The sequence below is a fragment of the Hyla sarda genome, chromosome 5, assembly GCF_029499605.1.
Source record: "Hyla sarda isolate aHylSar1 chromosome 5, aHylSar1.hap1, whole genome shotgun sequence".
Taxonomy (NCBI): Eukaryota; Metazoa; Chordata; class Amphibia; order Anura; family Hylidae; genus Hyla; species Hyla sarda.
Window position 1 is genome coordinate 65,840,591 of NC_079193.1, and position 72,089 is coordinate 65,912,679.

A 72,089-nucleotide genomic window follows, 5' to 3' on the forward strand; every position below is an offset into this window, starting at 1 on the left:
ATGTGTTTACTTACTACACACACAGCTCTACTACATGTATATTACAGTATATATAATAATACAACAGAGTATACAGCAGTGCTGTGTATGTAACATATCTGCAGTATATATATATATGTGTTTACTTACTACACACACAGCTCTACTACATGTATATTACAGTATATATAATAATACAACAGAGTATACAGCAGTGCTGTGTATGTAACATATCTGCAGTATATATATATGTTTACTTACTACACACACAGCTCTACTACATGTATATTACAGTATATATAATAATACAACAGAGTATACAGCAGTGCTGTGTATGTAACATATCTGCAGTATATATATATATGTGTTTACTTACTACACACACAGCTCTACTACATGTATATTACAGTATATATAATAATATAACAGAGTATACAGCAGTGCTGTGTATGTAACATATCTGCAGTATATATATATGTGTTTACTTACTACACACACAGCTCTACTACATGTATATTACAGTATATATAATAATACAACAGAGTATACAGCAGTGCTGTGTATGTAACATATCTGCAGTATATATATATATATGTGTTTACTTACTACACACACAGCTCTACTACATGTATATTACAGTATATATAATAATACAACAGAGTATACAGCAGTGCTGTGTATGTAACATATCTGCAGTATATATATGTGTTTACTTACTACACACACAGCTCTACTACATGTATATTACAGTATATATAATAATACAACAGAGTATACAGCAGCGCTGTGTATGTAACATATCTGCAGTATATATATATGTGTTTACTTACTACACACACAGCTCTACTACATGTATATTACAGTATATATAATAATACAACAGAGTATACAGCAGTGCTGTGTATGTAACATATCTGCAGTATATATATGTGTTTACTTACTACACACACAGCTCTACTACATGTATATTACAGTATATATAATAATACAACAGAGTATACAGCAGTGCTGTGTATGTAACATATCTGCAGTATATATATGTGTTTACTTGCTACACACACAGCTCTACTACATGTATATTACAGTATATATAATAATACAACAGAGTATACAGCAGTGCTGTGTATGTAACATATCTGCAGTATATATGTGTTTACTTACTACACACACAGCTCTACTACATGTATATTACAGTATATATAATAATACAACAGAGTATACAGCAGTGCTGTGTATGTAACATATCTGCAGTATATATATATATATGTGTTTACTTACTACACACACAGCTCTACTACATGTATATTACAGTATATATAATAATACAACAGAGTATACAGCAGTGCTGTGTATGTAACATATCTGCAGTATATATATGTGTTTACTTACTACACACACAGCTCTACTACATGTATATTACAGTATATATAATAATACAACAGAGTATACAGCAGCGCTGTGTATGTAACATATCTGCAGTATATATATGTGTTTACTTACTACACACACAGCTCTACTACATGTATATTACAGTATATATAATAATACAACAGAGTATACAGCAGTGCTGTGTATGTAACATATCTGCAGTATATATATATGTGTTTACTTACTACACACACAGCTCTACTACATGTATATTACAGTATATATAATAATACAACAGAGTATACAGCAGCGCTGTGTATGTAACATATCTGCAGTATATATATGTGTTTACTTACTACACACACAGCTCTACTACATGTATATTACAGTATATATAATAATACAACAGAGTATACAGCAGTGCTGTGTATGTAACATATCTGCAGTATATATATATATATGTGTTTACTTACTACACACACAGCTCTACTACATGTATATTACAGTATATATAATAATACAACAGAGTATACAGCAGTGCTGTGTATGTAACATATCTGCAGTATATATATGTTTTTACTTACTACACACACAGCTCTACTACATGTATATTACAGTATATATAATAATACAACAGAGTATACAGCAGTGCTGTGTATATAACATATCTGCAGAAGATATATGTGTTTACTTACTACACACACAGCTCTACTACATGTATATTACAGTATATATAATAATACAACAGAGTATACAGCAGTGCTGTGTATGTAACATATCTGGAGTATATATATATGTGTTTACTTACTACACACACAGCTCTACTACATGTATATTACAGTATATATAATAATACAACAGAGTATACAGCAGTGCTGTGTATGTAACATATCTGCAGTATATATATATGTGTTTACTTACTACACACACAGCTCTACTACATGTATATTACAGTATATATAATAATACAACAGAGTATACAGCAGTGCTGTGTATGTAACATATCTGCAGTATATATGTGTTTACTTACTACACACACAGCTCTATTACATGTATATTACAGTATATATATATAATAATACAACAGAGTATACAGCAGTGCTGTGTATGTAACATATCTGCAGTATATATATATGTGTTTACTTACTACACACACAGCTCTACTACATGTATATTACAGTATATATAATAATACAACAGAGTATACAGCAGTGCTGTGTATGTAACATATCTGCAGTATATATATGTGTTTACTTACTACACACACAGCTCTACTACATGTATATTACAGTATATATACATAATACAACAGAGTATACAGCAGTGCTGTGTATGTAACATATCTGCAGTATATATATATGTGTTTACTTACTACACACACTGCTCTACTACATGTATATTACAGTATATATAATAATACAACAGAGTATACAGCAGTGCTGTGTATGTAACATATCTGCAGTATATATATATGTGTTTACTTACTACACACACAGCTCTACTACATGTATACTACAGTATATATAATAATACAACAGAGTATACAGCAGTGCTGTGTATGTAACATATCTGCAGTATATATGTGTTTACTTACTACACACACTGCTCTACTACATGTATATTACAGTATATATAATAATACAACAGAGTATACAGCAGTGCTGTGTATGTAACATATCTGCAGTATATATATATGTGTTTACTTACTACACACACAGCTCTACTACATGTATATTACAGTATATATAATAATACAACAGAGTATACAGCAGTGCTGTGTATGTAACATATCTGCAGTATATATGTGTTTACTTACTACACACACAGCTCTACTACATGTATATTACAGTATATATAATAATACAACAGAGTATACAGCAGTGCTGTGTATGTAACATATCTGCAGTAGATATATGTGTTTACTTACTACACACACAGCTCTACTACATGTATATTACAGTATATATAATAATACAACAGAGTATACAGCAGTGCTGTGTATGTAACATATCTGCAGTATATATATATGTGTGTTTACTTACTACACACACAGCTCTACTACATGTATATTACAGTATATATAATAATACAACAGAGTATACAGCAGTGCTGTGTATGTAACATATCTGCAGTATATATATATGTTTACTTACTACACACACAGCTCTACTACATGTATATTACAGTATATATAATAATACAACAGAGTATACAGCAGTGCTGTGTATGTAACATATCTGCAGTAGATATATATGTGTTTACTTACTACACACACAGCTCTACTACATGTATATTACAGTATATATAATAATACAACAGAGTATACAGCAGTGCTGTGTATGTAACATATCTGCAGTATATATGTGTTTACTTACTACACACACAGCTCTACTACATGTATATTACAGTATATATAATAATACAACAGAGTATACAGCAGTGCTGTGTATGTAACATATCTGCAGTATATATGTGTTTACTTACTACACACACAGCTCTACTACATGTATATTACAGTATATATAATAATACAACAGAGTATACAGCAGTGCTGTGTATGTAACATATCTGCAGTATATATATATATGTGTTTACTTACTACACACACAGCTCTACTACATGTATATTACAGTATATATATAATAATACAACAGAGTATACAGCAGTGCTGTGCATGTAACATATCTGCAGTATATATATGTTTACTTACTACACACACTGCTCTACTACATGTATATTACAGTATATATAATAATACAACAGAGTATACAGCAGTGCTGTGTATGTAACATATCTGCAGTATATATATGTGTTTACTTACTACACACACAGCTCTACTACATGTATATTACAGTATATATAATAATACAACAGAGTATACAGCAGTGCTGTGTATGTAACATATCTGCAGTATATATATATGTGTTTACTTACTACACACACAGCTCTACTACATGTATATTACAGTATATATAATAATACAACAGAGTATACAGCAGTGCTGTGTATGTAACATATCTGCAGTATATATATGTGTTTACTTACTACACACACAGCTCTACTACATGTATATTACAGTATATATAATAATACAACAGAGTATACAGCAGTGCTGTGTATGTAACATATCTGCAGTATATATATATGTGTTTACTTACTACACACACAGCTCTACTACATGTATATTACAGTATATATAATAATACAACAGAGTATACAGCAGTGCTGTGTATGTAACATATCTGCAGTAGATATATGTGTTTACTTACTACACACACAGCTTTACTACATGTATATTACAGTATATATATAATACAACAGAGTATACAGCAGTGCTGTGTATGTAACATATCTGCAGTATATATGTGTTTACTTACTACACACACAGCTCTACTACATGTATATTACAGTATATATAATAATACAACAGAGTATACAGCAGTGCTGTGTATGTAACATATCTGCAGTATATATATGTGTTTACTTACTACACACACAGCTCTACTACATGTATATTACAGTATATATAATAATACAACAGAGTATACAGCAGTGCTGTGTATGTAACATATCTGCAGTATATATATGTGTGTTTACTTACTACACACACAGCTCTACTACATGTATATTACAGTATATATAATAATACAACAGAGTATACAGCAGTGCTGTGTATGTAACATATCTGCAGTATATATATGTGTTTACTTACTACACACACAGCTCTACTACATGTATATTACAGTATATATAATAATACAACAGAGTATACAGCAGTGCTGTGTATGTAACATATCTGCAGTATATATATATGTGTTTACTTACTACACACACAGCTCTACTACATGTATATTACAGTATATATAATAATACAACAGAGTATACAGCAGTGCTGTGTATGTAACATATCTGCAGTATATATATATATGTGTTTACTTACTACACACACAGCTCTACTACATGTATATTACAGTATATATAATAATACAACAGAGTATACAGCAGTGCTGTGTATGTAACATATCTGCAGTATATATATGTGTTTACTTACTACACACACAGCTCTACTACATGTATATTACAGTATATATAATAATACAACAGAGTATACAGCAGCGCTGTGTATGTAACATATCTGCAGTATATATATATGTTTACTTACTACACACACTGCTCTACTACATGTATATTACAGTATATATAATAATACAACAGAGTATACAGCAGTGCTGTGTATGTAACATATCTGCAGTATATATATATGTGTTTACTTACTACACACACAGCTCTACTACATGTATATTACAGTATATATAATAATACAACAGAGTATACAGCAGTGCTGTGTATGTAACATATCTGCAGTATATATATATATATATATGTGTTTACTTACTACACACACAGCTCTACTACATGTATATTACAGTATATATAATAATACAACAGAGTATACAGCAGTGCTGTGTATGTAACATATCTGCAGTATATATATATGTGTTTACTTACTACACACACAGCTCTACTACATGTATATTACAGTATATATAATAATACAACAGAGTATACAGCAGCGCTGTGTATGTAACATATCTGCAGTATATATATGTGTTTACTTACTACACACACAGCTCTACTACATGTATATTACAGTATATATAATAATACAACAGAGTATACAGCAGTGCTGTGTATGTAACATATCTGCAGTATATATGTGTTTACTTACTACACACACAGCTCTACTACATGTATATTACAGTATATATAATAATACAACAGAGTATACAGCAGTGCTGTGTATGTAACATATCTGCAGTATATATGTGTTTACTTGCTACACACACAGCTCTACTACATGTATATTACAGTATATATAATAATACAACAGAGTATACAGCAGTGCTGTGTATGTAACATATCTGCAGTATATATGTGTTTACTTACTACACACACAGCTCTACTACATGTATATTACAGTATATATAATAATACAACAGAGTATACAGCAGTGCTGTGTATGTAACATATCTGCAGTATATATATATATATATATGTGTTTACTTACTACACACACAGCTCTACTACATGTATATTACAGTATATATAATAATACAACAGAGTATACAGCAGTGCTGTGTATGTAACATATCTGCAGTATATATATGTGTTTACTTACTACACACACAGCTCTACTACATGTATATTACAGTATATATAATAATACAACAGAGTATACAGCAGTGCTGTGTATATAACATATCTGCAGTAGATATATGTGTTTACTTACTACACACACAGCTCTACTACATGTATATTACAGTATATATATATAATAATACAACAGAGTATACAGCAGTGCTGTGTATGTAACATATCTGCAGTATATATATATATGTTTACTTACTACACACACTGCTCTACTACATGTATATTACAGTATATATAATAATACAACAGAGTATACAGCAGTGCTGTGTATGTAACATATCTGCAGTATATATATGTGTTTACTTACTACACACACAGCTCTACTACATGTATATTACAGTATATATAATAATACAACAGAGTATACAGCAGTGCTGTGTATGTAACATATCTGCAGTATATATATATGTGTTTACTTACTACACACACAGCTCTACTACATGTATATTACAGTATATATAATAATACAACAGAGTATACAGCAGTGCTGTGTATGTAACATATCTGCAGTATATATATGTGTTTACTTACTACACACACAGCTCTACTACATGTATATTACAGTATATATAATAATACAACAGAGTATACAGCAGTGCTGTGTATGTAACATATCTGCAGTATATATATATGTGTTTACTTACTACACACACAGCTCTACTACATGTATATTACAGTATATATAATAATACAACAGAGTATACAGCAGTGCTGTGTATGTAACATATCTGCAGTAGATATATGTGTTTACTTACTACACACACAGCTCTACTACATGTATATTACAGTATATATAATAATACAACAGAGTATACAGCAGTGCTGTGTATGTAACATATCTGCAGTATATATGTGTTTACTTACTACACACACAGCTCTACTACATGTATATTACAGTATATATAATAATACAACAGAGTATACAGCAGTGCTGTGTATGTAACATATCTGCAGTATATATATGTGTTTACTTACTACACACACAGCTCTACTACATGTATATTACAGTATATATAATAATACAACAGAGTATACAGCAGTGCTGTGTATGTAACATATCTGCAGTATATATATGTGTGTTTACTTACTACACACACAGCTCTACTACATGTATATTACAGTATATATAATAATACAACAGAGTATACAGCAGTGCTGTGTATGTAACATATCTGCAGTATATATATGTGTTTACTTACTACACACACAGCTCTACTACATGTATATTACAGTATATATAATAATACAACAGAGTATACAGCAGTGCTGTGTATGTAACATATCTGCAGTATATATATATGTGTTTACTTACTACACACACAGCTCTACTACATGTATATTACAGTATATATAATAATACAACAGAGTATACAGCAGTGCTGTGTATGTAACATATCTGCAGTATATATATATATGTGTTTACTTACTACACACACAGCTCTACTACATGTATATTACAGTATATATAATAATACAACAGAGTATACAGCAGTGCTGTGTATGTAACATATCTGCAGTATATATATATGTTTACTTACTACACACACAGCTCTACTACATGTATATTACAGTATATATAATAATACAACAGAGTATACAGCAGTGCTGTGTATGTAACATATCTGCAGTATATATATATATGTGTTTACTTACTACACACACAGCTCTACTACATGTATATTACAGTATATATAATAATACAACAGAGTATACAGCAGCGCTGTGTATGTAACATATCTGCAGTATATATATATGTGTTTACTTACTACACACACAGCTCTACTACATGTATATTACAGTATATATAATAATACAACAGAGTATACAGCAGTGCTGTGTATGTAACATATCTGCAGTATATATATATATATGTGTTTACTTACTACACACACAGCTCTACTACATGTATATTACAGTATATATAATAATACAACAGAGTATACAGCAGTGCTGTGTATGTAACATATCTGCAGTATATATATGTGTTTACTTACTACACACACAGCTCTACTACATGTATATTACAGTATATATAATAATACAACAGAGTATACAGCAGTGCTGTGTATGTAACATATCTGCAGTATATATATATGTGTTTACTTACTACACACACAGCTCTACTACATGTATATTACAGTATATATAATAATACAACAGAGTATACAGCAGTGCTGTGTATGTAACATATCTGCAGTATATATATGTGTTTACTTACTACACACACAGCTCTACTACATGTATATTACAGTATATATAATAATACAACAGAGTATACAGCAGTGCTGTGTATGTAACATATCTGCAGTATATATATATGTGTTTACTTACTACACACACAGCTCTACTACATGTATATTACAGTATATATAATAATACAACAGAGTATACAGCAGTGCTGTGTATGTAACATATCTGCAGTATATATGTGTTTACTTACTACACACACAGCTCTACTACATGTATATTACAGTATATATAATAATACAACAGAGTATACAGCAGTGCTGTGTATGTAACATATCTGCAGTATATATATGTGTTTACTTACTACACACACAGCTCTACTACATGTATATTACAGTATATATAATAATACAACAGAGTATACAGCAGTGCTGTGTATGTAACATATCTGCAGTATATATATGTGTTTACTTACTACACACACAGCTCTACTACATGTATATTACAGTATATATAATAATACAACAGAGTATACAGCAGTGCTGTGTATGTAACATATCTGCAGTATATATATGTGTTTACTTACTACACACACAGCTCTACTACATGTATATTACAGTATATATAATAATACAACAGAGTATACAGCAGTGCTGTGTATGTAACATATCTGCAGTATATATATGTGTTTACTTACTACACACACAGCTCTACTACATGTATATTACAGTATATATAATAATACAACAGAGTATACAGCAGTGCTGTGTATGTAACATATCTGCAGTATATATATGTGTTTACTTACTACACACACAGCTCTACTACATGTATATTACAGTATATATAATAATACAACAGAGTATACAGCAGTGCTGTGTATGTAACATATCTGCAGTATATATATGTGTTTACTTACTACACACACAGCTCTACTACATGTATATTACAGTATATATAATAATACAACAGAGTATACAGCAGTGCTGTGTATGTAACATATCTGCAGTATATATATGTGTTTACTTACTACACACACAGCTCTACTACATGTATATTACAGTATATATAATAATACAACAGAGTATACAGCAGTGCTGTGTATGTAACATATCTGCAGTATATATATGTGTTTACTTACTACACACACAGCTCTACTACATGTATATTACAGTATATATAATAATACAACAGAGTATACAGCAGTGCTGTGTATGTAACATATCTGCAGTATATATATGTGTTTACTTACTACACACACAGCTCTACTACATGTATATTACAGTATATATAATAATACAACAGAGTATACAGCAGTGCTGTGTATGTAACATATCTGCAGTATATATATGTGTTTACTTACTACACACACAGCTCTACTACATGTATATTACAGTATATATAATAATACAACAGAGTATACAGCAGTGCTGTGTATGTAACATATCTGCAGTAGATATATGTGTTTACTTACTACACACACAGCTCTACTACATGTATATTACAGTATATATAATAATACAACAGAGTATACAGCAGTGCTGTGTATGTAACATATCTGCAGTATATATATATGTGTTTACTTACTACACACACAGCTCTACTACATGTATATTACAGTATATATAATAATACAACAGAGTATACAGCAGTGCTGTGTATGTAACATATCTGCAGTATATATATATTTACTTACTACACACACAGCTCTACTACATGTATATTACAGTATATATAATAATACAACAGAGTATACAGCAGTGCTGTGTATGTAACATATCTGCAGTATATATGTGTTTACTTACTACACACACAGCTCTACTACATGTATATTACAGTATATATATAATAATACAACAGAGTATACAGCAGTGCTGTGTATGTAACATATCTGCAGTATATATATGTGTTTACTTACTACACACACAGCTCTACTACATGTATATTACAGTATATATATATAATACAACAGAGTATACAGCAGTGCTGTGTATGTAACATATCTGCAGTATATATATGTGTTTACTTACTACACACACAGCTCTACTACATGTATATTACAGTATATATAATAATACAACAGAGTATACAGCAGTGCTGTGTATGTAACATATCTGCAGTATATATATATGTGTTTACTTACTACACACACAGCTCTACTACATGTATATTACAGTATATATAATAATACAACAGAGTATACAGCAGTGCTGTGTATGTAACATATCTGCAGTAGATATATGTGTTTACTTACTACACACACAGCTCTACTACATGTATATTACAGTATATATATAATAATACAACAGAGTATACAGCAGTGCTGTGTATGTAACATATCTGCAGTATATATATGTGTTTACTTACTACACACACAGCTCTACTACATGTATATTACAGTATATATATATAATACAACAGAGTATACAGCAGTGCTGTGTATGTAACATATCTGCAGTATATATATGTGTTTACTTACTACACACACAGCTCTACTACATGTATATTACAGTATATATAATAATACAACAGAGTATACAGCAGTGCTGTGTATGTAACATATCTGCAGTATATATATATGTGTTTACTTACTACACACACAGCTCTACTACATGTATATTACAGTATATATAATAATACAACAGAGTATACAGCAGTGCTGTGTATGTAACATATCTGCAGTATATATATATGTGTTTACTTACTACACACATAGCTCTACTACATGTATATTACAGTATATATAGTAATACAACAGAATATACAGCAGTGCTGTGTATGTAACATATCTGCAGTATATATATGTGTTTACTTACTACACACACAGCTCTACTACATGTATATTACAGTATATATAATAATACAACAGAGTATACAGCAGTGCTGTGTATGTAACATATCTGCAGTATATATATATGTGTTTACTTACTACACACACAGCTCTACTACATGTATATTACAGTATATATAATAATACAACAGAGTATACAGCAGTGCTGTGTATGTAACATATCTGCAGTATATATATGTGTTTACTTACTACACACACAGCTCTACTACATGTATATTACAGTATATATAATAATACAACAGAGTATACAGCAGTGCTGTGTATGTAACATATCTGCAGTATATATATATGTGTTTACTTACTACACACACAGCTCTACTACATGTATATTACAGTATATATAATAATACAACAGAGTATACAGCAGTGCTGTGTATGTAACATATCTGCAGTAGATATACAGGTCTGCTTGCTATACTCAGCTCTACATGTAAATTGCAGTGTTTATAATAATGTAACTGTGGTACAAGCACATGACATACACAGCTCTGCTGCATACACACTATGGGGGGATTTATCAAAACCTGTGTAGCGGAAAAGTTGCCCATAGCAACCAATCAGATCGCTTCTTTCATTTTTAACATGGCCTCTGCAAAATGAAAGAAGCGATCTGATTGGTTGCTATGGGCAACTTTTCCCCTGCACTGGTTTTGATAAATATCCCCCCATATATACACACTGTACAGCTACACATCCAGCCTGTACACTACACTATAACCCCTCCCCAGTACTGTGAACTAAAACCCCGCCTTCCCCCATGTGACTGATCACATGGTCATGACGACACCAAAGGTCCTTTACGCTCTATTGGATCTCCAGCTCGTTTCCCGTCTCCTGTGGGTAGAGTCTAAATCCCATCCAGCTAAAGGACCTGGTCCATCTGCTGCCTAGGAAATAGCCTTGGCTCCGCCTATTCGAGTCTAGTCACATGGCTGGTCACATGGTCATGACATCATCAGAGGTCCTTTAGCTGGCTAGGAAATAGCATCTACCGTCTCCTGTGTCCCATTAAGGTGACAATGAGCGATGACTACCGGAGAGCAGAGTCCGGCACCCAGGTAACCTGCCCGGGGCTGCTAAAGTTACACTCCATCACTATGTGTCCGGCTGTTCTACTCTGCCTGTGACCAGGGACAGTTATTAGGTTTCCCAGCAGTGAATGGGTTAAAACTGTATTTTACTTTTGTTTTTCTGCAAGGTGACTGCTAAAAGTGGTCGTCCAGGTGACGTCACATGTTAGTGGTCTCGTGATCTAATCATGTGACCACACCGTCCATTAGAAGCATTTGGGCTCATACTTCTCTACAGAGCCGAGGGTGCTTCCAGCTGTTGCAGAACTACAACTCCCAGCTAGGGTTGCCACCTTTCCCTCAGAAAAATACCGGTCATGGGTGTGGCTATGTGGGGGTGGAGCTACAAAAGGGGAGGGGCCAGATTGCACAGGGGCTGAGGGATCAGGGGTTTAAGAAACGGCACGGGGGATGGGAGGGGGGTTTAAGAAACGGCACGGGGGATGGGAGGGGGGTTTAAGAAACGGCACGGGGGATGGGAGGGGGGTTTAAGAAATGGCATAGGGGATTGGAGGGATACAATATATATGTGGGGGGAGTTTTTCTATATCGCACAAAAACATTTACATTTAGAGAATACCTACCAAAACCCTATTTATGCCAGCGGCGGCGGTAGTGGTGGTGTGTACAGCAACGCTGGCTCTCTGTGATGACGAGTGACGTCCCCCAGCGCAACGTCAGATTAACAGGCTAATCAGACAGTATCACACATGACAGATTTAGATGCACAGGCTCAGCAGATAGTATCACACATGACAGGATTAGATACACAGGCTCAGCTCACAGTATCACACATGACAGGATTAGATACACAGGCTCAGCTCACAGTATCACACATGACAGGATTAGATACACAGGCTCAGCTCACAGTATCACACATGACAGGATTAGATACACAGGCTCAGCAGACAGTATCCCACATGACAGATTTGGATATACAGGCTCGGCAGATAGTATCACACATGACAGGATTAGATACACAGGCTCAGCTCACAGTATCACACATGACAGGATTAGATACACAGGCTCAGCAGACAGTATCACACATGACAGATTTGGATATACAGGCTCGGCAGATAGTATCACACATGACAGGATTAGATACACAGGCTCAGCAGACAGTATCGCACATGACAGGATTAGATACAGAGCGCAGCAGATAGTTTCACACATTAAATCAGTGTTTCCCAACCAGGGTGCCTCCAGCTATTGCAAAACTACAACTCCCAGCATGCCCGGACAGCCAAAGGCTGTCTGGGCATGCTGGGAGTAATAGTTTTGCAACAGCTGGAGACACCCTGGTTGGGAAACACTGCATTAAATACACAATTTTGCAGAGAGGTCTCACCAGTCTCTTGTCTTCACTTTCTCCTTTCCTCGGGCGGCTCCAGGTTAAGGAATGTCCGGGGTGAAGGAGGAATGGGGGGGGGGCAATTATTTATCCCATGGGGCCACATGAGAAACTAAAAATATTGTGGAGGGCCGGGTAGTTTTTCCCCAGATTAGGCAGCATAGTTGTCCCCCAGATTAGGCAGCATAGTTGTCCCCCAGATTAGGCAGCATAGTTGTCCCCCAGATTAGGAGCATAGTTGTCCCCCAGATTAGGAGCATAGTTGTCCCCCAGATTAGGCAGCATAGTTGTCCCCCAGATCAGGGAGCATAGTTGTCCCACAGATTAGGAGCATAGTTGTCCCCCAGATTAGGAGCATAGTTGTCCCACAGATTAGGAGCATAGTTGTCCCCCAGATTAGGATCATAGTTGTCCCCCAGATTAGGAGCATAGTTGTCCCCCAGATCAGGCAGCATAGTTGTCCCCCAGATTAGGCAGCATAGTTGTCCCCCAGATCAGGGAGCATAGATGTCACCCAGATTAGGAGCATAGTTGTCCCCCAGATTAGGCAGCATAGATGTCACCCAGATTAGGCAGCATAGTTGTCCCCCAGATCAGGGAGCATAGTTGTCCCCCAGATTAGGCAGCATAGTTGTCCCCCAGATTAGGCAGCATAGTTGTCCCACAGATTAGGAGCATAGTTGTCCCCCAGATTAGGAGCATAGTTGTCCCCCAGATTAGGAGCATAGTTGTCCCCCAGATCAGGCAGCATAGTTGTCCCCCAGATTAGGCAGCATAGTTGTCCCCCAGATTAGGCAGCATAGTTGTCCCCCAGATTAGGCAGCATAGTTGTCCCCCAGATTAGGCAGTTTACCCCCCCCCCCCCCCCCCTACACACACACACACACACACACATATATACACAGACACATAGAGACACAGACACATATAAACACACACATATATACACACAGACACATATATACACACAGACACATATATATACACAGACACATATATACACAGACACACACACACACACACACACACACACATACATACATATATACACAGACACTCACCCGCCCTGTGCAGCAGAGGGAGACAGGATACATGGCCTCTCCTCCTCTACCCTCCCTGCTCTGCCTATGGAGGGTTGTAAGACTGCACGGGGCAGAGAGAAGGAGGGGGAGAGAGGAGACAGGAGGTGCACGCCCCCTCCCCAGCACTGTACAGTCTCTTCCTGTCATCGCACGGAGCTCTCCCTGTCACCGGCTGTTGGTGTCAGACCTGGGCATTGTACGGCCGGTCATGAAAGCAGTGCTCTTCTGGGGATGCTGCTCCGTCCGCCCCTGTCAGTGAATGAAAAATACCGGACATTGCATGGCCGGTATTTTTCATCCAAACTTACCGGCACAGCCCGGAATGTAGATGAAAATACCGGCAGGGTGGCAACCCTACTCCCAGCATGTCTGGTCATGCTGGGAGTTGTAGTTTTTCAACAGCTGTAGGCACCCTGGTTGGGAAGCACTGCCCTGGACGATCAGATTACGTGATTACATGACTATATGAAAGGGAAGGTCAGCTCCCTTGTGGGGACATATCATTACAGTCCATATAGGAGGACACAGACAAAGAAAAGGGCTGCTCCGTATCCTGTAGTAATACAATCCCCCAAAAATGTAATTCATTCATAGTTTAAAAAAAAAATTACAAAAGGGAATAACCAAAATAGAAGGAAAAAACCACTCTGGGGGAGATTTATCAGAACCTGTCCAGAGGGAAAGTTGCCCATAGCAACCAATCCGCTTGCTTCTTTCATTCTTAACCCCTTAAGGACTCAGGGTTTTTCAGTTTTTGCACTTTCGTTTTTTCCTCCTTACCGTTTAAAAATCATAACTCTTTCAATTTTCCGCCTAAAAATCCATATTATGGCTTATTTTTGGTGTCACCAATTCTACTTTGCAGTGACATTAGTCATTTTACCCAAAAATTCATGACGAAACGGAAAAAAATCATTGTGCGACAAAATCGAAGAAAAAACGCCATTTTGTAACTTTTGGGGGCTTCCGTTTCTACGCAGTGCATATTTCGGTAAAAATTACACCTTATCATTATTCTGTAGGTCCATACGGTTAAAATGATCCCCTACTTATATAGGTTTGATTTTGTCGTACTTCTGGAAAAAATCATAACTACATGCAGGAAAATTTATACGTTTAAAAATGTCATTTTTGACCCCTATAACTTTTTTATTTTTCCACGTACAGGGCGGTATGAGGGCTCATTTTTTGCGCCGTGATCTGAAGTTTTTATCGGTACGATTTTTGTTTTGATCGGACTTTTTGATCACTTTTTATTCATTTTTTAATGGTATAAAAAGTGACCAAAATACGCTTTTTTTGACTTTGGAATTTTTTTGCGCGTACGCCATTGACCGTGCGGTTTAATTAATGATATATTTTTATAGTTTGGACATTTACGCATGCAGCGATACCATATATGTTTATTTTTATTTTTTTTTACACTGTTTTATTTTTTTTATGGGAAAAGGGGGGTGATTCAAACTTTTATTAGGGAAGGGGTTAAAAGACCTTTAGTAACACTTTTTTTTTACTTTTTTTTTTGCAGTGTTATAGGTCCCATAGGGACCTATAACACTGCACACACTGATCTCTCATCCTGATCACAGGCGTGTATTAACACGCCTGTGATCAGTGTTATCGGCGCTTGACTGCTCCTGCCTGGATCTCAGGCACGGAGCAGTCATTCGTCGATCGGACAGCGAGGAGGCAGGTAAGGGCCCTCCCGGTGTCCTGTAAGCTGTTCGGGACGCCGCGATTTCACTGCGGCGGTCCCGAACAGCCCGACTGACTAGCCGGGATACTTTCACTTTAGAAGCGATCGGCGATGTGTGGTATTAGCCGCGGGTCCCGGCCGTTGATGAGAACCGGGACCGACGCGATGTGATGCGGGGTCGCAGCGCGACCCTGCATCATATCACGGGAGCCGGCGCAGGACGTAAATATACGTCCTGTGTCGTTAAAGGGTTAACAAGGCCTCTGCAAAATGAAATAAGCAATTGGATTGGTTGCTATTGATCATAGTAAGTTTGAAAATGTTTTAGTTTGAAATGCATTTTGTTACGTGTTATTTTTCTTTTGGTTATTTCCATTTTTTGTACGTCCTGCAACATCTACGTCCTGTATCCTGTCACGGCTATGAAGCGAGTGCAGAAGCTGCACTCGGATCATAGACCATGGGTTCTGGTTGCTATCGGCTAAGATGGTGGCCGGAGGTCTCCTTACCTGCCTCCTGCCACCATCATGAGGTCTTCTCCTCTGGTTTGCTGTGGAGCAAACCAGAGAAGTAGATGACAGATTACACTGATCAGTGCTATACCTATTCATAGCACTGATTAGTATCTGCAATCTATGAGAGCTATAACACTGCAAAAAAAAAAGTTCATAAAGATCATTTAACCCCTTCCCTAATAAAAGTTTGACTCACCCCCCTTTTCTATTTAAAAAAAAAAAACAGTGTAACTAAAAATAGACTCGTGGTATCGCCGTGTGGAAATGTCCGAATTATAAAAATATTATTGATTAAGCCACACGGTCAATGGCGTACGCGCAAAACAAAAATAGTGTATTTTTGGTCACTTTTTATATCATGAAAAAATTTATAAAACGCGATCAAAAAGTCCTATCAATGCAAAAATGGTACCGCTAAAAACTTCAGATCACGGTGCAAAAAATGAGCCCTCACACCGCCCCATACGCAGAAAAATAAAAAAGTTATATACGTTTGACAATTTTAAACATATAAATTTTCCTGCATGTATTCATGATTTTTTCCAGAAGTGCGACAAAATCAAACCTATATAAGTAGGGGATCATTTTAATCGTATGGACCTACAGAATAAAGATAAGGTGTCATTTTTACAGAAACATTTTTTTCCGTTTTGTCGTAGATTTTTGGGTAAAATGACTGTCACTGCAAAGTAGAATTGGTGGCGCAAAAAATAAGCCATAATATGGATTTTAAGGTGCAAAATTGAAAGAGTTATGATTTTTTTGGTAAGGAGGAAAAAATGAAAGTGCAAAAACAGAAAAAAACCCTGGTCCTTAAGGGGTTAAAGGGGTACTCCACTGGAAACATTTTTTTTTTTTTTTTAATCAACTGGTGCCAGAAAGTTAAACAGTTTTGTAAATAACTTCTATTAAAAAATCTTAATCCTTCCAGTACTTATCAGCTGCTTTATGATCCACAGGAAGTTCTTTTCTTTTTGAATTTCTTTTCTGTCTGACCACAGTGCTCTCTGCTGACACCTCTGTCCATTTTAGGAACTGTCCAGGACAAGCAAATCTCCATAGAAAACCTATCCTGCTCTGGACAGTTCCTGACATGGACAAAGGTGTCAGCAGAGAGCACTGTGGTCAGACAGAAAGGAAATTCAAAAAGAAAAGAACTTCCTCTGTAGTATACAGCAGCTAATAAGTACTGGAAGGGTTAAACATTTTTAATAGAAGTGATTTACAAATCTGTTTAACTCTCTGGCACCAGTTGATAAAAAAAAAAAATTCCAGTGGAGCACCCATTTAAGCGCTAGTCCCAAGTTTTAAGCCAACACCATCTTCAGCTGAAGCGTAAGGGGGAATGCAGAGTTGTAGAGTTTCGGAAGCAACCATGCCACGCTCAGTCAAATTCTGTGCACAAGCCTTTTATTGAGGAACAGGACTAGTGCATAAAACTTTGCTAAGCGTGGCACTGTTACAAAAAAAAATGGATAATTGGTTTTCCCAAAATAATTTCGAATACCCAAAAAATAAGTCCTCATATACCGTAGGTATTTATCAAAACCTGTGTAGTGGAAAAGTTGACCAGTTGCCCATAGCAACCAATCAGATAACTTATTTTATAGAGGCCTTTTTTTTAAATGAAAGAAGCAATCTGGTTGGTTGCTAAGGGCAACTGGTCAAATTTTCATATAAGTTTTGATAAATCTCCCCATGTGATGCTGTGATGAAAATTCAAAAAGAAGCCCTGTATACTGAAAGACTAAAAGACTGCACCCTTTCAGGGGTATTCCCATCTGGATATTCCACATGATACATCAAGGGCTCCCTCTGGCCTGGTTGTAGCTGTCGGACGTGGTTGGGAAGCTAAAAAAGTACCTGGACCAATGTTTCCAGACAAGTGTGCCTTCAGGCATGCTGGGAGTTGTAGTTTTACACCAGCTGGAGGCACACTAGTAGAGAAACATTGGGATAGGTTGTCTGTGTTATATCGGCAGGGTTCTGACTCCTGGCACCTCTGCCGCTTAGCTCTTCAAATCCTCTTTACTGTTTACATTGGCTGCTGACCAGTTCATACTTGCACACACTGTACTATGCAATTGAATAGGACAACACTGCAGTACTTTGTGCCACCACCTCAAATAGTATGGCATGTGCAAGTATTAATTCACCTGCAACAAATTTAAACATTGAAGTGGCTTCAACCTCCTTAAACAGCTGATCGGGAGGGGAGGGGGGGGGGGGGGTGCCGGGAGCCGGACCCTCACTTATCTAATATTAAGATTGTGTGTATAGAAAATAAACCAAAAAAGGGAGGAAAAAAAGCTAATTGGACATAAAGTCACACCAAACTCCAAAAATGGGCTGGACAAAATTGTCACCCTTTCAAAATTGTGGAAAAATAAGATTGTTTCAAGCATTTGATGCTCCTTTAAACTCACCTGGGGCAAGTAACAGGTGTGGGTAATATAAAAATCACACCTGAAAGCAGATAAAAAGGAGAGAAGTTCACTTAGTCTTTGCATTGTGTGTCCGTGTGCAGCACTAAGCATGGACAACAAAAAGAGAAGAGAACTGTTTGAGCACTTGAGAACCAAAATTGTGGAAAAATATCAACAATCTCAAGGTTACAAGTCCATCTCCAGAGATCTAGATTTACCTTTGTCCACAGTGCGCAACATTATCAAGAAGTTTGCAACCCATGTCACTGTAGCTAATCTCCCTGGGCATGGATGGAAGAGAAAAATTTATAAAAGGTGTCAACGCAGGATAGTCCGAATGGTGGATAAGCAGCCTCAAACAAGTTCCAAAGATATTCAAGCTGTCCTGCAGGCTCAGGGAGCATCAGTGTCAGCGCTAACTATCCATCAACATTTAAATGAAATGAAACGCTATGGCAGGAGACCCAGGAGGACCCCACTATTGACACAGAGACATAAAAAAGCAAGACTACATTTTGCCAAAATGAACTTGAGTAAGCCAAAATCCTTCTGGGAAAACGTCTTGTGGACAGATGAGGCCAAGATAGAGCTTTTTGGTAAAGCACATCATTCTACTGTTTACTGAAAACAGAATGAGGCCTACAAAGAAATAAACACAGTACCTACAGTGATATATGGTGGAGGTTCAATGATGTTTTGGGGTTGTTTTGCTCCCTCTGGCACTGGGTGCCTTGAATGTGTACAAGACATCATGAAATCTGAGGATTACCAATGGATTTTGGGTCGCACTGTACAGCCCAGTGTCAGAAAGCTGGGTTTGCGTCCGAGATCTTGGGTCTTCCAGCAGGACAATGACCCCAAACATAAGTCAAAAAGCCCCCAGAAATGGATGGCAACAAAGTACTGGAGAGTTCTGAAGTGGCAGCAATGATTCCAGATCTAAATCCCATTGAACACCTGTGGAGAGATCTTAAAATTACTGTTGGGAAAAGGCGCCTTTCCAATAAAAGAGACCTCAAATGAAGAGAGGTCCAACATTCTGACTGATAGGTGTAAGCAGCTAATTGATGGTTATAGGAAGTGACTGATTTCAGTTATTTTTTCCAAAAGGTGTGCAACCAAATATTAAGTTAAGGGTGGCAATAATTTTGTCCAGACCATTTTTGGAGTTTCGTGACATTATGTTCAATTTGCTTTTTTTTTTTCCTCCCTTTTTTTGTTTTGTTCCAATACACACAAAGGCAATAAACATGTGTATAGCAAAACATGTGTTACTGCAATCCTTTTCTGTGAGAAACACTTCATGTTCTTGAAAAATTTGAGGGGTGCCAACATTTATGGCCATGACTGCAAGTTCAGACAGTTTAGGCTTAATTTTTGTGGGCCACTAAGACCCCTACAATTGGCACACACTTCGTGCATTGTCTACAGAAGCACTAGATACCTGAGAACACCATGGGGGCCCTGTTCTTGAGATTGCAGGGGGTCTCAGCGGTCGGACCTCCTCCCATTATAATTTTTTTTTTTTACTATACTTAATTAACCAAGGAATGAAAATAAGTATGTTATTTGTTGCATTCGCCATCGCAAATGATATGAGTGGATGAGTCAAAAAAACAAATTCACTTTGCACCAGATAGGAACACATTACCTGCCACAATAGATAAATTTTTTGAAGTGTAATTGCAAAGTGTTTTGTTTGTTTATTTATCTTTTGGGCAATACAGTAATACAATGAACAGTCTGCTATGTGTTTATTATAGTCATCAGTTATTTTATGTATCTTATTTGCAATGTTTTTAAGTTACTTGCAAGACTTGAGGGACGTGCTTCATTGAAAGACCTGGAGCCTTTGCTTTTTGCCAGTGGAGATTGTCCTTTACAAGGTAAATTATTCAGAATTTAAATTTACAAATTTTATATTGTGGTCTATGTGTCTAGAAAGAGATTTTTTTTTTCCTTTTTTGTAGCCCAGATGTTGTTGACAGATTGTATGCCTGCAATTTTGTGCATTTTATATGGTCCACTTCATGCCAACGTATTATCTAAAACCACTTAACAACTCTAAATATAATTTAGACTCTTCTCATTATCAAAGTACCTGATCAGTGACCTTAAAGTGTACCTATCATTTTAACAAACTTTTGGCATGCCATAGTGACAAGAAGTCAGAAATTTATATTCCCTCCAATCGATAAAACTAAGGGGCAAAAGCGCTTGGCTCAGCACTTTGCATCTTATTTTCTGTTCAGTTAGCAATAGTGCTTCCTCATGTTACAATATGAATTGGTTCCAGGACGACCACTGTATGTTATAACCACTGTATGTTGAGACCATAACTCTATGGAAACCTGGTAATTTTTTTCTAGAGCCCCCAAAATGGCATCCAAAAATAGGAAAATGTGAGGATTAAACAAAAATAAGTAGATAGCTAATAGAGATAAAGCAAATCCTTACATATAAAAGAAAGATCTGCTGGGAGCTGTAATCACTGTCTATGTGGAGGCCAAGAACTTCTTCACGGTCCTGCACAGTGTCCCAAAAAGTAAAATAGTGATCAAAGGAGCAGCTAACCCTGGTACTAGTAAAGAGTAGTACAGAACAAGTAGTACCTCCCGGTACTGTTGGGAGGCGCTACCAGACACCCAGTCAGTGCATGCACTTAAGTAATACAGTTGTTTTACCGCTGAAATTCCCCTTCCAGTCAGTGACACTTTTAACAGACCTGGACTGACAGTAGCATTGTATGTTGAGTCTGGTTTCAAGTTACAATGGTCCAGAAAAGACCATTGTATGTTGAAAATATTGTAACCTGAGGCCCTTGTAAGTGGAGAGGCCATTGTATGGATTTACTAAATGTCTGTGAAATTTTCTGCACTTGCTTTGCCTTCTGAGATGAGGCAAACAGAAATGAAGGGGCAAAGAGCTCAGCCTAGCACTTCAGATCCTTTGTTTTATCAATCGGTGGGGGTCTCGGCACCTGGAAACCCACCGATCAGATTTATGACTTTTTACAATGACATGTCAGAAGTCTGTCTAAATGATAGATACACCTTTAACTTTGGTTGTAACATTTCAGCTTAGATTCAGAAACACAAAAAGATGAGTTGCAGACTGATTCTGTTGAAGGAGTTTTGAACTTGTATTATGTTGTTGTAAGACATACAAACTACGAAGACAAAATGTCTTATTCTTTGGTATAACCAGGGGGCAAGTCCAGGAAAAAAAAAAGTGTGGGAATTCTTCCACATTAGGGTTGGTCCTGCAGGACTCCTGCTAATGGGAACGGTGCTCCTACTGTAGAAAAAGTGCAGGAACTCAGTTCCCACGTGTTCCTGCAGGATTTGAGCCCTGGGTATAACTAATTGTATATATGTTTTATGTAATAACATTACACACGAAAACCCTGCTATTATGTATATAGCATTTAAGACCATGAATAATAAGTTAGGATTCATGTTCTTGGCTGAATTTTAATCATGTTCAGTATTGGTCACCTAGAAAACCATACGGCTATGTCAGCCCACCAAGTCCTGTTCATGATACCTTTCATGCATGGAAGAACTTGCCAAAAATCGCAGGAATCAGCTATACTGTAAGCAATGAAAAATGTATTCAACACACTGGGTCTTAACCAAAGCGTGAACTTCCACTTTATTTTATCACTGTTAACTGTGCAAACACACTGCATCTGCCATAACAAGAAAATATCACAATTTATACAAAAACGTATGGTTATTAACGTGTTTACTGCAGTATATGATTGTCAAGAACCAAAAAACGTATTGGGGGAGATTTATCAAAACCTGTTCAGTGGAAAAGTTTCTGAGTTGCCCATAGCAACCAATCAGATCGCTGCTTTCATTTTTGAGAGGCCTTTTCAAAAATGAAAGAAGCGATCTGATTGGTTGCTATGGGCAACTCAGCAACTTTTTCTCTGGACAGGTTTTCGATAAATCTCCCCCATTAAGTGTAAATTGTTGCCATCTACAAACACTCCTTGCAAGGTATAGTACTAAGCTAAATGCCACTTATAATACTTAGGCTGCTTTCACACTATAAAATTCATCCGTTTTAAAGATCCGTTTGATGTTCCGTTATGAAAACCCTGAAAATCGGCCATTAAACGTCCGTTAGAAAATCCCATATGTCCGTTAGAAAATCCCATTATAGTCTATGGGATTTTTACATTATCCGTTTTAATCCATTATAATCCATTATTAATAACGGACGTTATTTTGTGACGGGAGAATGAACGGAAGAAATAGTGCATGTACTATTTCTCCCGTTACTATCTTCCGTCACAAAATAACGTCCATTATTAATAACTGATTATAATGGATTAAAACGGATAATGTAAAAATCCCATAGACTATAATAGGATTTTCTAACGGACGTTTAATGGACGATTTTCAGGGTTTTCATAACGGAACATCAAACGGATCTTTAAAACGGATGAATTTTATAGTGTGAAAGCAGCCTTAGCATTTAGTACTATGCTATTACTGTACTATGCCAGTTTAGACCATTTAATTCCAGACCATTTAAATAAAGTTACTATATTATCTCCAGGTCTGTGGATAGCAAAAAATGTACGGCTCTTTTGTCAATGTATGTGACTCATGTTTGTGCTGGCTATCTGAGGTTTAGTTAGGCAGGGTGATAATGATGGTTGTTTGAGAAGAATAGATGTGAATTAACTTTTCCTGTGATTTTTTTTTTTTTTTTTTGGGTGGGGGGGTCATCACATCCAGGCGATATTATTGAATTCCATGGTCCTGAAGGTTCTGGTAAAACAGAAATGTTTTGCCACCTAATTTCCCGGTGCATCTTGCCAGCGTCCGATGGTGGCTTACAAGTGGAGGTGGTCTATATAGACACAGACTATCACTTTGACATGCTCCGTCTGGTCACTATACTTGAACACAGACTATCAAAAAGTGACGAAGAGACTGTGAAGCAATGTCTGGGCAGGTTCTTCTTGGTCTACTGCAATAGTAGTGTCCAGCTGCTTCTCACACTTTACTCCCTAGAGAACATGTTCTGCAGTCGCCCTTCCCTGTGTCTATTAATCGTAGATAGTCTGTCGTCTTTTTACTGGATCGACCGGAATAACGGAGGAGAAACCATTTCTAGACAGGAGTTCAATATAAGGAAATGCATAGAGCTTCTGGATAAATTAACTAAGGAATACAAACTGGTTCTTTTTGCTTCCACACAAACTATAATGCAGAAGATGTACAATGGAAACAGTGAAGCGTTGAATTCGGAAAAACAGACATCTCCTGCTTTAGACTTCAAACCATATCTCTGCAAACTGTGGCAGCATGTCACTACAAACAGAGTATTTTTCTCAAAAGAACAAAAACGAGAGAGTAATAGCTCAACGTTTTCTGTCACATCCTGCCACCTGAAGAGCAAAAATGTCATCAGGCGCTCATTTGTGATTGGTGAAGCTGGAGCAAAGTTTATATCTTAATCCTCCGAATCTTCTCTGTTTAATGAAATATTTCGGTGCAGCTCCAAAGAGACAAATATTCACAGCATCTGTGAGTTTTTAGGTTTTTTATTTCATCTACAATGTAGCCAAACAAGTATTGATGATAATCAAACTTTTTTAACTGATGTAATAAAGTTATTTTTTTCTTTTTTTTTGTATTCTTTTTCTTATTCTTGCATTTTTGTCATAGAAAAGTTCTAAGTGGTGTTTAGAACATATTAGAGTTTGTAAAGTGAAATGCAGTACAGTGACCCTTCGACCTACGATGGCCCCGACATACGATAATTTCAACATGCGATGGCCTCACAGAGGCCATCGCATGTTGAAGGCAGCATCAACATATGATGCTTTTGTATGTCGGGGCCATCGCATATACGGCAGCGCTGACTGCTTCAGCTGCCGCCGGATAGCCGTTTACGGTGCCCCGTGAGCTCTGGTGATGTCTCTTACCTGTCCTCTGGGCTCCAGCGCGTCCTCTTCGGGATCCCCTGCATCGGTGGCGCTCTCCATCGACGTCATCACGTCGCTGCGCACGCCGTCCCGTCATCCAATAGGAGCAGCGTGCGTAGCGACGTGATGGCGGCGTCGGAGAGCGCGGATGTCGGGGAAGGAGAGGACTTACCGGAGCGTCGGGGACGCGGCAACAGCGATGGACGGCGACATCCCGGGCAGTGGTGACGGTCCGGAGCGGCAGGGACAGGTAAGTACAACTTCGTCTAACAGTGGTCTTCAACCTGCGGACCTCCAGATTTTGCAAAACTACAACACCCAGCATGCCCGGACAGCCAACGGCTGTCCGGGCATGCTGGGTGTTGTAGTTTTGCAACATCTGGAGGCCCGCAGGTTGTAGACCACTGTCCTATACTTTATATTGCACGGATCTTTAAACATACGATGGTTTCAACAAACGATGGTCCGTTTGGTACGGATTACCATCGTATGTTGAGGGGCCACTGTACTAAGCTTAGAGCTACTCTATGACACAGGGTTGCAATACTTCAAAATGGATGTGTGGATATTGGTCATAACTCCCTGTAAGTTACTTTGTAAAAGATTCTTCTGCCAGAAAGTCTTGGGTATACGTTTAGCACTTTTGCGTTGCTAGTGAACATGTGTGCACAGACTAATTAGGCAATTCTCTACTGTAGAGGGTGGACACAGGTTGGTTAACTGTGGTCTAGATACTTGAGAAGACTGTACTCACGGTTATGTTCGGCATAGTTCCCTATCGCATGGCATATGCTAAAGGCAATTGTGAAGTGATAACCATGCAGCATTAACACCGGCTGCAAGCCCACAAAGACTTGAGTGTTTGCAGTAGAGTCCTTTCTCAGCTATTCTGTCTTCTGACTAGACAATTCTCATTCTCAGAGTAGGAACAGGATTTTAGTCAAAAATGCCCTCTAAGTGGGGACTGGAGACAGTCTTGGGTACAAACCTGCTGAAAGCTATTTGGTGCCATGATCACTGTTACTGAGCCAGGTCTAACTCATGTTATAATCAATGGAGGGGAGAGAGTTGGACCTGGGAGACTCCTTCCTTAGACCTTCTAGCAGTTTCTGCATAGAAACTAACCTGAGGGTAGTCGTGACCAATGTTCCATGTGTCCTTACATATAATCCACCAGTGGCGGCAGTAAATAGTAAAAATGTTTACCCTTGCACTTTCATTGTATACAAATAGGTAGAAATTTTAACAAAGAAAATAGCAGATTGTACAAGTTTAATTCCCGATACTAAGATATAAGCTTAGATACTTAAAAAGAGAAGTCCTCGGCCACACGACAGATATACACCTCAGCAGCTCTGAGGTGGTACTGGAACACAGCACAAGGTTAACCAGGGTGACGTCAGGCTGGCTGAAGTATATGCAATGGTGGAAAATGAGGGCATTATGAAATTTTCTCTGGGCGAAGTTCAAATTAGATATCTTTTCCAGGAAAGACTACGTGTGCAGTATAGCAATCTGAAATATAAGTTATAAATCTATGCAAATAAGGCAGAAATATTTGTTATTTATTAAAATGTGTCACGTGATGGATTCCCTTTTCTAGTACCCTCGCCACTGTCCTTAACAAACAAGGTCCCTATTCTCATACAAGCACCAGGACCTTTTTGATAGCTTGAAAAACATTATACAGTGGCTGAAAACAGCATATCCATAGACCGTTTGACCTGCCTGATGGTATGTCTTCTTCAACCAGCATACGTACAGAGCAGATATAAATACATGAAGTAGCTATTCAGCATCTAAAAAAGGATCTACTCTGTGTCCTGCCATAAAGGCTAATCCAGAACAAATCGTGACCACCCAATGTATGGCAGAAGATGAGAGATTTACAGAAGACAAAATGTTCCTTGTTCTAATATTGCATTAATCATTGAAAAATAGACTCGCCAAAGCCAAGTCCTAGCATCAACCAAGGCAATGAAAAGAAGTCCGGCATCCATTCAGCCACTACATCATTTCATTAATTTCGATGGAATTATTATCCCCTAGTTGGAATACCACAGTTTTTAATGCCACTTAATTTTAGGAAAATATGTTAAACCTGTTTAATCCAGCTTCAAATCATTTCCCCGTCACCAAATGCCTTTTAGCTATGTCAAGTTTCACTAATAATTACTGTTGACTTTAATGACTCCCGGGTTTCGTCTTAAGGCACCAAAAAAGTATTTTCTTTTCTTTTTATATAGTGTTAATATTAATGTGTAGTTGTTATTGGTCTCTCTACATCCTTGTGCCCTCCGTTTAGGGCTTGGAATAGTTAATGACTTGAAGAAGGAAATGACAATAGTTTAATAACGCTTTATATAAGTTGGCACACCATTAGACAAACAAAGTGTCATTTTCCCCAGAGCCGTTATTGGCATAATTCTACTGGAGTCAGTGTTTTACAGCAACTGTTTTCAGTCCCATTTTCGGGCCAAGTCATTTTGAAGCGGAAAGTGTGACACAATTTCCCTAAGAACTTTTGCATGTGTACATTAGAACTATATTAATGATGTAGCTGCTTCCCTCATTAAAACTATTCTTATATAAAAAAGACTCATAGTATAAACAGGAGCAATATTCTGCAAATCTTTCCAGGCTTGTGCTAGTTAAGTTCTAAGAGACTTTAAGCTGTCTTTTTTTTTTTACTATTTGCAAATTACAAATCTCTGTCTCTTCATTTATTATTATTCTTTTATTATATGTTAAATAATATTTAAGCATATTGCTAGAACGAAGCTCAAAAATCACCCCGCTGGTTAAGACGACTCCCTATACAGGAACTTAGGGACCCTTGTTGGTAATGTTTGTGGTCCTAAAGGTGAGGTCTCTCTTTAGCCGTCAAGAGTTTTATGACTACTTTTTAAATTGCTCTCACAAACCTCATCTTGTATTTAGAAAGGGTCCATGGGGAAAGGTTGAATGAATAACACTCCAGCTCCTGGGATTCCAAAACTAACATTTATATTGAGGAAAATACTAATGTAATCTTGGCTTGGTCTGGGTATTCATATATACAGCTAGATCGGCAAACTGAATCTATACCCTGGCTACATTTCTCCCCATAAACTAATAATAGACTCTTCCCTTTTTTTAGGGGATTTTTTGTTTGCTTTTATTGAAAAGTTAAGAATTAGTACAAGTGGTATACCAACAGAATGGAGAACAGTACTAATGTAAAGAGTACAAGAAAAAAATATGTAGATTCAGCTCACCACTGTTGACTGTTCCATGACGGAAGACCATGACTTTATTTGGAGAGCAGGGTAGGCAAATAGCAGGCCGTATCCTGGGCAGAAACTGGAAGAAGGGGTCAAAAGAGCAAGGGCCTCCAGCTGCTCCAAAACCAAAATGAATAATTAAAACTTCACTTTTATTCCATCGAGATTAAAAACAATAGGATATCCAGAATGGTAATAAAACATGAAAGACTGATGCATTTCGAGCCAAATGTGGTTCTTAGTCATGGCAATATGTGCATGGGCATGTGCCCCTTAAGTAGTGACAACTTCAAATGAGCCCGTCAGGAGCCGGCACGGGCCGGAACCAAAATCATCATGACGTATGCAAGTTCAGTTTCGGTCATACAAAGCCACAAATTGCGGAACAGATCCACACGGTAAGTCAGACAAAGAACACAAGCTCACACGTCACCACACACACATATAAACTGCAGTCTAGATTGTAAGTGTAAGTAATGAGTATAACGGAACGTGTGAATGAGTGTCCATAACATATGTAATTCATTCTCTGTTTACTTACATAAGTGAATGATATAGATGAAATGTTCAGGCAATCATGTAGTTTAAATGTATGTAGGCAAAACACCATATCTAGTAATTAAAAATGTTCAATGAAAATAAAAGTGAATGAAATAACCTACACTAGAGAGGTGTCTGATACTATAGACAAAAAAAGCAATAATGATATAAATTCAATTCTGGAACAGACAAAATGAAAAATAGAAACAGAAATGGCATATGTACCCTGAAAAAAGTGGTACAAAAATAGCATATGAAATAAACTCACAAGATAATGGCCCTCATTTACTTAGAAAATCGGGTTGTAAGTCTATCTTGCTTTCTTACCCGACTGCTTTTTTCCCCTGGTATTTATTATTATGTCGCATCCTGTTTGTCGCACGTGGGCTTTGTTGGTTTTGGTTTCCAACTCCTCTGAGTTGTCGGGAAAAAATATGTGGGAAAGCTCAGAAATGTCGGGTTACGCTCCTTTTTCGGGTTTGGGAGAATCCACATCGGGTCCGTCGGGAAAAAATGTTGCATCGTGTCGCAAACTGGCGCACGATGTCTGCGACATGTCGCAGACAAAGATGCGCCAAAAAAACCTGACAAAACAAGTTTCGTTTAGAATAGTAAATGAGGGCCAATGTGTGTATTAAATACCCATGCAACAGAAAGATGCAATGGAAATTCCCATGTATGTATGCCCATTGCACAGAAATACAAGTGTATAAAAATGTACCTATCAGCAAGCTATGTTTTTATGTACACCGCTATGTATATTATAGTAAAGCTACTGAGATATAGAGAATAATAGCAATTAGAGTCAAAATCCAGAAAGTCTCTCTGGACTTCAACTTCCGAGTCCAGCCCCCTCCTCTGCGACATGGAAAAACCTTTTCAATTCCCATAACTTTAAAACCAGTGGTGTCGCCATAATGGTGATCCCTAAGGTGTTTGGTTAGAACAGATACAGATCGATTACTGACTAATGATTGCTGGTACAACGAAAATGTTCTGTAATACTGATTTTAAGTTTTTTCGTTGTACACCCCACGTACTGAATTTGACATTTAGTGCAGGTAACCATGTATACTACATGGGTAGTATTACAATCTATGAGTGACTTGATAGGGTATTTCCTTTTTGTTACTGTGGATGTGAATTCAGCTGTATTTGTCATTTACCTTTAGTTGTCAACCAGTTAGCATTAAAGTCCACCAATGTAAACTCACTGGGGGATAATAGGTTGCTCAAAGATTGTTTGTTTCTTTTTTGGCTACAAATCTTGGGCCTTTCTACAGTAGATCTGCCAAATTAAGGTCTTGGTGTAGAATGGGCAGATGCATACGTAAGAGTGAGCAGATAATGTTCTTAAAGACAATAATATATGGTGTAGAGAAAGTAGTAATGTACGTTGAGCTGGTACTGCAAGAAGTTGATGGGAATTCCTGTAAGTACATATCTCTGTCTTTAGAGTCAGATATACGTTTCGCTCTATTAAGAATGGAGGTGGTGTAACCTCGTTTCTTCAGATAATTAATAGCTTTACACGTACTATGGTATGTAGTCACAGTAAAAGATGCCCTTTTTGCACGTATTAATTCTCCTATAGGGAGATTGTGAATAGTATGATTAGGATGGCTACTATAAGCGTGTAATATGTTGTTTCCAGAAGTAGGTTTGCGAAAAAGTTGTGTATGAACTACATGATTCACGGTGTCTCCTGTTAGAGTGACATCTAGAAAATTGGTGTCATTAACATCTAGCTGATGAGTAAACCTAAGGTTGTGAGAATTAGGATTAAGATATGTTAGAAAAGAGGATGCCTCCTCCTCAGTCCCTCTCCACACCAGGAGGAGGTCATCTATACATTGTCTGTACCACCCCACTAGGGGGGTGAAAGATGTTGTTTGCTGTATATAGATAGACCTCCTCCGAGCGGGACATGTATAAATTAGCTAAAGAAGGGGAAAATGTGTCCCCCATAGGTCATCCAGTTACTTGAAAGTAAAATTCTCCATTAAAAGAAAAAAAGTTGTTTCAACACAAACAATAAAACATCCAAAATATACTATTTAACCTCTTAAGGACCAAGCATTTTTCAGTTTTCGCACTTTTGTTTTTCCTCCTTGCCTTTTAAAAATCATAACTCTTTCAATTTTGCACCTAAGAATCCATATGATGACTTATTTTTTGCGCCACCAATTCTACTTTGTAATGCCAGTCATTTTACCCAAAAATCTACGGCGAAACCAAAAAATAAAATCATTGTGCGACAAAATTGAAGAAAAAATGCCATTTTGTAACTTCCATTTCTACACAGTAAATTTTTATTCTGTAGGTAAATATGATTAAAATGATACTCTACTTATATAGGTTTGATTTTGTCGTACTTCTGGAAAAAATCATAACTACATGCATGAAAATTAATTCGTTTAGAATTGTCATTTTCTCACCCCTATAACTTTTTTATTTTTCAGCATACGGGACAGTGTGTGGGCTAATTTTTTTGCGCCCTGATCTGAAGTTTTTATCGGTATAATTTTTGTTTTGATCAGACTTTTTGATTGCTCTTTATTCTAGCTCTTTAATATGCTATTTTGGACTTTTTTTGGAATTTTTTTGTGCATACTCCATTGACCGTGCGGTTTAATTAATGATATATTTTTATAGTTTGGACATTTATGCACGCGGCAATACCACATATGTTTATTTTTATTTACACAGTTTTTTAAATGGGAAAAGGGGGGTGATTCAGACTTTTATTAGAGAAGGGGTCAAATCATATTAACATTTTTTTCACTTTTTTTTGCAATGTTATAGGGGACTATAACATGCAGTACATTGATTCAATACACTGATCAATGCCATTGCATTGCATTGATCAGTGGGATCTGCGGTCGATTGCGCAAACCTGGATTTCAGGCGTGGAGCAATAAATCGCTGATCGGACGTACAGGAGGCAGGTAAGGCACCCTCCTGATACCTCCTAGCTGATCAGGACATCGCGTTTACACCACGAACGGCGATGTCCGGTATTATCCACTGGTCCTGGCTGCTGATAGCAGCCGGGACCTTGCGGTTATGATGCGAGCTCAGCTCCTGAGCTCCCTTCATAACCCTGCCATGCCGCAGTGCCGTTTAGGCAAGGGGTTAAGAGCTTGATTTTAATTGGAGTAAAACCTATGGTTGCTTCATGTGGTATGCATGTATACAATGCGGTGAGATCGCACGACAGCCACTTATCTCGTGCATCCCACGAAAATGACTGTAAAGCATGGAGTAAAGTTTTTGTGTCCCGTATAAATCCCATGGCCCGGGATACAAGAGGCTACTAGAGATGATCCAGCCATTCGCTCAGATGTTCCTGAAGCGAGCCAATGCCCAATTCAATAGAGCGAAGCAGAGGAGGAAATATATGTTTGTGGGTTTTGGGGAACCCATGAAAAATGGGGCATTTCAGAAAATCCGGTAGCAGATAATTTTTCTGTTTCTCTCTGAGTATGCCTAGACACACTCCTTCATTTAATAATTATTCCATTTTTATTCTCACTACTGTTGTAGGATTAGATGTTATTTTTCTGTAGGTTGTAGTGTCCTTCAACTGTTCTAGGATGAGATTCTTGTACAACAGTTTGTCCATCACAACGACTGAGGCCCCCCCCCCCCCTTTATCTGCTTGTCGCACCACTATATTCTCATTGGCAGCTAGTTCTTTAACCCCTTAACGACGGAGGACGTAAATGTACATCCTGGTGAGGTGATACTTAATGCACCAGGACGTACATACGTCCTAAGCATAACCGCGAGCATCGGAGCGATGCCCGGATCATGCGCGGCAGGTCCCGGCTGCTGATCGCAGCCAGGAACCCGCCCGTGATGGCGGACATCCACGATCCCGTGGACGTCCACCATTAACCCCTCAGATGCCGTGATCAATACAGATCACGGCATCTGCAGCATCGCGGTCACTAAAATGGATGATCGGATCGGCCGCAGTGCTGCTGCGGCGATCCGATCATCCAGCATGGCAGACGGAGGTCCCCTCACCTGGATCTGCTGCTTTCCCAGCGTCTTCTGCTCTGATCTGCCTTCCTGCAGACCAGAACAGAAGATGACCGATAATGCTGATCAGTGCTGTGTCCTATACATAGCACTGAACAGTATTAGCAATCGACTGATTGCTATAAATAGTCCCCTATGGGGACCATTAAAGTGTAAAAATAAAAGTTAAAAATAAAGTAAAAAAAATGTGAAAAATCCCCTCCCCCAATAAAAACATCAATTGTCCCATTTTCCCTATTTCACCCCCAAAAAGTGTTAAAAAATATTTTATATACATATTTGGTATTGCCGCGTGCGTAAATATCTGAACTATTAAAATAAAATGTTAGTGATACCGTACGGTGAACGGTGTGAATAGAAACATTTAAAAAAGTCCAAAATAGCTGCTTTTTTATAACCTTTTATTCCCAAAAGAATTTATAAAAAATTGATTAACCTGTTGGGGACGAAGGGCGTATGCATACGCCCTTGCGTCCTGGTACTTAAGGACGAAGGGCGTATCCATACGCCCGTGGGAATTTCGGCCCCCGCCGCGCGCCGGGCGGGGACCGGGCTGGGGTGACTGCTGATATCTATCAGCAGGCACCCCGTGCAAATGCCCAGGGGGGTCATTAGACCCCCCCATGTCGGCGATCGGCGCAAATCGCAAGTGAATTCACACTTGCGATTTGCGCCGATTCCGGGTCATTACGGGTCTATGGTGACCCGTGACCCGGAATAGAAGGGGGATCGCGGGTGTCTAAGACACCCACGATCCCCCTAAAGCGATAGGAGTGATGTGGCAGAGTTGCCACCCCTCCTATCTCTGCTATTGGTGGTCTAGACGCGACCACCAATAGCAGATCTGGGGCGGAGGGGTTTACTTTCGTTTTCCCCGTCCTGCCCTCCCACAATAGGCGGGGCAGAACGGGGAAAACGAAGAGGAGCGGCGCCGGAGTCCACTTACCCCTCCGGGAGCGGAGCGACGGGGATCGGCGACGGAGATCTGCGGCGGCGTGCGGCAGAAGAGGACGGCTCCCGGTTGCGACGGAAGCCGGTGAGTAGTTGCATAGCAACATCTAGAGGCCTACAGTCTGAGACCACTATAGTGGTCTCTAGACTGTAGCCCTCCAGATGTTGCAAAACTACAACTCCCAGCATGCCCAGACAGCTGTTTGCTGTGTGGGCATGCTGGAATTTGTAGTTTTGCAACAGCTGGAGGTCTGCAGTTTAGAGACCACTGCAGAGTGATCTCTATACTGCCCTCTAGATCTTGCAAAACTACAACTCCTAGCATGCCCACACAGCTGTTTGCTGTCTGGGCATGCTGGGAGTTGTAGTTTTGCAACATCTGAAGGTCCACAGTTTGGAGATCACTGTTCAGTGGTCTCTAAATTGTAGCACTCCAGATGTTGCAAAACTACAAATTCCAGCATGCCCACACAGCAAACAGATGTCTCGGCATGCTGGGAGTTGTAGTTGCGTACCTCCAGCTGTTGCATAACTACATCTCCCAGCATGCCCTTCTGTGATCAGACATGCTGGGAATTGTAGTTTTGCAACAGCTGGAGGCACACTGGTTGGAAAATACTGAGTTAGGTAACAGAACCCAACTCAGTATTTTCCAACCAGTGTGCCTCCAGCTGTTGCAAAACTACAACTCCCAGCATGTACTGACAGACCGTGCATGCTGGGAGTTGTAGTTTTGAAACAGCTGGAGGTTTGCCCCCCCCCCCCCCCCCATGTGAACGTACAGGGTACATTCACACAGGCGGGTTTACAGCAAGTTTCCTGCTTCAAGTATGAGCTGCGGCAAATTTTTCGCCGCAGCACAAATTCCTAGCGGGAAACTCACCATAACCCGCCAGTGTGAATGTACCCTAAAAACACTACACTACACTAACACCTAATAAAGAGTAAAACACTACATATACACCCCTTACACTGTCCCCCCCCAATAAAAATAAAAAACATATTGTACAGCAGTGTTTCCAAAAAGGAGCCTCCTGCTGTTGCAAAACAACAACTCCCAGCATTTGCGGACAGCCTCTGATTGTCCAGGCATGCTGGGAGTTTAGCAACAGCTGGAGGCACCCTGTTTGGGAATCACTGGCGTAGAATACCCCTATGTCCACCCCTGTGCAATCCCTAATTTAGTCCTCAAATGCGCATGTGCTCTCTCACTTTGGAGCCCTGTCGTATTTCAAGGAAACAGTTTAGGGCCACATATGAGGTATCTCTGTACTCGGGAGAAATTGCACTACAAATTTTGGGGGGCTTTTTCTCCTTTTACCCCTTATGAAAAGGAAAAGTTGGGGTCTACACCAGCCTGTTAGTGGAAAAAAAATTTTTTTTACACTAACATGCTGGTGTTGCCCTTTACTTTTTATTTTCACAAGAGGTAAAAGGAAAAAAAGCCCCCCCAAAATTTGTAACGCAATTTCTGCTGAGTACGGAAATACCCCATATGTGGGCGTAAAATGCTCTGCGGGCGCATAACAAGGCTCAGGAGTGAGAGCGCACTATGTACTTTGAGGCCGAAATTGGTGATTTGCACAGGGGTGGCTGATTTTACAGCGGTTCTGACATAAATGCAAAATAATAAATACCCACATGTGACCCCATTTTGGAAACTACACCCCTCACGGAATGTAATAAGGGGAACAGTGAGCATTTATACCCCACAGGGGTCTGACAGATTTTTTGGAACAGTGGTCTGTGAAAATGAAAAATTTAATTTTTTTTGTTTGCACAGCCCACTGTTCCAAAGATCTGTCAAACGCCAGTGGGGTGTAAATGCTCACTGCACCCCTTATTACATTCCGTGAGGGTTGTAGTTTCCAAAATGGGGTCACATGTGGGGGGGTCCACTGTTCTGGCACCACAGGGGGCTTTGTAAATGCACATGGCCCCCGACTTCCATTCCAAACAAATTATCTCTCTAAAAGCTCAATGGTGCTCCTTCTCTTCTGAGCATTGTAGTTCGCTCGCAGTGCACTTGACGTCCACATATGGGGTATTTCCATACTCAGAAGAAATGGGGTTACAAATTTTGGGGGGCATTTTCTCCTATTACCCTTTGTAAAAAAGTAAAATTTGGGGAAAAACCATCATTTTAGTGGAAAAATATTTTTTTTTCATTTACACATCCGACTTTAACAAAAAGTTGTCAAACACCTGTGGGGTGTTAAGGCTCACCATACCCCTTGTTACGTTCCTTGAGGGGTGTCGTTTCCATAATAGTGTGCAATGTGTTTTTTTTTGCTGTCCTGGCACCATAGGGGCTTCCTAAATGGGACATGCCCCCCAAAAACCATTTCAGAAAAACTCACTCTCCTAAATCCCATTGTTGCTCCTTCGCTTCTGAGCCCTCTAGTGCACCCGCCGAACACTTGACATACACATATGAGGTATTTTCTTACTCGAGAGAAATTGGGTTACAAATTTTGAGAGGATTTTTTTCCTTTTACCCCTTGTAAAAATTCAAAAACTGGGTCTACAAGAACATGCCAGTGTAAAAAATGAAGATTTTGAATTTTCTCCTTCACTTTGCTGCTATTCCTGTGAAACACCTAAAGGGTTAACACACTTACTGATTGTCATTTTGAATACTTTGAGGGGTGCAGTTTTTGTAATGGGGTCATTTATCGGGTATTTCTAACCAGAAGACCCTTCACATCCACTTCAAACCTGAACTGGTCCCTGAAAAATTCCGATTTTGAAAATTTTGCGAAAAATTTGAAAATTGCTGCTGAACTTTGAAGCCCCCTGATGTCTTCCAAAAGTAAAAACTCGTCAATTTTATGATGCAAACATAAAGTAGACATATTGTATATGTGAATCAATACATAATTTATTTGGAATATCCATATTCCTTATAAGTAGAGAGCTTCAAAGTTAGAAAAATGCAAAATTTTCAAATTTTTCATGAAATTTTCAAATTTTTCACCTAGAAAGGATGCAAGTATCGCCGAAAATTTACCACTAACATAAAGTAGAATATGTCACGAAAAAACTATCTCGGAATTAAATTTATAAGTAAAAGCATTCCAGAGTTATTAATGCTTAAAGTGACAGTGGTCAGATTTGCAAAAAATGCTCCCGTCCTTAGGGTCATAATGGGCTCCGTCCCCAAGGGGTTAAAAGTTCTATATAAGCAAATATGGTATCAATAAAAAGTACAGATCACGACGCAAAAAAATGAGCCCTCATACTGCTGCTTATACGGAAAAATGAAAAAGTAATAGGTCTTCAAAATAGGGGGATTTTATACGTACTAATTTGGTTTAAAAGTTTGCGATTTTTTTTAAGCGCAACAGTAATAGAAAAGTAGGTTATCATGGATATCATTTTAATCGTATTGACCCAAAGAATAAAGAACACATGTCATTGTTACAGTAAATTGTATGGCGTGAAAACAAAACCTTCCAAAATTAGCAAAATTGCGGTTTTCTTTTTAATTTCTCCACACAAATAGTATTTTGCGCCAAACACTTTATGGTAAAGTGAGTGATGGCATTACAACGGACAACTGGTCATGCAAAAAACAAGCCCCCATACTAGTCTATGGATGAAAATATAAAAGAGTTATGATTTTTTGAAGGCGAGGAGGAAAAAACGAAAACGTAAAAATGTTATTGTCTGCGTCCTTAAGGCCCAAATGGGCTGCGTCCTTAAGGGGTTAAGGGCAGTGGTTTGCAGGGGTTTGAAGCAAGGATTTCAAATCCTCTTCTACCTTTGTCTGGAATAGATTCATCGGTTCCACTATTGAACGTGTTGCTAGTGGAAAAACTCCTGTGAGTTTCAGTGACAAGTGTTTCTACATCATTGGTGGTAGACATTCTCTGTAAATCAATCAAGGTTAGCAAAGTTGATTGATCTTGGAAAGTTGAAGACAATGGGAGGGAATTCCTCCCCAAACAATTTAGAAAAGAGGGAAAATTGTACCGGTCAGGAGAGTCCAAGTGTGGTTCAGACTGTGAATTTTCATGGACATCTATATGAAGAAAGTTCTTTTTGACAGTTAAAGCTCTAATGAATCTATTGACATCCGTGATGGTTTGATAAAGGTTTTCCCTTTTTGTGGGAACAAAATGAGACCTTTGGTTAATACAGCAATTTGTGCTGTGGTAAGTATAGTAGCTGATAAGTTTATGACAGAAAAAACATTAGAATCCAAGGTATCTGTCAATTGCGTTTTGTCTTGTTTTGATTTGTTTGTTTGCGCCCTCCTGGTGTTTCTATGTTTTTGTCTTTTCCTTTTCTTGTATGGAGCTGTCTCTAAAAAAGACGGTGAATTACATGAAGTAGCAGAGTTGTGAGGATTATTTTGTCAAGGAACGGGGTGCCTCAGGGTATCCGTGTTTATATTACCTTCAATCCGAGAAATCGGTACAGTTGTCCGTACTTTCATTGTCAGATGAACTAAATGTAACATTTTTATTATTTGTTTTAACACGATGGTTGTTGGAATTTTTCAATATAGATCGCGGATTTTCTGTTTCTATGCCAGGTGTATACAGCATTGTCTGCGTAATCCTTTAGGTCCCTCTTAACCCCTTAAGGACAATGGACGTACTCCTACGCCCCGTTTCCGAGTCCTTAAGGACCGAGGACGTAGGAGTATGTCCTGTCCATTCCCGGCCCCCCGCCGCTAGCCGGAGGGGAGCCGGTGCCCGATGCCTGCTGAAATCGTTCAGCAGGCATCGCGGCATATCGCCCAGGGGGGTCATTATGCCCCCCCATGTCGGCGATGGCCGCAGATCGCTGGACAATTCAGTCCAGCGATCTGTGGCGATTACGGGTCAATCGGGTCTCCAGTGACCCGGTAACCCGGAATTACTGGCTGATCGGGGCTGATCAGAGCCTGCAGCCTGCACTGGTGCCACCTCACGATAGCCCTGATTCGTCGGCCGGATTCCCGGCCGACCAATCAGGGCGCCTGCTGCGGGTGTCACTCCCGCACTCGCTCCGCCCCTCTTCCGGAGGACGTGAGCGGGTGCGGGACGTGCACCCCGGGTGCTGGGGACCCCGATCCCCGGCGTTAATGTTGGGATCGGGGCCCCAGGAGCGACAGCGGCGGCGGGACTGACCTGCAGCGTCGATCAGCAGCAGCAGGAGGTGAGTGACAGCCTCCTGCTGTTGCTTAGCAACAGCTCCCAGCATGCAAAAAGGGCATGCTGGGAGCTGTAGTTATGGGCATGCTGGGACTTATGGTTTTGCAACAGCTGGAGGCACATTCTTTCTATGGAAAAGTGTACCTTCAGCTGTTGTGTAACTACAACTCCCAGCTTGCACAAACAGCTAAAGTGCATGCTGGGAGTTGTAGTGGTGCATCTGCTGGTTGCATAACTACAACTCCCAGCATGCCCGTTGGCTGTCGGTGACTGCTGAGAGTTGTAGTTTTGCAACAGCTGAAGGCACACTGAGTTAAGTAGCAAAGCAGTGTGTCTCCAGCTGTTGCATAACTACAATCCCCAGCCAAAGTAGTATGCCTCCCGCTGTTGCATAACTACAACACCCAGCATGCCCTTCTGCTGTCCGTACATGCTGGGGGTTGTAGCTTTTGCAACAGCTGAAGGCACACTGGTTGCAAAACACTGAGTTTGTTGCCAAACTCGGTGTTTCACAACCAGTGTGCCTCCAGCTGTTGCAAAACTACAACTCCCAGCATGCACTGATAGACCGTACATGCTGGGAGTTGTAGTTTTGCAACAGCTGGATGTTCCCCCCCCCCAATGTGAATGTACAGGGTACACTCACATGGGCGGAGGATTACAGTAAGTATCCGGCTGCAAGTTTGAGCTGCGGCAAATTTTCTGATGCAGCTCAAACTGCCAGAGAGAAACTACTGTGAACCCCCGCCCGTGCGACTGTACCCTAAAAACACTACACTACACTAACACAAAATAAAATAAAAAGTTAAAAACACTACATATACACATACCCCTACACAGCCCCCCTCCCCTCCCCAATAAAAATGAAAAACGTCTGGTACACCACTGTTTCCAAAACGCAGCCTCCAGCTGTTGCAAAACTACAACTCCCAGCATGCACTGATAGACCCTACATGCTAGGAGTTGTAGTTTTGCAACAGCTGGATGTCCCCCCCCCCCCAATGTGAACGTACAGGGTACACTCACATGGGTGGAGGATTACAGTAAGTATCCGGCTGCAAGTTTGAGCTGCGGCAAATTTTCTGCTGCAGCTCAAACTGCCAGCGAGAAACTACTGTGAACCCCCCGCCCGTGCGACTGTACCCTAAAAACACTACACTACCACAAAATAAAATAAAAAGTAAAAAACACTACATATACACATTCCCCTACACAGCCCCCCTCCCCAATAAAAATGAAAAACGTCCAGTACGCCACTGTTTCCAAAACAGAGCCTCCAGCTGTTGCAAAACAACTACTCCCAGTATTACCAGACAGCCACTGACTGTCCAGGCATGCTGGGACTTTTACAACAGCTGGAGGCACCCTGTTTGGGAATCACTGGCGTAGAATATCCCTATGTCCACCCCTATGCAAGTCCCTAATTTAGGCCTCAAATGCGCATGGTGCTCTCACTTTGGAGCCCTGTCGTATTTCAAGGCAACAGTTTAGGGTCACATATGGGGTATCGCCGTACTCGGGAGAAATTGTGTCACAAATTATGGGGGGTATTTTCTGCTATTACCCTTTTTAAAAATGTAAAAATTTTGGGAAACCAAGCATTTTAGGTAAAAATTTTTTTTTTTTTTTTTACATATGCAAAAGTCGTGAAACACCTGTAGGGTATTAAGGTTCAAATTACCCCTTGTTACGTTCCCCGAGGGGTCTAGTTTCCAAAATGGTATGCCATGTGTTTTTTTTTGCGGTTCTGGCACCATAGGGGCTTCCTAAATGCGGCACGCCCCCAGAGCAAAATTTGCTTTCAAAAAGCCAAATGTGACTCCTTCTCTTCTGAGACCTGTAGTGCGCCAGCAGAGCACTTTTCACCCCCATATGGGGTGTTTTCTGAATCGGGAGAAATTGGGCTTCAAATTTTGGGGGGTATTTTCTGCTATTATCCTTTTTAAAAATGTAAAATTTTTGGGAAACCAAGCATTTTAGGTAAAACTTTTTTTTTTTTTTTTACATATGCAAAAGTCGTGAATCACCTGTGGGGTATTAAGGTTCACTTTACCCCTTGTTACGTTCCCCGAGGGGTCTAGTTTCCAAAATGGTATGCCATGTGTTTTTTTTTTTGCTGTCCTGGCACCATAGGGGCTTCCTAAATGTGACATGCCCCCCAAAAACCATTTGTCGCTCCTTCCCTTCTGAGCCCTCTACTGCGCCCGCCGAACAATTAACATAGACATATGAGGTATGTGCTTACTCGAGAGAAATTGGGTTTCAAATACAAGTAAAAATTTTCTCCTTTCTACCAATTGCAAAAATTAAAAAATTGGGTCTACAAGAACATGAGAGTGTAAAAAATGAAGATTGTGAATTTTCTCCTTCATTTTTTTGCTATTCCTGTGAAACACCTAAAGGGTTAATACACTTATTGAATGTCATTTTGAATACTTTGGGGGTGTAGTTTTATAATGGGGTATTTCTAATATGAAGACCCTTCAAATCCACTTCAAACCTGAACTGGTCCATGAAAAATAGCGAGTTTGAAAATTTTGTGAAAAATTTCCAAATTGCTGCTGAACTTTGAAGCCCTCTGGTGTCTTCCAAAAGTAAAAACTCATAAATTTTATGATGCAAACATAAAGTAGACATATTGTTTATGTGAACCCAAAAATGTTTTATTTTGAATATCCATTTTCCTTACAAGCAGAGAGCTTCAAAGTTAGAAAAATGCAAAATTTTCATTTTTTTCATCAAATTTTGGGATTTTTCACCAAGAAAGGATGCAAGTTACCATAAAATTTGTCACGAAAAAACAATCTCAGAATCAGAATGATAACTAAAAGCATTCCAGAGTTATTAATGTTTAAAGTGACAGTGGTCAGAATTGCAAAAAACGCTCTGGTCCTTAAGGTGTAAAATGGCCTGGTCCTTAAGGGGTTAAATTTACTTTTTTTTTTGTTTGTAATTGTCTCTTCTATTTGCATAAGGTTTGAGTTAATTTTTTCATGTAACTTGTTAAATTCTGATAAATGTTCATATTGTTTCAATAATTCTGTGGTTTTACATATTTAAACTTTCAGGTTGGTGATTTTAGTTTGTTCTCTATCAATAATCAACTTCATTAATTTGGATGAGCACTCATTCCATACCTCAATCCAGAATGAAACTAATTCTTCATCATATGTGGTAGTGGATTTTTTCCTTATGCGGAGACCTCTGGAGATCATTGCATTTTCAATATATTGTGCGAGGGTGGTGGCGTCCCACCAAACCCTCAGCTGTTGGGTTTTGTGTTTTTCGAGATTCCATAAGTTGCTTTAGATCAGTAGGGCAATCAGTGTTAGTGTTTCTTTCTTTAGAAAAAATATTACATAGTTACATAGTTAGTACGGTCGAAAAAAGACATATGTCCATCAAGTTCAACCAGGGAATTAAGGGGTAGGGGTGTGGCGCGATATTGGGGAAGGGATGAGATTTTATATTTCTTCATAAGCATTAATCTTATTTTGTTCCAGGAATGTATCTAATCCTGTTTTAAAGCTGTTAATTGTTCCTGCTGTGACCAGTTCCTGAGGTAGACCGTTCCATAAATTCACAGTCCTCACGGTAAAGAAGGCGTGTCGCCCCTTGAGACTAAACTTTTTTTTCTCCAGACGGAGGGAGTGCCCCCTCGTCCTTTGGGGGGGTTTAACCTGGAACAGTTTTTCTCCATATTTTTTGTATGGGCCATTAATATACTTATATACGTTTATCATATCCCCCCTTAAACGTCTCTTCTCAAGACTAAACAATTGTAACTCCTTTAATCGCTCCTCATAGCTAAGATGTTCCATGCCCCATATTAGTTTAGTCGCGCGTCTCTGCACCCTTTCCAACTCCGCAGTGTCCCTTTTATGTACAGGTGACCAAAACTGAACAGCATATTCCAGGTGAGGCCGTACCAATGCTTTATAAAGGGGGAGTATTATGTCCCTGTCCCTTGAGTCCATGCCTCTTTTGATACATGACAATATCCTGCCGGCTTTGGAAGCAGCAGCCTGACATTGCATGCTATTCTGTAGTCTGTGATCTACAAGTACACCCAGATCCTTCTCTACCAGTGACTCTGCCAGTTTAATCCCCCCTAAGACATACGATGCATGCAGGTTATTAGTACCCAGATGCATAACTTTACATTTATTTATTAGCAACCTTCGTTCTCCACTTCACGTTATTAGAAGATATTTCCTGATATAGGCAGGGCTCACTTGTAAGTTGTGAAGAATTATCCATGGTAAAAATTAATAGTGGCTATAGTAATCAATAATATGAATACTTCAGTCCAATATGACAATATGAATAAGAACAAACTCATATGGATGAAAAGCACAAGAAAAAATATGTAGATTCAGCTCACCACTGTTGAATGTTCCATGACTGAAGACCATGTCTGTATTCGGAAAGCAGGGTAGGCAAACAGCTGGGCCATATCCCGGGCAGAAACTGGAAGAAGGGGGCAAAAGAGCAAGGGCCTCCAGCTGCTCCAAAACCAAAATTAATAATTAAAACTTCACTTTTATTCCATCGAGATTAAAAGCAATAGGATATCCATAATGGTAATAAAACAAGAAACACTGATGTGTTTCGAGCCAAATGTGGCTCTTAGTCGTGGCAATATGTGCACAGGCATGTGCCCCTTAAGTAGTGACAACTTCAAATGAGCCCATCAGGAGCCGGCACGTAATGAGTATAACGGAACGTGTGAATGAGTGTCTATAACATTATAAGTAAACAACTTTTTTTCTTTTCAGGGAGAATTTAACTTTCAAGTAACTGGATGTCCTATGGGGGCCAAATTTTCCCCCACTTTAGCTAATTTAGCTAATCATGTAGTTCATACACAACTTTTTTCGCAAACCTACTTCTGAAAACAATATATTACATGCTCATATTATCCATCTTAATTATACTATTCGCAATCTCCCTATAGGAGAATTAATACGTGCAAAAAGGGTATCTTTTACTGTGACTACATACCATAGTACGTGTAACGCTATTAATAATTATCTGAAGAAAACGAGGTTACACCACCTCCATTCTTAATGGAGCACAACGTATATCTGACTCTAAAGACAGAGATATGTACTTACAGGAATTTCCATCAACTTCTTGCAGTACCAGCTCAACGTACATTACTACTTTCTCTACACCATATAGTATTGTCTTTAAGAACATCATCTGCTCACTCTTACGTATGCATCTGCCCATTCTACACCAAGACCTTAATTTGGCAGATCTACTACAGAAAGGCACAAGATTTGTAGCCAAAAAAGGGACAATCTTTGAGAGACCTATTATCCCCCAGTGAGTTTACATTGGTGGACTTTAATGCTAACTGGTTGACAACTAAAGGTAAATGACAAATACAACTGATTTCACATCCACAGTAACAAAAAGGAAATACCCTATCAAGTCACTCATAAATTGTAATACTACCCATGTAGCATAAAATCTGTATTACAGAACATTTTCGTTGTACCAGCAATCATTAGTCAGAAATCGATCTGTATCTGTTCTAACCAAACACCTTAGGGATCACCATTATGGCGATACCAATGTTTTTGAAGTTATGGGAATTGAAAAGGTTTTTCCATGCCGCAGAGGAGGGGACTGGATTCGAAAGTTGAAGTCCATCAAGGCTTTCTGGATTTTGACTCTTGACTCACGTAGTCCCTGCGTTATGAACACCAGACATGACCGAATATACATTTATTAACTCATACATTTGGTATAAAGTTTTCACTCTAATTGCCATTATTCTCTATATCTCAGTAGCTTTACTATAATATACATAGCGGTGTACATAAAAACATAGCTTGCTGATAGGTACACTGCATGTTACATGTTTGTTTTTCATTATTATTAGTAATTATGTGTCTACAACTAATACTCACTTGTATTTGTGTGCAATGGGCATATATACATGGGAATTTACATTGCATCTTTCTGTTGCATGTGTATTTAACACACACTATCTTATGAGTTTCCCTTGTGAGATTATATATTTCATATGCTATTTTTGTACCACTTTTTTCAGGGTACATATGCCATTTCATTTTTCATTTTGTCTGTTCCAGAATAAAATTTATATCATTATTGCTTTTTTTGTCTATAGTATCAGACACCTCTCTAGTGTAGGTTATTTCATTCACTTTTTATTTTCATTTAACATTTTTCATTACTAGATATGGTGTTTTGCCTACATACATTTAAACTACATGATTGCCTGAACATTTCATCTATATCATTCATTTATGTAATTCATTCTCTCTTTACTTATTTATAATGTTATAGACACTCATTCACATGTTCCGTTATACTCATTACTTACACATATAAACTGAAGTCTAGATTGTAAGTGTGTGTGGTGACGTGTGAGCTTGTGTTCTTTGTCTAACTTACCGTGTGGACCTGTTCCGCAATTTGTGGCTTTGTATGACTGAAACTGAACTTGCATGCATCATGATGATTTTGGTTCCGGCCCGTGCCGGCTCCTGACGGGCTCATTTGAAGTTGTCACTACTTAAGGGGCACATGCCCATGCACATATTGCCATGACTAAGAGCCACATTCGGCTCGAAACTCGTTGGTATTTCTTGTTTTATTACTATTATGGATATCCTATTGCTTTCAATCTCTATGGAATAAAAGTGAAGTTTTAAATATTAATTTTAATTTTGGAGCAGCTGGAGGCCCTTGCTCTTTTGCCCCCCCCCCCCTCTTCTAATGTAAAGAGAACTTGCAACAATTGCTCAACCCTTTCCCTCCCTATGACGTATAGTTACATCATAGTTGAGAATACAATAACGAGAAATGATGTGTATATATATATGGCATTTAAAGGAGATTATTTAGTGTACATATTTTATAATCCCCTGTGCTCGGGCTGCAAAAAGTAACAAAACTCCCCTGTTGTGCCGTTATCGGTGTCTTGGTCCTCCGGTGATGGGCTTCTTCCTGGGGATGGTGAGTCATACTGACTCACCCTCCCAGGAAGAAGCCCATCACCGGAGGAACGAGGCACAGATAACGGCACAACGGGGGCACGTCGGAAGGTCACAAGGGTTTATAAAAATGTACACCACAGATCTCCTTTAACATTAACCTTTTAAGAAGCAATCGCAGGAGCTTTGCTCGTTTGATAGACTGTTAGGAATGGCTGTTATCAGCAGCCAGGACTTACCTCTAATGCCGGGCAGCAACAAAGGTTCCAATGCCCGACATTAACCCTTTAGATCCTGCAATCAAATTTAATTCCCGGTTCTAAAAGGATACATTTCTGGTTGTGAGGAGAGTGGCTGATCAGGAACACTGCGGTGTAATTGCAGGGTCCTGATTAGCTGGAATGGATGCTGGAGGGTCCTACATGCCTCGGTGCTGTCCGATTGATGCTCCAGGAATACAGGCTGTGTCCTAAATGCCAACAAGGGTTAATGCTAGGTATGTAACAAAGTATTTAAATCAACAATAATGAACACTATTATAATCTAATGTGATATCCACAGTTTAACATACAGTATATATAGCCACTTTTATAACATAAACAAAAAAAAACATTTAATTAAGTCATTAAATACCTTTGGTGATTTCACAGATATGCATTATTTCTTTGGTTTAATGCCTCTCAATGGTAAATGTGTTATATTTTCATTAGTTACAAAGTGAATCCTTAATACCTCTGATTTGTTTTGTTTAGTTTTTTTCTAACACTTAACACCTTAGCAATCAATCCTCAGTCACATCTACAATAAATAATATATTCGCCATACGCAGCATGACAGCACAATATAAAGCATAGGTTCCCTATGCTATACATTATACAACGTGCTATACTAACACTCCTACATACATTTAAAAAATGTTATTAATAAACAACAGTGTCAAATAGCAAGACATAGGGGACTGCGATAAGGGAAGGGGTTGAGGAGGGGAGATCATAGGCGGACATATTCTCCCTATTCAAAATGAGGTGGTTCCTGAGTACCCAGATACCGTCCTTAAAACAGTTCATAAGGTGCCAGGCTTCCTGGGTTGCCTCAACACCAGGGATCCCAGGGAATAGTCTATAAAGTAAGATTGTCTCTTCCTGGCCATAGAGTCTCTGAGTTTGAGTTCCAGGGCATCACACAAGCCCTGTGCAAAGCGTATGTTCGATGAGGGTTCTGGCAGCAGGATATCTGTTTACATTTTGCTGCAATTTCAGAGCCCAAGACTTTTCCAGACTTTTGCAGATAAGTCCTCTTTCATTCTAAAGCGATTTCTAGCTTGGCATTAAATCCCAATTAGTTACTAAAACTCTGTAACTGGGGTGAAAAACTGATGTTTAACCCCTTAAGGACCACGGGCGTATGGGCACGCCCTTTTCGCTGTTACCAAGGGCATACCTGTATGCAAGTGGGAATTTCCGTCCCAGCCACGCGATGGGCGGGGACCGGACCGGGATGACTGCTGATATCTATCAGCAGGCATCCCGTGCCAATGCCCAGGGGGTCCTGACTCCATCCTAACCTCCCCCCCCCCCCCCCATTCCCATGTCAGCAATCGCCGCAAATCGCCGGTGATTTCACACCGGCGATTTGCGGTGATTCCAGGTCATACGGGTCTCCGGTGACCTGGAAAATAAGGGGGATAGGGGTTGTTCAAGACACCACCGTTCCCCCTAAAGGGATAGGAGTCACCGCTCCTATCCCTGCTATTGGTTGGTCAGAAGCAACCGACAAATAGCAGATCGGGGGTGGGGGGGGGGGGTTAAAGTTCAGTTCCCCCGCTCTGCCCACCCACTGTAGTGCGGCAGAGCAGGGGAACCGTAAGTGACCGGTGCCAGAGGTCACTTACCATCAGCGGTGGCTGCAGCAATCGGGAGCAGCGGGCGGCGATGACATGAGGCTGGCTCCCTGGTGCAGACTACGGAAGCCGGTGAGTTGCCTAGCAGTGGTCTCTAAACTGTAGCCCTCCAGATGTTGCAAAACTACAACTCCCAGCATGCTCACACGGCAGTTTGCTGTCTGGGCATGCTGGGATTTGTTGTTTTGCAACATCTGGAGGGCCACAGTTTATAGATAACTGAGCAGTGGTCTCTAAACTGTGGCCTTTCAGATCTTGCAAAACTACAACTCCCAGCATGCCCAAACAGCTGTCTCGGCGTGCTGGGAGTTGTAGTTGCGTACCTCCAGCTGTTGCATAACTACATCTCCCAGCATGCCCTTCGGCGATCAGTATATGCTGGAGTTGTAGTTTTGCAACAGCTGGAGGCACACTGGTTGGAAAACACTGAGTTAGGTAACATAACCTAACTGAAGGTTTTGCAACCAGTGTGCCTCCAGCTGTTGCAAAAGTACAACTCCCAGCATGCACGGTCTGTCAGTGCATGCTGGGAGTTGTAGTTTTGAAACAGCTGGAGGTTTGTCCCCCCCCCCCCCCCCATATGAATGTACAGGGTACATTCACAGTGGTGGGTTTACAGTGAGTTTCCTGCTTCAAGTTTGAGCTGAGGCAAATTTTCCGCCGCAGTGCAAACTCCTAGAGGGAAACTCACCGTAAATGCCCGCCAGTGCGAATGTACCCTAAAAACACTACACTACACTAACACATAATAAAGGGTAAAACACTACATATACACGCCCTTACACTGTCCCCCACCCCAATAAAAATTAAACCTATCGTACGGCAGTGTTTCTAAAATGGAGCCTCCAGCTGTTGCAAAACCACAACTCCCAGCATTTCCGGACAGCCACTGACAGTCCAGGCATGCTGGGAGTTTAGCAACAGCGGGAGGCACCCTGTTTGGAATCAGTGGCATAGAATTCCCCTATGTCCACCCCTATGCAATCCCTAATTAAGTCCTCAAATGTGAATGGCGCTCTCTCACTTCGGAGCCCTGTCGTATTTCAAGGAAACAGTTTATGGCCATTTCCGTACTTCCGTACTTGAGAGCAATGCACTACACATTTTGGGGGGCTTTTTCTCCTTTTACCCCTTAGGAAAAGTTGGGGGCTCTACACCAGTCTTTTTACACTAACATGCTGGTGTTGCCCTTTTACCCCTTATGAAACGGAAAAGTTGGGGTCTACACCAGTCTTTTTACACTAACATGCTGGTGTTGCCATATAGTTTTTATTTTCACAAGAGGTAAAAAGGAAAAAAGACCCCCAAAATTTGTAACACAATTTCTCCTGAGTACGGAAATACCCCATATGTGGGCGTAAAATGCTCTGTGGGCGCACAACAAGGCTCAGGAGTGAGAGCGCACTATGTACAGTTGACGCCTAAATTGGTGATTTGCACAGGGGTGGCTGATTTTACAGCGGTTCTTACATAAACACAAAAAAAAAACACATGTGACCCCATTTTGGAAACTACACTCCTCACGGAACGTAACAAGGGGTATAGTAAGCCTTAACATCCCACAGGTGTTTGACAAATTTTCATTAAAGTTGGATGGGAAAATGAAGAAAAAAGTTTTTTTAGTTTTAAAATGCTGGTGTTACCCAAAATTTTTCATTGTCACAAGGAAAAATAGGAAAAAAATGCCCCCCAAAATGTGTAACACCATTTCTTCTAAGAAAATACCCCATATGTGGGTGACCTACAATGCTCATAGTGCCAGAACAATGGACGACACCCCCCTCACATGTGACCCCATTTTGGAAACTACACTCCTTACGTAATGTAATAAGGGGTGCAGTGAGCATTTACGCCCCACAGGTGTCTGACAGATTTTTGGAACAGTGGTCCGTGAAAATGAAAAATAAAATTTTTCATTTGCACAGCCTACTGTTCCCAAGATATGTCAAATGGCAATGGGGTTTAAATGCTCACTGCACTCCTTATTAAATTCTGTGAGGGGTGTAGTTTCCAAAATGGGGTCATATATGGGGGGGTCCACTGTTCTGGCACCACTGGGGGCTTTGTAAACGCACACGGCCCCCAACTTCCATTCCAAACAAATTCTCTATCCAAAAGCTCAATGGCTGTCTTTCTCTTCTGAGCATTGTAGTTCGCCTGCAGAGCACTTTACATCTACACATGGGGTATTTCCATACTCAGAAGAAATGGGGTTACAAATTTTGGGGGTCATTTTCTCCTATTACCCTTTGTGAAAATTAAAAATTTGGGGGGAAAACTGCATTTTAGTAGAAAAAAATATAAATTTACACATCTAACTTTAACAAAAAGTCATCAAACACCTGTGGGGTGTTAACCCCTTAAGGACTCAGCGTTTTTCAGTTTCTGCATTTTCATTTTTTCCCCATCACCTTCTAAAAATCATAATGCTTTCAATCTTGCACATAAAATTCCACATGATGGCTTATTATTTGCACCACCAATTCTACTTTGCAGTGACATCAGTCATTTTACCCAAAAATCCATGGCGAAACGGGAAAAAGATTCATTGTGCAACAAAATTGTAGAAAACATTTAATTTTGTAACTTTTGGGGGCTTCCGTTTCTACGCAGTGCATTTTTTTGTAAAAATGACACCTTATCTTTATTCTGTAGGTCCATACGGTTAAAATGATCCCCTACTTATATAGGTTTGATTTTGTCTTACTTCTGAAAAAAAATCATAACTACATGCAGGAAAATGTATATGTTTAAAATTATCAACTTCTGACCCCTATAACTTTTTATTTTTCCACATACGGGCCGGTATGAGGGCTCATTTTTTGCGCCATGTTCCAAGTTTTTATTGGTACCATTTTTGCATTGATCGGACTTTTTGATCGCTTTTTGTTCACTTTTTGTGATATAAACAGTGACCAAAAATACGCTATTTTGGACTTTAGAATTTTTTTGCGCGTACGCCATTGATTGTGCAGTTTAATTAACGATATATTTTTATAGTTCGGACATTTACGCACGGGGTGATACCACATATGTTTATTTTTATTCATACAGGTTTTTTTTGGGGGGAAAATGGGGGTGATTCAAACTTTTATTAGGGAAGGGGGTTAAATGACCTTTGTTAACTTTTTTTAAAAGTTTTTTTTTGCAGTGTTATAGTTTCCATAGGGGGCTATAACACTGCACACACTGATCTTTAACCCTGATCCCTGCAAAGCCCTAGCTTTGCATGGATCAGCGTTCTAGGGGCTCGATTGCCCAAGCCTGTAGCTCAGGCTTGGAGCAATCAAACGCCAATCGGACGTGACGGAGCAAGGTAAGGAGGGCTCCGCTACCGTCATAGCTGATCGGGACATCGCAATTTTATCGAGATAGTCCCGATCAGCCCAATTAAGCCGCCGGGAAGCTTCTACTTTCGTTTTCGATGCGGCGATCAAAGTCTGAAGGGTTAATAGCAGATCGTTGTACCGCGTGCTGTTAGCCCAGGGTCCTGGCTATCAATAGCAGCCATGACCGACCCGTTGTGATGCGGGGTCACGGCGTGACCTTGTTTTAAACACCGGGCGCAGGGTGTACAGGTACACTCTGCGTCCTTAAGAGGTTAAGGCTCAGTCTACCCCTTGTTACATTCTTTGAGGGGTGTAGTTTCCATAATAGTATGCCATGTGTTTTTTTTTTTTTTGTTTTTTTTTTGCTGTTCTGGCACCATAGGTGCTTCCTAAATGGACATGCCCCCCAAAAACCATTTCAGCTAAATTTTCTTTCCAAAAGCCAAATGTGACTCCTTCCCTTCTGAGCATTGTAGTGCACCAGCAGAGCACATGAGGTCCACACATGGGGTATATCCATACAAATTTGGGGGGGAATTTTCTCCTATTACCCCATGTAAAAATGTAAAATTTGGGGGGAAAACTGCATTTTTGTGAAAAAAAATTATTTTTTCATTTACACATCTGATTTTAACGAAAAGTCGTCAATACACCTGTGGGGTGTTAGGCTCACTGTACCCCTTCTTACGTTCCTTGAGGAGTGTACTTTCCAAAATACTTTGCCATGTGTTTTTTTTTTTTGTTTAGTTTTTTGCTGTTCTGGCACCATAGGGGCTTCCTAAATGCGACATGCCCCCAAAAACCATTTCAGCAAAATTCACTCTCCAAAATCCCATTGTCAATACTTCCCTTCTGAGCCTTCTAGTGAACCCACAGAGCACTTTACATCTACATATGAGGTATTTCCTTACTCAAGAGAAATTGGGTTTCAAATTTTGGGGGAGTTCCTCTCCTTTTACCCCTTGTAAAAATTTAAAAAAAATGGCTCTACAAGAACATGCGAGTGTAAAAATTGAAAATTTTTAATTTTCTCCTTCACTTTGCTGCTATTCCTGTGAAACACCTAAAGGGTTAACAAACTTTCTGAATGTCATTTTAAATGCTTTGAGGGGTGTAGTTTCTAAAATGGGGTCATTTATGGAGTATTTCTCACAGAAAAGCCCCTGAAATCCACTTCAAACTTATCTGGTCCCTGAAAAATTCTGATTTTGAATTGTATTTGTGAATCAATATATAATTTATTTGGAATGTCCGTTTTCCTTACAAGCAGACAGTTTCTAGGTTAGAAAAATACAAAATTTTCTAAATTTTCATCAAATTTTGGGATTTTTCACCAAGAAAGGATGCAAGTAACGACAAAAATTTACCAGTATGTTAAAGTAGAATATGTCACGAAAAAACAATCTTCGAATTAGAATAAAAGGTGAAAGCATCTCCGAGTTATTAATGCATAAAGTGAGAGTGGTCAGAATTGCAAAAAAGTTCTGAGTCCTTAAGGTGAAAATGGGCTTGGTCCTTAAGGGGTTACGGAATGCTACCTGAAAAGGTGGTGTAAGTGAGCTGCTTTTCATATTCCTTCTTCCCGGACTTCCCAGTGGTGTGCTAATAGCCTTTGAAGCTGTACACATGATCAATGGTGTCTCCGTATGGGGAAATATTATCCCTTTTACCCAAGACTCTCACAATCTTGAGACGTATTTGTTGGAAGTCCCCTGTGAGGCAAGTCTCAGGCTTTGAAGTTACCAAAAAATTTAAGAACATATCCTACTGCCGCAACCATCATTGGAGGTACACTTTTAAAGAGTACCTGTCGCCAAACTAAACTAAGCCGTCACGCCCCCTCCCATAGACATGAATGGAGGGGGCGTGGCGCCTCGTCCCCAGTCCCGGAGGTTTCCGAAACTGGAGATTCAGCACCCGCATAGAATGCTGGTGCTGCAGGGAGATCGCGGGGGGTCTCAGCAGCGGGGCCCCCGCGATCGGACATCTTATCCCTTATCCTTTGGATAGGGGATAAAAAAAAATTGCCCGGAATACCCCTTTAAGGGCAAGAGGGGTGTGAGGAGACGTTAGGGAACATAATCTGATTTAGTTTACTCTTTAAGGCTGCAGCTAGTTTTGTGCTTGCTATACTGGTTTGTGGAATTTAAGGGATCCACCAATTTTCACTCTTAGACTTGCAAGTAGGGATATACTTTGATGCAGGTTGATTCCCAGGTTACAGTCCCCAGAATGGTCACCAATGGGAAGCCAGATGCCTCAGTATTGACAGGACACGGGTATGAAGACAAGGGGGAAAAAGTGAAAGAACATAATCACAGGACAGATCTAGGACAAGAAGGTGGACACAAGGCTGGTGCATTGACATAGGACTTGGACTAGGAACAGGGTCCAGAGACAGGCCATGGTCTAAACTAGGTGATGCCAGGAACAGCGTCCAAGAATAGGCCAGGTTTAGAACCAGAACGTACCAGGGGTAGAATCCAGTAACACCAGAAGCAGCAATCAAGAACAGACTTCTAATGGGCTCATGAGTTACGAAGAACCAAAACCAAAGAAAAGGAACTCAGATTAGAAGTAGACTACGTGTGAAACCAAAATTCAGAACCAGGAGCAGGCCAGATCAACTGGCATAGCAGCAAGGAGTCAGCACTGGGACTAGTACAAGTGTCATATGGCTTAGTATTTAGGCAGGATTGTGGTCAGGATTAGCCTGTATTTTGGACCAGAAGTAGTACCATAAGTACCAGGCATAGAATTCAAGAGTGAAAAAATAAGAATATTATAGAAACAGGGCAGAGTTCAGAACTAGGAACACAAGGATTGAGACAGGGGCTACAGCAATGTATGGATGGAACCAGATTAGGAACTGCACATGGCTAATGAGTGAGATAGTTGTTTGGGTTTAAATAGAAGGTCTTAATGAGCCCATAAGAAGCTGCAGAGAAGAAAAAGTGCCACATTGCTTAGCAACAGAACCTAGAAACAGGAACATGTGAACACTGTTTTGTTGCAGTAGGGTGTGGTCATACAACAGGGACATGGGAACTGACCTGTGCTATGCTGGTACTGATCCACAGTCTGGAGGACCTAACCTGCTTAAAAAGGCCACCTAGATAAAAAATTGGATCCAAATTGGAGGTCATGAGTTAGCGCAGGTGTGCGTGAAACGACTCGACGGCCTTTTTTTGTATCTATGACCTGACCGCACAATAAAATGTATTGCAGGATTTTAACATGAGTTCCTCCACATCTTTTGTCCTTGGGTTACTGGATCTACAGCTTATGGATTGAGCACCGTGAGTGGAACGGCTAGCGAAGATCAATAGGTGTGTTGGCTGCTGTGCACACTACCTCCTTGCATCAATGCGGCAGTGCCGACTGGGAGTTCCTTCTTCTTTTATGGACCAAATTGGATGTCATCTTCAATGCCTGGTTGCCTAGCAATGAGGCACAACAGCTGGGAGAACACAAGAGGACAGTACAAAATGTCTCCTCTGCCTTCTCAGCCTATATGTGGCATAGAAGTTACAAGCTTCCCAAAGCACAGTAGGGTAACAAAAATATACTTTTTATGCTCTTTTCAATATACAAATATGTATTTCTATTACTCAGCTGCAGGCATCACTTTCAATAATTAAACACCGATTTTACAGATCCTCAAAAAGGTTTTTCATTAAACTTTAAAGTACTATGTATCCTGGTCCTTAAACAAATTGGATACTTTCAGGAGACTATATGTTGGAGTTTCAATCTGCCTGACAGACTATGTTTAATGAATACAATTCCCGATAAAATACTTCCCACACAGAGAAAAAGGACAATGGAAAAGTCTACAATGAACTAAAAAAGAAACATCACTGGAGAGAAAAAGTTCAAAGAGGGGAGATATAATGTTAAACATCTGAGAGGCTGAACTGGGGTAGGTTCTATTGAATATTTCTGATGGTTTTTCTGAACTTCAATTAAAGTTCAGATCCTTTCTGCAAACCTCTTAATAGGTTGTTATATGGTTCCTGTGACAATGGAATGAACTATGAATCCTATACATCAAGATATACATTATATTTTGCATTCCCTTGATCATTCAAAATACCATCTGACCATCTGTGCATAACATGCACTGCCTTCTCTCTTTGACTCCAATTCAGATGGTTATTCTTAAAAATGTTTTATTCAAATAGTGTTACCTTACTTTGAATATATATGAATTCTTGTGCATTTGTACATAAGAAAAAAAAAGTATAACAAATATAATACTTTGTGCTATGTGTCAGTCCAAGCTACTTTTAGTTGTCATTTTTTAAAGGACAGCTGTAAAACTGGCCATTTATACTCCTCAACACTGAAATTGCAGCACCAAAAGAAAAAGTAATGAATTCCTCAAATAGCAGAATCAATAGACATGCTAATAATATACAAATGATGGAAAATGGAAACAAAATATTAATCTTGATTTATTTAGCATTGAGTATGCAGAAGTACACACATTTACACACCTTGGCGAGCTATCAATGAGGTTATTTGTGGTTGTCTGAGGAATGTTCTGCCACGCTGAAGGCACTTGGACATGCAAATCATCAAGAACCCTTTCTGGCAGCTCCCTTTACAATTGCCAACCAAAGACATCCCAGATGTGCTCAACCGGAGTTGCTGCAGGCCATAGTAGCCCATTAAAGGGGTACTCCAGCCCTAATACAGTACATCTTATCCCCTATCCAAAGGATATATAATCCAAAGATATATAATCGCAGGGGTCCCGCCGCTGGGGACCCCTGCAATCTGTCATTGTGCACCTCCAAAAATGTAGCGTGACGACCACACGGCCGGAGTATTGTGACGTCACAACTCCGCCCAGTGTGATGTCACGCCCCACCCCCTCAATGCAAGTCTATGGGAGGGTGTGTGTTGGCACACTACACTATACTGGAGACTTGCATTGAGGGGGTGGGTCATGACATCACACGGGGGCGGAGTCGTGACATCACGATACTCTGGCCCAGTGGTCGCCATGCTATACAATTGGAGCCTCCAGCGCTGCGGAGAGCTCACAAAAGTGGGTGCGCAATGACAGATTGCGGGGGTCCCCAGCGGCAGGACCCCCATGACCAGACATCTTATCCCCTATCTTTTGGATAGGGGATAACATGTATTAGGGCCGGAGTGCCCCTTTAAGGCTATGAAGTTTGCTAACAGCAGCATGCAGCCTGGCATTGTCATGTTAAAAAAAATATATATATTTTGCCCTTTTGCTTCGTCCACACGCCCACTGACAAAGCAAAAGGGCGAAAATGTGCATTTGGGGCTGAGATGAGGTATCTCAACACAGAGTGCACAGTTTGGTACGTATCTTTTTACTGCATTTGCCTTCCTTTTAGGTGGTTCAATAGTGCTCTTATGCTTTTTGCTTTGCTTATTACATGCAGCCATTCCGAGTGATATGCACTATGTCCCTCCACTGATTATATCTGTGTCCCTGATACATATGTATAAGACCTTTGAGTATACCCCTCATTTTTCTATTCTGATATCTGCTTTGCCTTTATTCATTTTAACATTGAATGTCTATTTTATGCATATTTAATAAAGTTATCATGTGTGTTTTCCATTTATGGTTACGTTGTGGCCTCTTTCGTTGGTGGTAAGTTAAACAGATGTGTAAATTACTTCTATTAAAAAATCTTAATCCTTCCAGGACTAATCAGCTGCTGTATACTACACAGTTCTTTTCTGTCTGACCACAGTGTTTTCTGCTGACACCTCTGTCCATGTCAGAAACTGTCCAGAGAAGGAACAAATCCCCATAGCAAACCTCTCCTGCTCAGGACAGTTCCTGACATGGACAGAGGTGTCAGCAGAGAGCACTGTGGTCAGACAGAAAAAAGTCATTCAAAAAGAAAAGAACTTCCTGTGGAGCATATAGTAGCTGATAAGTACTGGAACGATTAAGATTTTTTACAAGAAGTAATTTACAAATCTGTTTAACTTTCTTGCACCATTTGATTTGAATTGTTTTCCACCGGAGTACCCCTTTAACACCTGTTAAGTGACATCTACAGGTGGACAAGGAATTAGCACACAGTGCAACACAGCACAGGTGTCCCTATGCTATATATCATACCACATGCTACACTAACATTCCTGAACACATTATAAAACACAAAAAGTCAAACAATAAAGCATTGCAGACAGCCATAGGGGTTGAGAGGAGAGATTACATCAGGTGGTGCTTGGCAAACATCAAAGCGTCCCTATAACAGTTTATAAGGTGATAGGCCTTCTGAATAGCCCCAATTGTGTGATCCCTAGGAAATAGTTCATAAACCACCAAGTGATGCTATAGGCTACTTCTGGAAACATAATCTCTGAGTTCATATTCCAGCACATGGAAAACTACCAAAAGAGCTGCAAAGTTGTTTCCTCACTTATTGGGCACCTCGGGCAGTACCTAGTGTTGCGTTTGTGGGCGTGTATAAAATCCCACTGGGGCTTCCGGGAAGAATGATATGCAAAGAAACTCCTTGACACCGCCTTTTGGTAGGAGCGTTCCAAAAGGTGGCTTTAGAGATCTGCTTTGCATATCCTTCTTCCCTGTCTCCCGTAAGATAAAGGACAAAAATAGCACTAATCACAAAATATGTAGTAGTCTGTTAACGGAACAAATGTGAAGCAAATACTGTAAAGAGCATTTAAATCTAGTAATTGAAGAGGCTCAATCAAATGTACTCAATGCCACAGGACACCAATGGCAAAAACATGTACCTTCATGATTTCTATCTTTTATCTAATTTGATGGTACGTATGATATGGATGCAAATGTAGTGATATCCAGATCCTTTTAGCAGCCCGCAGCGTCTCGGACCGAGACAGACCAAGTTCATATACAAATAGAAAAGAAAAAATGATCCAGCGCCGTCAAGTCTATGAATTACAAGGAATTTATTGGATAAAAACCACACAGGTACAGGTGAGTGACGCGTTTCGGCCGCTAGTGTGCAGCCTTAGTCAGACTGCACACTAGCGGGCGAAACGCGTCACTCACCTGTACCTGTGTGATTTTTATCCAATAAATTCCTCGTCATTCATCGACTTGACAGCGCTGGACCATTTTTTCTTTTCAACATATGATATGGTCCAGCATTAGCTGACGTGACCAAAAATAGTTGTGATGTCACTACAACTACTAAAGCTACAGATTTGGCATCACTGATTACTTATTTGTGATGTCACAGCTGGTAAAATGGCTGAAACCTACTTATATTTTCATAGTAGATTACCTTATGGAAACACACTTGTGAAGTCACAGTGGCTTACTTGACTGAACCCAACCTATGATGTCACTGCCGACAACTAATAGAACCAAAGTTGTGATGACTAAGTCGTTATATAATTAAAGCCTACTTGTTATGTCACACTGGTGATGTCATAGAACACTTGACAGAATCGCTCTTGATTACCTAACATACAGACATAAATGATGTCACAGTAATTTACTTGACTTCAACGCAATCTTAAAGCCAAGTAAAAAACTTACCTGACAGAAAACTTGAGAACCAAAAGTCCACGAGGCAATTTATCATTGGTCCTTGTGTGTGGCTGTTTTTCTCTGCTTATTTTTTTTCCTTTAATTTCATGGAGTTGTGGGACACTTATTAAAAGTTTGCCCGATGTGTGGTAAATTTCACGTGAGTACACTAAAGGAGGCTGTAAAATCAAAAATGTGTAATTCAGCCTTTTTATAGAGCTCTGCTTGGGGTGGTGTAGATTTGCAAATATTAGGTGGGTTTGCGTTGTGTTTCTGTGTTTTTATGATACCACTGCATGCATATCCAGTGAATTACCGCATTACCATTGCATGCACATCCAGTGAATTACCGCATTACCATTGCATGCACATCCAGTGAATTACCGCATTACCATTGCATGCACATCCAGTGAATTACCACATTACCATTGCATGCACATCCAGTGAATTACCGCATTACCATTGCATGCACATCCAGGGAATTACCACATTACCACTGCATGCACATCCAGTGAATTACCGCATTACCACTGCATGCACATCCAGTGAATTACCGCATTACCACTGCATGCACATCCAGTGAATTACCGCATTACCACTGCATGCACATCCAGTGAATTACCGCATTACCACTGCATGCACATCCAGTGAATTACCGCATTACCACTGCATGCACATCCAGTGAATTACCGCATTACCACTGCATGCATATCCAGTGAATTACCGCATTACCATTGCATGCACATACAGTGAATTACCGCATTACCATTGCATGCACATCCAGTGAATTACCACATTACCATTGCATGCACATCCAGTGAATTACCGCGTTACCACTGCATGCACATCCAGTGAATTACCGCATTACCACTGCATGCACATCCAGTGAATTACCGCATTACCACTGCATGCACATCCAGTGAATTACCGCATTACCACTGCATGCACATCCAGTGAATTACCGCATTACCACTGCATGCACATCCAGTGAATTACCGCATTACCACTGCATGCACATCCAGTGAATTACCGCATTACCACTGCATGCACATCCAGTCAATTACCGCATTACCACTGCATGCACATCCAGTCAATTACCGCATTACCACTGCATGCACATCCAGTCAATTACCGCATTACCACTGCATGCACATCCAGTGGAAAACGCCTAGCTACTCATTTTTGTTGAAAGCACGGTGCTGACAGATGTTTGAGAAATTCACAAAAATTGTGAATAATTAATAAATGCGAAAATATATACACACAAATTACACAAAAAACTCAGACCAAAACAATTGATAAATCCCCCTCCTAATGTCTGAGAAAAGGAAACTAGATTCGGCACCCAACTAGGTACAGTAACTGATGTGAATGGTGACAATCTCTGACCAATGCTGCTGAATATGTTGCGATAGAAGCAGAAAATCAATAAATGGTTGGCTAACTTTAACCTGTGGTCTATACAAAATTATGCCTATATTCACTGAAAATTAGTGACTATTTCCCTTTCTTTTCCTTCGAAGAAGGACTGTAGGCCGACATGTACAAAAGTGAATGGGCATTGAGAAGTCCTGGGTATGGATATAATGTGCTTCCCATGCTTGAAAAGACATTAATGGGTCAGGTTTTACACTGTTTCTGTCATTTAATTAGATTTTTACAATGTGGATAGATCATTTTGCATGCTGTTTTATACTTTACTTGTTACAGCTTGCTGTTTCCCTCAAGAAAGATTAGATATCAATTGCCCTTTAATTCCAACCAAAACAGGCTGTTCTGATGTCTATAACAGCTGTTGGCCATTGTTCCTCTGTGGCAGAAAAAGTCTCTTTTTATAGGCCATATTGATGTTTTATAATGATTTTCCTGTCATCTCATTTTTATATTATAGACATTTTTTACTTTTTATGCTAAGTCTTAAATGCTTTACTATGTTTACTTGCCAGCAGTTACATTAAAATTTTTAGTTTTAAAAAAATATATTTTTATACAATATTTTATCTTATTTATAAGCCATTACAGACTGAATTTCCTCCTGCTGTTTGCTGGTAGTAAATCAGTTTTTTCAGAAAACCTGAAAAATCAATATATTTTTTTTTCTGTCGCTATTAACTGGTTTCTGGCAGTTACTCCTCAAGATGACTCAGCTCTTGTTCTATCAGTAGCAAACATTATTCATTGATGCAAGAAATAATTGTCCATAAAGCAGTGACAAAAAATAACATTTTCTCTATTTGCATTTTTAAAACTCTACAAGGGATCAATAAAAAGGGTAGGGTAGACCTAAAAAAGGAAAAAGTACACAAGTACAGATAACTAGTTCAAAATGTGTTACTGTAAATAGGATTACAGCTAGAAATATATACATGTTTTTATGATTACCAAAGTAAAAGAGGACCCATCAATATGAAAATCATTATGTCTGCCATGTGAAATAGGGGTTGGGAGTACAGTAGGTAAAAGTGGTTGTGCATTTATAGGGAGGAGGAGATACCGTATATACTCGAGTATAAGCCGACCCGAATATAAGCCGAGGCCCCTAATTTCACCCCAAAAACCCAGGAAAAGTTATTGGCTCGACTATAAGCCTAGGGTGGGAAATACATCCCCCATGTCATCATCCAGACCCCCGGCATTAACACCCCCGTCATCATCCAGACCCCCGTCATCATCACCCTTTCATCATCACCCCGTCATCATCACCCTGTCATCATCACCCCCATCATCATCACCCTGTCATCATCCAGACCCCCGTCATCATCACCCTGTCATCCCCCCCCTTCATCATCACCGCCTGTCAATCCCTTCAATCAGTGGTCTTCAACCTGCAGATCTTCAGATGTTGCAAAACTACAACTCCCAGCATGCGATGGCTGTCCGGGCATGCTGGGAGTTGTAGTTTTGAAACATCTGGAGGTCCGCAGGTTGAAGACCACTGCCGGGCCTTCGTCATCATCCACACTCCCCCCCCCCTTTAGTTTTCCACTCACCTCCCCTTGGTGGGAAGGAAGGGTGAGCTGTTCCGGGCCATCTATGCTGCAGGGACCATCCGGTGGGGAGGGTTAGTCGTTCAGGGATGTCCATCTTCACCGGGAGGCCCTCTTCTCTGCTCCTGGCTGGCCCCGGACTAGTGACGTTCCCTTGACTACGCATAGGGACGTTCATTCGCAGGGAGGTCCCTGTGCGTCGTCGTCAAGGCAACGTCACTAGTCCAGGGCCGGCCCGGAATGGAGAAGAGGGCCTCCCGGTGAAGATGGACAGGTGAGTAGAAAACTAAAGGGGGGGTCTGGATGATGACGAAGGCCAGGCAGTGGTCTTCAACCTGCGGACCTCCAGATTTTTCAAAACTTCAACTCCCAGCGTTTCCAGCGCGAAAAATCATGCTAAAAAACTCGGCTTATACTCGAGTATATACGGTAGGTAAGGAAAGGAGGTATTGTCCGGGGGAGAGAAGTATGTGGAAAGGAGCCTGCCAGGTTGTGCCACTGTCCTAAAACCTCATCAGCTGATTTTTGATGCATGTGAAATAACATAAAGAGGCATGTTTGGAGACATACAGGGGGGGGGGAAGCCATCAAATTACATACACTACTTTTATAGTGTAAAAAAAAAACACTGTTAGTTCATTTTGCAATACACATTTGCAGAAAAAGGTGTGAATTTGAGGGCGGGGTGCACGCGGCTTTTTTTTTTATTCTTTATTTTTAAAGGGGCATCAAATACTGACATGCATTGTGGCTGACGTCTACACCAGCTCTTAAAAGCAGCCATAGATGCAGCATATATTCATTAAGAGGTGTGCTCTTCTTAATCAATTTGCAGCAACTTACCCCAGAGCAGATTTGTCACGTGAAAATGTCAGTCTCTAGTAAATCTGCCCCATTAAATACTTTAAATCAACATGGCGGTGGGTTAAATTGGAAAACCGGCCTAAAAAAATGAACTTTTTCAGTTGTTTTACCACTTTAACTCCAGCATTCAACAACTTATCCCCTATCCACAGGATAGGTGATAAGTGTCTGATTGCAGAGGGCACTCAAGACGGATCCCTCCAAGGAACAGCACAGGATAGAGCCGGCGCACACAACTCCAGGTACAAACTGTTTATTTCCCGGCATGCAACGCTTTTCCCTGTATATTGTTTGTACCAGCAATGTATGGGTTAATGTCTGTATAAATACCCCTAGTGCTTCCCATTTCTAACATGCTTGATGAAGCTGGTTATCAGGCGAAACGCATTGCATGCCGGGAAGTAAACAGTTTGTACCTGGAGTTGTGTGCGCCGGCTCTATCCTGTGCTGTTCTTTGGAGGGATCCGTCTTGAGTGCTTCACTTGTGTTGCCAGGAGCGGCTGCCGAGCTTCGCCCGTTGAGGGTCTATTTCATGCCTACACCATAGTTGTACTTGGTTGCAGTACAATTCCTCTCAGTGAGCAATATTGCTTTATACACTATACCGTAATCGTAACGTTATCACACCAGGAGCGCTTTCCCTTTTTGTTTATTGTGATTGCAGAGGGGACAGACTGGACAGGACGGTGCCCGAGTCTCCCTGAGCACGGAGCGGGGTCAACACACTCTCTCCATGCATTTTCTATGAAAGCGCTGAAGACAGCCAAGTACTGTAATGTTATATGGATAGAGGATAAATTGTCAAACACTGGAGTACCCCTTTAAGCCCAGCTTTTAATTGGGAGAATAAGAACATATTAAATGTTCTCTGCACACCCGATTAGCAGTGACCACACGTAACCCTAATATCATTCCGTTCATATATAATTCTATAAACCTACTGTTCTGTCATCCAGATGGCATAGCCCTGTGGCCAGGCACTTTCATGCTCTTGGCACTGCTTCACTGCAAAGGCTCATAAATACTTTCTTTGCCAACATTCATTACCGCCTGCTTCACACGGTTTAATGTTTAGTATGGCTGTATTGACATACCTCTAGTAAAAGAAGAAGACCTACTAAACAGTCTCCACGGCTAATGGTAAAGAGAGCACCAAGATAGAAATCACCATTACATGCATTTGTAAGAAAACTCTTGGATGGTCCCACTTTAGGATATTGAGGAAAATAGATTTATATTGGAGCACCATAAAAATGATGGGCCAGTCTCACCCCCAAAGTGTGAATCTGCCATGGCAGAGTTATTTTGTGAAACTTTCAGTAGAATGTTATTAACTTGGCACACTTGGCTCAACAACCAAATTCAGCCAAATGTTATGAATATAAATATGAAATTTGGCGCAAACTTCCAGAAAACTGGTGTAAATGATACCTCTTATGTTCCATGGATAGACTATCCAAAAGTGAGATTTAATGGAATTTACAGGCCCTAATATGTGTGGCATGAAAATGCTTTGCAGCTTCAGTACCAGGCAGATTTGCAATTACAATGATTCTACATGTTATAATACTAATTTCTTCCAGAATTACCATTGTAAAGTGTGACTATGAAACTAAGGAAATGTCTTAATTTGTTCCATTGCTCCCAAAATATTAACCCATAATAAGAAAACATAGAGACTAGTGAAAAATAAAATGGAAACAAGAGAGAACTAAGACAGTGGCAACATACAATTAGTTATCTTAGACACCAGTTATAAAAAATATATACCGTATTTTTCGCCCTATAGGACACACCGGCGTATAAGACGCACCCAATTTTTAGGGGCAAAATCTAAAAAAAATAAAGATTTTGAACCCAATAGTGGTCTTCAACCTGCGAACCTCCAGATGTTGCAAAACTACAACTCCCAGCATGGCCGTTGGCTGTCCGGGCATGCTGGGAGTTGTAGTTTTGCAACATCTGGAGGTCCGCAGATTGAAGACCACTGCATAGGAGGTAATACTCACGTGTCCCCGCCGCTCCGGACCCGTCACCGCTGCCCTGGATGTCGCTCCATCGCTGTCGCCGTGTCCCTGTTGCTCCGGGAATGTCTCTGCTGCCGGCCGGGTATCCTCGCTCTCGGTCACCGTCATCACGTTGTTACGCACACCGACGCACGTACGCGACGACGTGATGACGAGGAAGGAGAGCGCCGGCCATACAGGGGATCCCTGAACGGAGAAGACACCGAGGAGGCAGGTAAGGTCCCCCCCGGTGTCCTGTAAGCACTAACCCGGCTATTCAGTCGGGCTGTTCGGGACCGCCGCGGTGAAATAGCGGCGGTCCTGAACATCCCGACTGAACAGCCGGGTTAGTGTCACTTTCCCTTCAGATGCGGCGGTCAGCTTTGATCGCCGCATCTGAAGGGTTAATACAGGGCATCACCGCGATTGGTGATTTCCTGTATTAGCCGCCGGTCCCGGCCGTTGATGGCTGGATGAATGCCAAGCTTTACTGTACACCATTAACAGTGGCTTATTGTCCTCTTTATAATGTACCACGGAAAAGAATGCTGTAATTCCATTGATCCACAATGGCCCTGATTTACTAAGAGTGTTGTGTTGGTTTCTTTGTGGGTTTTAATTCCCTACAATTTATTTTCCACGGTATTTACTAAGGTTTCCCTACATTTTCCACTTTCCCTACACTTTGCTTTTTTTACACATGCTCTGACCTGTAGGGTTTTCCTCAGCTTAAATCCACCACATTTTCTGTGAAAACCTTAGTAAATATGTTGGGTTTTTGTGAAAATATCGAGAACACGCCCCTTTTTTTGAGACCATGCCCCTTCTCCGGCGGCCACACCCCTTTTCAGGTTTTCTTAGCAAAATGGAGAGTTAGTCAGGTTTTTTTTTAATTCTGGCGCAAATTCTGGCACAAAATCTGGCGCAGACAGAATTTCTGGCGCAATGCGACAAAATCTGGCGTACAACCCGACAAAACATGTCAGGTTTGCAATAGTAAATGAGGGCTACTGTGTGTAATAATTCTGTCTGTTCCTTCCATGATTCTCCAAGTCTTTTTGTAAGGCTATGTTCACACAGTGTAAAATGAAATAACAAATATTGCTATAAAATAGCAATAAAATACACTTTTATTTTCAATCTAATAACGTGCACAGTGAAAGTCTATGAAAAAGTCTTTATTTTTTTATTTTTATTTTTTTATTTACCACAGATCCAAATGAGGGCTTGTTTTTTGCACAACCATTTGTACTTTGTAATGACTTCTTTCACTTTACCATAAAATGTACGGCACAAAAAAAAAGATTACTGTATTTGTGGTATGTACATGTACATTGCCTATGCTCTAGGGGTAAACAATGTGTGGAGTATGCAGGAAAATTAGAGAACCTTGTAGGGGTACTCTGGTGGAAAACTTTTTTTTTAAATCAACTGGTGCCAGAAAGTTAAACAGATTTGTAAATTACTTCTATTAAAAAAAATCTTAATCCTTCCAGTACTTATTAGCTGCTGAATACTACAGAGGAAATTATTTTCTTTTTGGAACACAGAGTTCTCTGCTGACATCACGAGCACAGTGCTCTCTGCTGACACCTCTGTCCATTTTAGGAACTGTCCAGAGCAGCATATGTTTGCTATGGGGATTTTCTCCTACTCTGGACAGTTCTTTAAACTCCTACTCTGGACAGAGATGTCACCAGAATTGATTGGCCACCAATAGCTACATCGACGTGTCCCTCGTATCTGTGTGCTCTATTTCTTGCAGTGTTACGTCACACCTCTTTGTATTTACAGTGCTGTTTGTTGTGTGGAGTGATAATAGTCTCTATTTCTGACTGTAAGAAGACATAAATCATTCACACTGTAGAATGTCACTTATTTCATTTCCCCAGTCATAAAGTGCCTGTGCCTACATGTGCTAGTGTAAAGTGCTCCGTCTATGAGTTAGCTTTATTGCACAAGTTCAATATATATCCCACAGTCTTTAAAGGGGTACTTACAAAGGATAGGGGATAAGATGCCTGATCGCGGGAGTTCCGCAGCTGGTGGACGCCCGCAATCATGCACGCAGCACCCCGTTTGTAATCAGTCCCCGGAGCGTGTTTGCTCCGGGTCTGATTAAAGTCGACCGCAGGGCCGGCGGCGTGTGACGTCACGCCCCTGCCCCCGTGTGACATCACGCTCTGCCCCTCAATGCAAGCCTACGGGAGGGGGCGTGATAGCTATTGAGGGGCGGAGCGTGACGTCACACGGGGCGGGGGCGTGACGTCACACATTCCGATGCTCACGGTCATACACATGACGTAAATGTACGTCCTGGTGCAGGTAGTCCCGCCAAACCAGGACGTACATTTATGTCCGTGTTGTTAAGGGGTTAATTGCACGTGTATCGTTTAGCCATGACACAGATAAGGTGCAAACTATAGCTGGTATGAGAGATTATTGCCCTTCTTGTACTTAGTTCATTTTTGGTGGCTTCAGTAGTTGTGTTTTTCTCTCTGGACTTGTTCACATAATAGATCACTGATCCTACGTGTTTCCTCCTTTGCGATTCATCAGGGATCACTTGGTAGCATCTATAGAAACACTAAACACTGTGTGCACAGCCACTTTTCCATAGACTTTCATTGTGTACGTTATTTTATTGCTATTTTATGGCCATATTTTTGCTTTCATTTTACACTGTGTGAACATCACCTAATACTGCCCTTTAATTTTCCATTTGGTGCTGTTGGGAGCTTTACATGTAAACAGTGCACACTGCCATGGGTGTAACGGCCAGGTTAGTGGGCATAGTGGCTGCTATGGGGCCCAACAATTAGTTTCACTTAGTCATAAGGTGCAGCTATTGATGACTATGGACAATGGAAAGGACCATGGAAAATTGAATTCTGCCCCATTTTAAGTTTTATTATGGGACCCTGTTGTTATCTCTGCTGTAAGCATTATCTCTTCTCTCCAGCATTACGTTTTACATGATTTTTATACTGTGACATCACCTTTTCTGTAATGTCAACCTGTTCATAGTGTTACACATTGCGCTAAGGCCGCATGCACTGGCGGTGAGCTCACTGTCTCCCCTGCTGCCGGTGGGGCTGGGATTTGCATCGCGGGACGCGCCCGCATGCGAATCCCAGCCCGTCACTTACCACGGTCCTCTGCTGCCTCCTCCACTGCATCTCAGCTCCAACGCGCGTGTCTCCATCTCCTAGGGAGCTCTGGAATTTAAAGGGCCAGTACGCTCATAATTATGTGCTACACCTGACACTATTCTATAAGTCCTTGCACCTCCCACTCTTCCCTGCCAGATCTTCAGTGCCATTTGCCTGAGATTAAGCGTTCCCTTTGTCTGTTTGCCTAGCCCGTGTTCTGACCCTTCCGCTACATTATTTGACTACGCACCTTTGCCGCCTGCCTTGACCTTCTGCTAAGTCCGACTTCGTCTCTACCTCATCCTATTGTACTTCGCCTTGCCCAGCTTCTTGTGTGGTCGAGTCATATCGGGGTAGTGATCTGGGTGTTGCCTGTCGCAGCAAGCCCATCCTGCCTTGCGGCGGGCTCTGGTGATCTCCGCTCCCCGATACGGCCCGTGTCATCAACCGCACAGGTTAGTGGATCCACATCCAGCATCATTACACATAGTAAGTAACCTTTCTTTTTTGTCTTGGCCTTGTACTGTAACTTTACTGTGTGCACTAAGTCTGTGCTATGACATTTTTGTGTTTATTATTCTTTTGCTGTTACATCAATTGGCATATTATCCCACTATTGTGACATCATTACTTGTATTGTCATTGTTATGTGACAAAGCTGTTTATTAGCTATGTATAGTGACAGCACTGTGAACTATTCTGACATCACTGTGAGCATGCCCTAACGTTGAGGTTTCCACTTTAGGAAGTGGTAAGCTGCAGCCACACAGCTCTGGCGCCAGCTTATCTCTCCAGAACAATAGGGTTGGTGAAACTTTAGGCATTGGTGCCTGACAGTGGGAAGGCCCCTGCAGAATAGCGGGAGAAAAATTACAGCATGTGCCATCTTTTTCTACCGTTATTCATGACGGGTACCGGCACCCCCATAGTAGTAAGTGGGAGCCGCCAGGACCGTTGTTTGCCGTTGCTCCCCATTAAGAGAATGGCCATTAAAGTCAGAAAAAAAGTGTTGTATCAGGATTGCCCAGAGAGGTAAGTACAATTTTTTTTTATTTTTCCTCCTAGTCCTTACCCCTGGAAATCTATTGAAAAACATGAAATAACCCTTTAGGTAAATTGGCCTGCTATTTCTGATAGTAGAAGCCAGAAATGCAACTGAATGGAAAAGCACAGTTGCTAAGAACTTCAAGGAGTGCACACGTGCAAACTCCTTCAGATGGCAGACTCCAACACTTATTGTAGATTTGTTCATCTATGTTCCAGGCCTGAGTAGCTGAGGCCAGATTGGCACCCAGAGAGGATGGAGCGGCCACTGTATTATACACAGTGGGGGCACAGGGTAATAATAACTTCACTTATGGGGCACAGTATATTAATAAAGTTCCATATGCAGGCACAGTATATTATAATACTCTTATATGGGGCACAGTATAATACACAGATGGGGGTAAAGTTTTTATTAATATCACTTATGGGGAAGCAGTATATTAATAACCACTTTTGGGGGCACAGTACATTAAAAGAATCATATGGGGGCACAGTATATTAATAACTTTATTCATCGGTTAAGATGTTCTGGAGATATTTGTCTAGTTGCTATTTTCTTGTTCTGAGCAAAGGACTTAGTGTATGGCAGTAATATATTCAGAGGGCACAGTGTATGGCAGAGTTATATATTCAAGAGGCACAAAGTTTGGCAGCATTATATTCAAAGGGTACAATTTGTGGCAGAATTCTATTTAGGGAGCACAGTGCGTGGCAGTGTTATATTCCGAGGGTGCCATGTCTGGCAAGGTTATATTCAAGGGGCACAGTGGGTGGCAGGGTTATATTCAGAGGGTTTCGTGCAGCAGTATTATATTCAGGGGGTACAGTATCTGGCAGGGCTATATTCATTTTTGTCTTCATATAGAGGATGAGGATCTTTTGACAAAGTGGGGAACCAATGATGTCTGGGCATCAAACTATGCAGAGGTGAGATGTAGCTGGACAAAGTCCTGGCGGTCTTGACCAGATGAAGAAAAAAAAGAAAGACTACAGAAAAGATGTACCGTATATACTCGAGTATAAGCCGACCCCCCTAATTTCAACCCAAAATCCCAGGAAAAGTTATTGACTCGAGTATAAGCCTAGGGTGGGAAATACATCATCCCCCCCCTGTCATCATCCAGACCCGTCATTAACATCCTCATCATCATCACCGCCTGTCATCATCCAGACCCTCATCATCAACACCTGTCATCATCCCCTTGTCATCATCCCACACATCCCCCCTTCATCATCCCCTTGTCATCATCCCCACCCCCCTTCATCATCCCCTTGTCATCATCCCCACCCCCCTTCATCATCCCCTTGTAATCATCCCACACCCCCCCCCTTCATCATCCCCTTGTCATCATCCCCACCCCCCTTCATCATCCTCTTGTCATCATCCCACACACCCCCTTCATCATCCTCTTCTCATCATCCGCCCTCAGTGGTCTTCAACCTGCGGACCTCCAGAGGTTTCAAAACTACAACTCCCAGCAAGCCCGGGCAGCCATCAGCTGTCCGGGCTTGCTGGGAGTTGTAGTTTTGAAACCTCCGGAGGTCCGCAGGTTGAAGACCACTGCGGCCTTCGACATCATCCAGCCCCCTCTCACCCCCTTTAGTTCTGTACAGTACTCACCTCTGCTCGGCGCTGGTCCGGTCCTGCAGGGCTGTCCGGAGAGGAGGTGGTCCGGTGGGATAGTGGTTCCGGGCTGCTATCTTCACTGGGGGCGCCTCTTCTCCGCGCTGCGGGCCCGGAATAGAGGCGTTGCCTTGACAATGACGCAGAAGTACGTTGGCAATGAACGTACCTCTGCGTCGTTGTCAAGGCAACGTGACTATTGTGGGGCCGGGCCCGAAGCGCTTAGATGAGGCCTCCCCGGTGAAGATAGCAGCCCGGAACCACTATCCCACCGGACCACCTCCTTACCGGACAGTCCTGCAGCACCGGACCAGCGCCGAGCGGAGGAAAGTACTGTACAGAACTAAAGGGGGTGAGAGGGGGCTGGATGATGTCGAAGGCCGCAGTGGTCTTCAACCTGCGGACCTCCGGAGGTTTAAAAACTACAATTCCCAGCAAGCACGGAGAGCCGATGGCTGCCCCGGCTTGCTGGGAGTTGTAGTTTTGAAACCTCTGGAGGTCCGCAGGTTGAAGACCACTGCGGGTGGGGAGTTCACTCGAGTATAAGCCGAGGGGGGTGTTTTCAGCATGAAAAATCGTGCTGAAAAACTCGGCTTATACTCGAGTATATACGGTAATGTGTGAGTGACTGATATCAATGTGTATTCTGCATGTGTCCCGTCAGAGCTGTAGTTGCTTGCAAGTTTTATAGTGATGATGGGTGAAACAATAACTCCCAGCATACCCTTATAACTGCTTAGATGCTACTGGGAGCTGTAGTTTGACATGGCAATCATTTCTTCAACACTTTCTTCTTATATTTGATTATTATAGTCATAATTTCCCATGACGCCCTACACTGCAAGCATCCATCACGCCACGTTGGGAACCTGTTGATAAAAATGTATTTCAGCCCTGCATGTAAATATGAGTGAACACATCTAAATTTCACTTGGTCGCCTAAAAGTGGAGACAAGAAGAAGCTGCATTTTAAAGGCCTTCTCTTCTTCTAACATGAAGGCAGAGTACTGTATAGTGCATAACATAGACTCTAGCGGATGCATCTGTGGCCTG

General features: G+C 40.4%; 1 protein-coding gene across 1 annotated transcript; it reads left to right on the forward strand.

The window, feature by feature from the left end:
* The first annotated feature begins 12,413 nt into the window (after positions 1-12,413).
* On the forward strand, positions 12,414-25,376 carry XRCC2 (X-ray repair cross complementing 2). Its single transcript, XM_056519602.1, has 3 exons — positions 12,414-12,654; positions 21,541-21,622; positions 24,491-25,376. The coding sequence occupies exons 1-3, from the start codon at positions 12,616-12,618 to the stop codon at positions 25,213-25,215; spliced, it is 846 nt and encodes a 281-aa protein (XP_056375577.1). The 5' UTR covers positions 12,414-12,615; the 3' UTR covers positions 25,216-25,376.
* The last annotated feature ends 46,713 nt before the right edge of the window (positions 25,377-72,089 follow it).

Excerpts from the sequence above, each read along its gene's own strand:
- XRCC2 (XM_056519602.1), top strand. The coding sequence starts at position 12,616 with ATGAGCGATGACTACCGGAGAGCAGAGTCCGGCACCCAG. Across the intron at positions 12,655-21,540 it reads GAGCAGAGTCCGGCACCCAG|TTACTTGCAAGACTTGAGGG; the intron begins GTAACCTGCCCG and ends AATGTTTTTAAG. Across the intron at positions 21,623-24,490 it reads TGGAGATTGTCCTTTACAAG|GCGATATTATTGAATTCCAT; the intron begins GTAAATTATTCA and ends CATCACATCCAG.